This window comes from Lonchura striata, chromosome 5 (assembly GCF_050655825.1).
Source record: "Lonchura striata isolate lonStrDom1 chromosome 5, ASM5065582v1, whole genome shotgun sequence".
Lineage (NCBI taxonomy): Eukaryota > Metazoa > Chordata > Aves > Passeriformes > Estrildidae > Lonchura > Lonchura striata.
Genome location: NC_140707.1, coordinates 45,707,601 through 45,779,689, shown reverse-complemented (window position 1 = coordinate 45,779,689; position 72,089 = coordinate 45,707,601). Strand labels below are relative to the sequence as shown.

General features: G+C 34.7%; 1 long non-coding RNA gene across 1 annotated transcript; it reads right to left on the bottom strand.

The window, feature by feature from the left end:
• Positions 1–13,124: 13,124 nt before the first annotated feature.
• LOC110475290 (uncharacterized) lies at positions 13,125–28,944 on the bottom strand. The gene is made up of 2 exons (XR_004148419.3): positions 20,450–28,944; positions 13,125–19,451 (listed from the first exon to the last, which is right to left on the bottom strand). It is a non-coding gene; the product is annotated as an uncharacterized LOC110475290 (long non-coding RNA).
• Between the last annotated feature and the right edge of the window lie 43,145 nt (positions 28,945–72,089).

Below are 72,089 nucleotides of genomic sequence, written 5' to 3'. Positions count from 1 at the left end.
GCATGATAAGAAAACAATAAAGCCTTCTATCATGAAAGTCTCAAATACAACAGAAATGTTCAGGATGTTCAAACATATGGAAGTTCTATAAACAACTCCAAATCTTCTGTGGATATAATATCTACATACTTATTACCATTTAGTGCAAAAGTACAACTTAAATGCTTTAAAATTTAGAAGAATAATTCAAGGAGTACTTTCAGGAAATGTGATTTTCTTTGCTCCATTTTCTTCAAAGAAATGCAAGACTTGAATATTAACACCACCAAAGGAATCAAAAAGTTGGTTGTGATGGGAAATCTTATTAGTAAACAAAAGCTGCATCTGAAAAATATTGTCATTAAAAGCTATGTAGTATTTAATTAAGTCTGATATGAAATTTAGTGCTAGAAAGTTAATGACTAATGCAGCTATTTCACAGAGCTTGGTTACTGCAGGCTCTGTAATGATCTCCTTTGCTTCATGGCAACAATGAAATTAACCTATCCTTTGTCCTGCAGGTGTTGTGCTCTGATAATGCATATCCTCTACAAGTATGAGCAAATTATTTGCTTTGCATACAAATTGAGCATAAGCTGAATCTATATGGATAAGAGAATGAGCACTTATATTTTTGAACTAGAGGATACACACTGGAATATAAGTCACAATTCAATAAGCTGGCATCTTGGGTGACTTATAATAAAGAGTACTGGTAAGAATTTAGATGATTATTGGCTTTCTGGATTTCTACTTCTATGATTCTATAGTCTTAAAACATTATTGGACATAAACCCATAGGTTAGCAAAACTACCCCCTTATTTCCTCTTATGGCTTCCAAAGGACAGGCAATTTTAAGTACAGTGGTCTGGAAAGCAGTCTGAGGAGATGAGGGAATGGGTGTAAGAGGAAAATGGTTAGGTCTTGATTATCAAGGTATCTACTGGATTAAAGGCAGAGTGCATTTATAATTTGGATTGAAGAACATAAAAAGGAGCTCCTTTTATGGAGCTCCTTTTATGGCATGGTGTCAGAAAAACACCGTGAGAGTATGGGGAATGAGGCAACATAAAATAACCTAGTGTGGCTGGAATAAGTAATATGAGAATTCATATACTTAAATAAAAGTTTAAATTTTTTGTTCATTCTAGTGACTAAATTGCTTGTGCATGTCTTATTGGCTGCATTATCAATAGATATATTTGCAGTAGAAATTGTGAGAGTTGATTTTGGTTTCACTGTAAGAATGAAATGCCAAGAAAAGTTTAAGGATGCTTCCTCTTCTCTCTTTTCCATTTTTCCAGGATTCTAAAGGAATGCGGCAGGAGAGATGACAGACTAACAGAAGATTTATAGGTTTTAGCAATTTGTTAAAATTGTCTTACTGTTCTCAAATTAGGCTGTTCCAACTTTTTTCTTCCTCCTTGTATGAAAAACAGGCATGAGGGAAAGGTGGGAAGTGCTTTCTATCATTTCCAGAACAATAATTACTGTAGCCAACCTAACTCTAACACTTATCAGTTGGACTGTATAGACCAGTTCAGTTTGCACATTTAGTAACCACATCAGCAAGTTAAAAGCAACATAATAACAATAAATTTCAGAAAGCAGTATGCTTGACTTATTATTACAAGCTCAGCCTAAGCACCCAGTTTCTGTTCATGCCATAAAAAGGATGCATAAACTTGGGTATAAACAAATATTGATTTTTTTTTTTTTTTTTTTTTTTTTGTATAGGAGGTAATTATCCACGAATGACATTTGCAAAGACTAGCTTAGAGTCAGAAAATGAGTAGGAAACCATTCCTTTATATAAGCCACCAGTTTAATAGGACAATACTGTATAATTCTGTATGCCAAAGTCATTGATATATAACTGAAGAGGAAATTAGATGCAGGGTTAAGAAGCATGTAATATAGTAAATCTTGGTCAGCTTTTATTTATTCTGGACACTACTTTTCTGTTATTCAAGGATTTTTTCCTTCGCATACATTTAATAGAAAAAAACTCTTACAGGAAAGAACAGTTGTGTAAAAGTGTTTGCTTTTGGTTTAATTTCCCAATATAGAAATGATATGAAGGAACTATTTGATAATAGACCCAGTGAGAATGCTGTTATCCTTAAAGAGGTCTGAAAATTAGTAAAGGAAGACACAGAAATCCAGAAAATCCCTCTGAAAAAGGAAAAATACTGGAAACCATTTATTTTACAATGATAGCATATTTTTTGGTTGGAAAACTTCACAATTTTTATTTCAGTTAATGCTTCCCACCTCTCATACATGTCTGAAACGGAAATCTTGAAGTCTATTATTAGCGCATAGAATTTAGATATCTCACAATTATGGCTATTTCTTAGAAAGAGGGGTTCATGAGAACTGAAAACAAGAAATATTACTAAAACTTGCAGTGACTTTAAGAGTGTCTCAAATTTTTCAGTGATTGTAGGACAAGTTTGGTTGATAAAGAAAGTAAAGTATATTTGTATGCCTCTGTGTGTACTGAGGAGTAGGAGAAAGAAAGAGATGGTTCATAATGCAAATATCCATACCTTAGTTCAACAATTTGTATATAAATTATAATACCTGAAATATTTCAGTATCTAATATTAAAGCTTTGTGGGAAGCTCCATTTCAAACATCATATACATCAGTAATGTAATGGTTGCCTCTTGTTTTTTCATCATAGAATCACAGAATCATTAAGGCTGGAATGGACTCCAGAGGTCATCTTGCACATCCCACTGCTCAAAACAAGATGATCTAAAGCAGATTGATCAGTCATGCATTGAGTTGACTCTTTTCTTTCTCGAAGAATTGAGACTCTACAGCCTCTCCGGGCAACCCATTACAGTGTTCACCTTACAGCCTTGAGCAATCTGGTCAAAAGAATAACCTAAGTAAAAGATGTCCCAGCCTATGGCAGAGAGTTTGACTAGATGATCTTTAAGAGATCCCTTCCAACCCAAACTTTTTAGTGATTCTACAGGAATTATATCTTTGCTTGTGTTAAACAGGATTTTCCTGCTTTTTAATTTGTGTGTGCTGCCTTCTGTCTTTTTGTTAGGTGTTACTGAGAAGAGTCATGCTTCTACATCTTTATTTTCTGCCATTAATTGATACACATTGACAAGATCCTGCTGAACCCTTTCTTCTCCTGGCAAAAACTCCCAACTCTCAGTCTTTCCTAGTTTAACAGATGATGCAATCCTTGAATCATGTTAGTGGTCCTTCACTGTGCTCTGTCCAATGCTTTCATGCCTCTTGCACAGGGAACAACACTGCAGATATCTCACCAGTGCTGAGTAGAAGGGAAGGATCAACTACGTAAATCTGCTTGCAGGTGGTGCTCTTCCTAATACATTCCAGGATGCTGTTGACGCTCTTAGTTGTAAGAGTTTGTTGCTAGTCCTTGTTGCAGATTGATTTGTCAGAATCAAATGGACAGAGATAGTTTTTAGTCTGTAAATCAAGTCCTGATCAAGTAGTCTGATCTCATGCTTGATTTTAAAATATAACATACTGATATTTCAAATTTATGCTTTATTTCTTATTCAAATGTCTTAATTCTACAACCAGCCTTTGGACACTATTTTTGACCTGAGTCAAAATTTTTTCATCCACCTGGAACCTTACCGAGTTCTATCAGCTGTGGGGCATTAGTTTGTTTGGTTGTTTTTTCCTTCCAATTTATTGATGTATGAGTTGAATTGGGAAATGGAGAAGACACAATGGTCTAGGGTCATATTATATAACGTCCCTTGCCCCATGTCCTCTATGATTATTCATGTTCCAATCATGCAAAGATTTAAAAATCTTTAATTAATTTAGCTTTTAAAAAATATCTCTATTGAATTTCCATCAGTATTTATGTGAAAATGGTCAAACTGAAAAATATATAGTTATTTGGGCTATTGGTTTTACCTTATTTAACCAGATAGACTGTGACAGTTTCTTGCCAGTCTATTGAGATCCTCAATTATTGAAACAATTATTAATGGTCCAGAGACCTCATTAGCTGAACCTTTTCCAGTTACTATTTGTATATTATCTGTAACTTGTGATTTCAAAAGTGCAACTTTATTAGTTCTTGTTTAAGTTCTGCCTAATATCTGGTTGGATGAAAAGTATTTTTTTCCTTTAATCACCACTTACTTATTTCCCAAACTTAAAATAGGTTTTACTGAAAAACTTTAGTCCTCTATGTTGGCAGCTTTATTATTTACATCTCATGGGAATACCTAAGAAGGGACCAAAGATGCATTGAGCCTTAAATAGTCTATATGGACTTCAGGGAATTCAAAAAAGATAAGAAGGGAGGAAAAGCACTAGTCAGCATTATGGTTTAAGTGCAGGTGACAAGTAAGCACTAAGCAACTGCTCTCTTAAAATTATGTTAACTTATGATGTTAAATCTACTTACTCCATGTAACATAAAATTGAGTTTTGAAAGAGGAAGTTAAAGAAAGGAAAACCAGGAGAAGTGCACACCTTAAATACAGTAGAATCATCTCAGGAAAGACCCATGGCATGGCAAGGAAGCTGTGACATTGTCAGTATTCCCTATGATTTGGGATGTCAGATATTAGCTGAGACTAATGAACGATGTTTTAGTGTTTTTAGAACTATAACTGTTTTACAAGAGGAGAAGAATTCATTTGGCTGAGGAAATTGAAATTTTTGTTGAATTAGTGGATTGTAATTTAAGGTAGTCTTGTATGTTAAACATAACTCTGCACTTTGGGTGGTTTGCTGTGCTCCCTGAGGATCATGTACTACTGAGAAGGATTATGTCACTACCTTATGGACCTTTTCTTGACTGCAAGGTGTTGCAATCATAAATATATGAATATTCAACTGGATGTCTTAGAATGTACAATTGTGTGAGCTGAAGTTGTCTGCAACAAGGTGCACTTGTTACTTTCCCTGGTGATTTGGTTTATTTTATAGAGGCATCCAAGGGACAGTTCTAGCCCTACTCATTAGTGAACAGCCATACAATTTAAGCAAATAATAGGGTGAGATTCTTTTTCAGATGCATAATTAAATTTAAAATAAGAATTTAGTGTGTTGCAAGTTATATTACGGGAGCCCTGCAATAGCACACTTGATCCATTAATAAATTAACACGGCAGTCCGTCAATGAAATGTATTTTCTCAAGTTCTAGATTCTCTTCCCAAGTAAGAGAATATGAAATCTTGTTATCTGAACAGATAATCCTGGAACAATGTATTTTAAGTGGGCCCAGAAATCCTGAAGATTTGTCTTTAGTTTTAAAATGTTTGGAAATTAGATAAATACAACAAACTTGTATCTTTCATTCACAGACAGGGCTGTCGAATCTACAAAATGGTATACAAAGTCATCATTATAAGCAACCCTAACTATAAAGAATATCTATCTGTGGAAATATAGATTTATTGAATTCATGTGTAGTTACCTGTGGGACATTTCTCTATGGAAGAAATTTAACTGAACTTTCTCAATAAAACTGCTGAGATTTTGTTTCAAGAAATGCTTTTCCTAATACTTTATATGCAAAACTGCAGTAGAACGTAATTCTAGTCCAAATTTATTTTTTCCAATCTGACAGCTAAAAGGTAAGGGTTGAAAATGTCTCATTTGAAAAGTCTGATATGAGGACATAGATTAAAGAGAGCCTCTAATTTATTCCGACAGGATGGCCTTAACTTTTTTATTCCAGACATTGACAGCGGCAGAAAATGAAGTTATAAAACACTGAATGCAAAAGAAAAACAATAAAATAAAAACTAGAACACCTACACTGGAGAATAGTGTGAAAAGTTAATAATGTATTGTCAAATTCTTCTCTGAGCTAAAATGGAGTGCTTGTTGCACTACAAGGTTTCAAGTTTCATGGAAGCTAAATGCAGGAGTTTAAGCAATTAGGGATCTCATGAGAAGATAATATTCTTTCCAGTTTTTGATTGTATTTTTTTTTTTTATTTTAATGACTCTACTATTAACTAGAGGCCCCTGAATGTAATGAATCACTTGGAAATCTGAGGGAGCTATATAAATAAGAAATTATTCCAGTATTTGCAACAATTGCATCTAAAATATAAACACAACATGTAAAATTTTTGGGAATAACTAATCTCTACAACAAAATTCATCACAAAATTTGATTGTCATCAGAATCAATGTCATTTCACTGATAATAATTCATATATTAGAACACAGAAGAAAGACATTTGCCATTTTCAGCAAGATTACATTGTGTGGATTTTTCTTTCATTCTTCCCCTTGCAACATTTATATCTGAGTGTTTTTAAGACCAGTGTCCTGCAAGAGATGCTGCCAGCAATACTGAATACTTTCAATTAGTAGTTCTCTACTTCTCCGGTAGCTAAGCAACTGACCTGTGGTGAAGAATACATAATGATCTTGTGCATATCCACCTTAGAGTATCAGGGAGAGCTAGACTTCAAAACATGGGTTTGTTCTCCCATATTGATGACTTTGGCTTAGCCTTCTGTGAATTATAAAGTGTATTTACTCTGTGCTTAATGTAAATAGGTCAAAGACAGAAATAAGAGGCTGTATATGTTTGTGGCTTTATCTTTCCCCATTCATCGAAATCACCATGCTGTTAGCAAGCAAACATACAGAACTCTATAAAATCTGGGTAAATAAAGATTTAATAGCATCAATATACAATCATAATTAATTACATAACAGTATTTTTTACTTTCCTTTTTAATGATTGTGAGTAATATGGTCTTGTTAATAAGGCAGTGTTTACTGAATGGGAATTTGAGAAAAAACAGCAGCTGGCGCAGACTTAATCCACATAAAAGAGAGGCTCCTTGTTGTCAGGGGGATGGTAGCATGAAAAAATAGCTGAGAAAAATAACCTTATCCTTTGTAAAGCCTTCCAGTACATTGAATCTGTACCTCAGAGTTGGCCAGGCCTTACTAGAATCCCAGATTCTAGAAAATGCCTGAGCAATTTTGTCCCCTCAGCTTTGTTTGATCAGAGGACTTGCTTATTGTGGTCTAGTGAAACTTTCACAGTTGTAATCATTTTTATCACCTATGGGAGACTGACCAATGTGAGGAGGATTAGGAGAGACTTACATATAAAGAAAACAACAGAAAGTCTTTAAAAACCCTGGCCAAAAAAACTCACAAAAAAATCCAAAAGAAGCAGAATAAAAACATTATAGATTACTGGGAAAACATTGCAGTGTTAGGTTAATTAGATCAGATAGAAAACATAAGAAGACTTTGGCCAACAGAGGTAATCCATTTTTCGAAAATATAAACTTTAAAAATGAAGCTAGTTGTCAAAAGTCAGTCTGGCTCAGCAGTTGATTTTGCAGACCTTTAAAGAGTGCTTGGGTCGAAGTGGGGTTCAAAATATTCTTCAAGATAAAGAACATGTTACACTAACTGAAATAATTTGGAAAGGTCTCTAAGATGTTTACATCAGTCATGAAAATATTCACCTTTCATATAGTGTTTCAGCAGTTCTCCTTTCTAAGTCAGCTCAAGTCCCCGGGGAGGCTTTAGGAATTGTAATCTGCTATAAAATTAATTTAAAGGGAAGAGAAAATGTGTGTTGCCAGAAAGACTGGAGAAACTAACATTTACCTAATGGAAGTCTGTAAAAATGTCTGTAATAGTTAATGCTTCAGATGAGTTGTATTTATACTTCTTTTGGAATAATTTTTTTTTTTTTTAATCACAATTATCCTACCAGTCCTTAAAATACCATAATAATGACAGCTGTAACTTTGTAGTGAGTTGATCCTCGCTGGACACCTGCTATCCAACAAAGCTGCACTCCTCAGCTTTACAGGGTAGAGAATATAAAACCAAAAGCTTGCAGGTAGAAGTAAGGACAGGAAGAGATCACTCACACAATTATAGTTACAGGCAAAATAGACTCAACTTGAGAAAATTAGTTTCAATTACTGCCAATCAAATCAGAGGAGAACAACAAGAAATAAAATACAATCTTAAAAACTCTTGCCCTCACCCTTCTCTTCTCCCCAGGCTCAACTTCACTCCCAGTTTTCTCTATGTCCTCCCTGCCAGTGGCACAGCAAAGATGGGCAATAGGGAATTTGATCAGTTCATCAAACTTTTTCTCTATGCCTCCTTCCTCTTCAATGTAAGAACTACTCAGACTCTTCTCCTTCTCCAGTGTGGGATCCTCTCTCCATGGGACCACAGGTCCTGCCAGGACCCTGATTCTCACTGGGTCACAGCCTCCCTTGGGCATCCACCTGACCTGCTCTGACATGGAGTCCTCCTCATCACTGTAACCCCACCCCACACTCCCCAAAAAAACCAAACCAAAAAAACCTTGCCACCCAAAGCCAATCTTAAGCATTTATTTATTGTAACACACACTATCTGTAAAGTCTTCTTACTGTATGCTGCAATTGCAATTTCCTATGGAGAGTGTCAAAACTGGTTTGTTTGACTTTTCAAGGTGTATTTGTTCAGAGCTATCATGTAATTTACTAGCTTTATCTAAGTTTGTAAAAAAATACAGCATGTACTAAAATAAAAAAAAATCCAATCAAGCAAGCAAAATAAAACTGTTTATTAATGATATTGTCTTTTTACTAATAAAATATATTCAGCCCATTAGGTAAGTCAAATGTCCTCAGGAACTGACAATGTCAAACTATATATTTCAATAGTTCGGTAAGTTTTTAAAGCCATAACATAAACCAGAAAACATCAGTGTTTTCCATGGCTTGGCTCTGAGACGGCCTTCATTATCATTTTTGCATCACAATGTCTTTACAAATAGTTACTGTACAATTGAAATAAAATATCTGTCATCATGTGCTTTTAATATTTGTGGGTATCAGAATCTATGAACACACAATAAAAACCCCCAGTGTGACTAAGTTCTCAAATTCAAGAATTGAAAAAAATCAAATAAATGCAGCAGAGTGTCTAAGATGGCTTTCTCTATACAGTTAAATAAAAATCTCAAATTCCTCTCTGCAAAAGCAATCTGAAGTTATATGGGCTTTTAAAAATATTGAATTATTAAAATGATCTGAAAAATTATTTTCTAGAGCAAGTCATTCTCTTTATCTTAAAGCAGAGTATTTAATTTGGGAACAATGATATAAAAACTTCTAAAAGATAGATAGACCTGGATTCTATTCCAGTCTGAGACTGAGAGTCCCTCTGTGATGTGAGGAGAATAAATAAATCATGTGGTCTCCCTTAACAACTGTAGCTCACTGCATTTGTCTCATACTTTTCTAACAGTGATGGGTATAGGATATGTTAAATAAAAAAAATAAAAAAAATAAAGGGCTGGTAAGGCTACCTAGACTGCTCCTACTGCACCTGCCTTATACAGAGAAGAATTTTTCCTTTCTGTGAGGGAAAGTGTTACCTTGTTGAAAGAACTTTGTCTGATTCCTGGAAGTCTTTGAAGTGTGATGGTGGAAGAGGAACAAAGTGGAACAAGTACTGTGATAGAGTGAAGGACTTTTTAAGAAAAAGAAAAAAGGAGAGCGAAAAAAAACAGTAGCCAGTTAAGGGAAGAAGAGTGGAGAAGAAAAGCTGATAGAAAAAATAGTCTATATATGTATAATTGCAAGTAGAATGCAAAGAAAACCACTTCCTACATAAAATCTCATTTTAAACTACCTATAACTTTAATAAATTTTGTTCACATTTTTGCTTTGAGTACTGCTAATTTTAAGGCTCATATTTTGGGATTTTATTAACTAATTAATGTAATTCTGCCACAGGTCGCAGCCTCTGAGAACTCTGGTGGCAATCAGCCTGTTGCCACCAGAGTGGATGTTCGGCCATAAGGATGTGTCTGTCTGTCTTACAGTGTGCAGATCCCCTCCTTTCTCCACCTGCTCTGTCCAGGATGGGTGTCATGGTGTCTCTCAGGGTTTTGCTGTTGAATGGTAAGCCATGGTAGTACTCTATGCTGCATCCTACATGAATGTTCTATTCAGTAGTCATTCAGAGGTTGGGAATAAAGAATTTAAAACATAAAATGCCTTCCCATTTTGATACACATTTTCCTAAATTTAAACCAAGTCAAGGGTAAAGTTGTGGCTAATGACATTGCTGACTCATGAGGATGTTGGAGTTGAACATGTCTATTGTATGCTCAGGATGAAAATCTTTTCCAATTTACTTGTACACCAGGAGAAATCACAGATAAGCAGTTCTAGATGGGCTGCAGGAGTAAGTTGCAATCATAGGAAAGGGAAAATTTGGATTAGACTGGTATTAGCTATAAAAATAATGTTCTTACATGTCTACATAATTTGAAATGCAGGAATGGGTTGGAATGAACCATCTCCATACATACGTCTCCATTCACACATACATCCAGATGTGATGACAACTTCCAGAGAATAAGAAACGATCTGTAAAAGTCATTATTGTGAATTTAAAAGTGCTTTCTTAAAAAGATATGTTATTTGACAACTTAGACAGAATTTTAGTCTCCTGCTTGGTTACTGCAACCAAGCATACTTCAAAGACTTAGACTTAACTTCCCGTTCATTACCACCTCAAGGTCATGGTTTAAGCCCAAACAGTAAGAAAGCCCCAAGCAGCCTCTCACTACCCCAGTAGCAAGATCAGGGAGGGATTTGGAGGGGTAAAAGCTGGAAAACTAAAAAAGTTGGATTGAATCAAAGACAATTTAATAGCAAAAGCTGCACACAAAAACCCATTCCCATTCCCATTGGCAGGCAGCTGTTCAGCCATCTCTGGGAGAACAGGGCCCCATCATTTGTAATGGTGACTTGGGAAGACAAACACTGTCACTCCAGACATCCCCCTCTTTCTCCTTCCCACCACTTTATATACTGCGCATGACATTCCATGGTCTGGAATATTCCTTTGGTCAGTTGAGGCCACCTGTCCTGTGACAGGCTGCTTCTCCAAACTCCCATCTACCTCCAACCTCCCATGTACCTCCAACTTCCCTGCCAGCGTGGCTGTACAAAAAGCAGAAAAGGGCTTATCTCTGTGTAAAGCATGCTCAGCAATAACTAAATCAATTTCATGCTCTTCACAAATCCAAAACACAGCCCCACACTAGCTACTGTGAAGAAAGTAAACTCCACCCCAGCCCAAACTAGAACACTGATTCATTACTTTTAATTGCTCCTGCAATATTGTGTTATTACTACATATGCTTGCAAGAAACCTTGTTTTCAGAGTATGAAGAAATAAAGAAAGAAAGTATGAACTATTTGTTGCCAGGTAAGTGCTGGAGCAGTGGTTTGAATATTCTGTATACAGACCAGCTCAAGATAGGTCTGTAATATACGAATGACTGTAGTACTTTTTAAGTCTGGCATTCCACATTTCTGTAGAATGAAAGACAATTAAACCTATCTCCTGAAGAAGGATAGAATTAATTCTGAATATGGTCTCACAGATATTCTGTTTCCAGAAAGATGCCTGTGTGTACAGAAAGGTATTCTGTTCAGAGAACAATCCTTTGAAAGACTTTTATTTCACAATCTTGTGCAGTATCCCAACTACTTTTGCTGCTTGAATCAGATAGCAAAATCTCTTGAGTTCTACAGCAGACATAAAGGTGGCGTCTCTACATGGAATAAATGTATTGCTGCACATTGTTTATTTCATTGTATTAAACCTTTTTTCTGGCTTTAAAAGAGTTTTCAGGGTATTTGATACATGAGTTCTTAATTTCCCTTCACCTAAAGTAAGAGTACTAGCAGTGGAGTATCCAACAGTCTGTATAAATCTGCAGGAAGTTGCTGTGCTGCGCGTTGCAAGGAGACCTTGTCATCATTGTTAATGAGAAAATTGCTAGATCAGCAACTTATTTGGTGTTGTGATGTTATTTTGATTTTGGTGTGGGGAATTTTTTTTGTAGACATGAATGACGTGATTGAAGTTTGTGAACATTGTGTAAGGAATGTGGATTTTTATGATAAATTTTAAATATGTGATTGACAATGGTAAGGTATGGAATAGTGTTTGCATGTCAAGGTGTTGGTAGCAGGGAGCTACAGGAATGGCTTCTATAAGAAACTGCCAGAAGGTTCCCTTACATTTGACAGAGCCAATGCCAGTGATCTCCAAGGCAGACCGATGGCTGGCCAAGGCAGAGTTGGCAACTTTAGATGTAACCATTAAGAATGGGTGGTGAACTAGGTGGTGAACTGTGTATGGACAACTTCAGCCAGAGAGATGAGTGAGAATATGTGAGAGAAACAACTCTGCTGACACCAAAGTGAGTGAAGGAGGAGGAGGAGGATGTGCTCCAGGCACCAGAGATTCCTCTGCAACCCATGGTGCAGCCCATTGTGAGGCAGAATGTGCCTCTGCACTCCATGGAGGCTCATGGGGAAGCAGAGATTCACCCGCAGCCTGTGGAGAAGCCCACATCAGACTGGGTGGATCTGCCCAAAGTAAGCTGTAACTGTGGGAAGCCCAAGCTGGATCAGGTTCCTTGAAGGACCTTGTGGCCCCATGGAGAGAGGAGACCAAGCTGGAATATGTTTGATGACAAGCTTTGTGACACTGTGTGAAACCCGCTACTGGAACTGCTACTTAAAGACTGCATCCTGTGGAAGGGACCCATGCTGGAGCAGCTTGTGAAGAATTGCAGCCTGTGGGAAGGACTCCTGTGGAGAAGTTTGTGAAGGAGTCCTTCTGAGGAGAAAGGAATGACAGAGACAATGTGTGTTGAACTGACAACAACATTCTCCATCTGCCTGCATTACTTTTGAGAAGGAGATGGAGAATTTAGAAATTAAGTTGAGCCTGGAAAGAAGGGAGAGGTGGGGAAGAGATGTTCTTTAATATGTATTTTTATTTCTCATTGTCTTTCTCTGATCTCATTTACACTAAATCAAACTAAATTTCCCCACACTGAAACTGTTTTATCTGTGACAGTAATTTGTGAGTGATCCTTTCTGTTCTTATCCCGTGAACCATTCCTAATATTTCCTCTCCCTGTGTCCAGCAGAGGAGGGCATTGAGAGAATGGCTTTTTGGGCACCTGTCATCCAGCCAGGGTCAACCCACCAGAACCCTGCTCCTTCATAATATATGATCCACAGCTGATCAGGAAAGGGTATCTCAGTATCAATTAATCATTAGGAATCACCTCAACTGAAAATGTCTCTAGGGGATAGTAAGCGGCATTGACATATTTTATTTACATTTACACAATTATTAACTTACATTATATGTTCAAAAATATAACTTTTGCTTTTCAGTAGATTTAGGAAATTTCCAAAAAGGTAATAATAATCACATTTTTTTCAAACTTAATACATTAGGTGATCATGCAGATATTGCAGATATCTCATTGTCTAGAACAGCCAGATATTTAAGTTTTTGTGTCTAATCTTAAGCTATTTTTATTTACTAATGCTATAAGATGCAATTGTCTTTGTGGAGGTGAAACACTCTGGACTAGTTATTATTATTTTTATTATTGTTTTTTGTTATATTTTCATGTGTATCATGATAAAGTCAGTTATATATTACCTACTCTGAAAGCAAACTATTTTATATGCATATTTAAGGTAATGGGCATTCGACTTTAAAAAATGGTTCTGATACCCTGTAGCTTCTCAATAATAGTATGCTCTTACATTACAACAGAAAAGGATGGATTATGGGTTTTTCAATTTGCATCAGGCATATTAATTGCAGAGTAAGATTTCCACATAAAATATCAATGTACTGGAACAAACTGTTAATGTACCAGAATATGAACACTTATATTCATTTCTTGAGATTTAAAAGCAATCTTCTTTTTCATATATCTGAATAATATTTTTTTTTAAGTCTGCTAATGAGAACAACGTAACCAATGTGTTCTGAAAACCTTAATTAGCTTAAGTGTTAATAGTGATTTCCTAGTCGCTGTACTGGCAAACAGTACAACAAGCTATTAAGGAAAGAAAATAATTTACAGGGTATGGAAAAACTTTAAAGCAGCTTTTAAGAAATGTGTCATGGAAGATCAACTTTATGTTGTATTAGCGAGGAGAGAAACACTGAATTCAAGTTTTACTTGTTTGGGGTTGTTTTTTGTTGCTCTGGATTTTGTTTGTTTTGGTTTTTTTTTTTTTATTTTTTCCCTTGGAGAAGATATTTATAGACTAATAAAAATGTACTTGGAAGTGAAATTCAGCTGGGAATTTGCAAAGTGGTTTTAATGATATAGAATAGCAAATTTATATTTTATGTATTATCTAATTTGTTTGAATTGCACACAAAGAATCCAAGAAATTTGTTTTAATAGGTAATAATAATACTAAAAATTTTGTTGTTTAAAAGAAAAACAATTCTTCAAGAGGAGGTAAATAAAGAGTCATGATTCTTAATAGTACAAAAGGGGTTGTTTACAACCATTATCTTGTTACTAATACACCTGAGCAAGTACATATCTTCTCATTCACTTTCAAATACTAGACTATAGCTGCTTAAAAAGATGCAAATTAATTCCTTCTTTGTTTATGCAGTTTTGTTTTATGACTGCTCTGTTTCACACTACTAATCTTTAATGGGCCTTCAATTTTTTTTCTTTTTTCTTTAAAACAGCAAATGAATGCAGGTCCTTCCTTTTAAATCCAGACAGAAAGAGAAAAAATATTTAAGTTTTCATGCCACAGCTGCAGGCTGTGAATTATCCCACTAGGGAAGAGTGGAAATACCACCCACATAATCCAACAAGAGGCTTGATTCATTTTGTGTCTGAAGCAATCGTTGTGGTCTTACAAAGCTGAAATGAGTTTCCTTTGCAATCTTCACAGGAGAAAAAAAAAAATATCTTCTTTACAGGCTCAAAGCAAGATCCCACTTTTTAATTAATTTTTACTCCTATTTCTCATTTTTATTTTTCTTCCTCAGTTTCTCACTATTTTGCAACTACTTTAACTTTACATATTACAAGGGAATTGATATGAGACAAGATGTAAAGAAGAGCCAAGTAATATCTTCCCAGGCCTATCAATCCCAGCTGAACTTGTGACAAGTGATTTGGTTAGTGTATGAGAACCAGATAGAAGGAACTTTGCAGAGCTTGTTTTTAAGGCTCCTATTTTTTCCAGGATAGTCAGAAAACCTTCTTGTCTCACAGACACAAGGAGTTAGTTGCCATCTGTTTAACATCCCAGTGGAAGCACCTGCCTAGGGTTTTCTCTAAATAAGCAGGACTCCACTCAGTATGCATAGATGCTATGTAGCTTCCTACAGATCACCAATAGTAATTAATGAAGAGAGAGAGATTAAAATCTGACTTTTATGTTCTTTACTCTAGGCTGTAGGGAGGTTTTTTCCTCTTGGGATCCTAATGCTTGAATTTTAACTTGGAGAACTTTAAAGTGCTCAGGATATATATACACACATATATATATGTATATATATGTATATATATATATGTATATATATGTATATATATAAATATATATATATTTAATGAGCTGGATAAATGATTTAAAAGTTCAGCTACTGACAGATGAAATGATGACTGCAGTAAAAGTCAGCTGGTTGCAGTACTGTCCAGATAGATTTCTATTGCCTCACAATATTCATACACTTGCTGTCCATTCCTTCATGCAGTGATGTAGTCACAAGGCTCTTTAGGACAAGAGGACAGAAGGAACAACAGAAAGAGAAGGGGAGGGAGGAAGGGAGAAAGAAGGAAAAAAGGCTGGTTGGTTTGAATTCTCATTTGATAAAAGTAGAATTAAATAGATGTTTTTATCAGATGGACTAGGTGATTTTTGTAGGTCCTCTCCAACCTGGACTATTGTATTGATATATACTGAATATGTATCCATATATCCAGTGGATATCATGGACATGAGATTAATGCTTCTGATCTACATAAAGTAGAAATTGCTCATATATGTTTAAGGTGTGTGAGCAGGTTCACTTTGAAAACATTTTCCAGATCAAAACTCTCAGCTGAGTTGGATCCCTGCATGAATGATTTCAGGATGCTGACCAAGCTTTGGAATGGGTGGTGCAGGAATCTTCCCAGTTCTCTCAAGAACTTGTAAGGATGTGGAAATCTTATCTCTTAATCTGATTACAGAAGTCTTCATCATAAAAGGCTTATACATTTTGGATGCAAGTAAAGATTTGAACTAAAGAATTTAATTTCATTGTAAATTCATTTTACTTTTAAATAGTAAAACATATCTAACATTTCAATACTTTATTACTGTAATTTTTCTCTACATTTAAACTGAAATTTAAATTCAAGAAATATTACATACAGTTCTAAATATTTCATCACATCTATATGTGCTTAAATTAATGTATGTTTTAGATCTAAAACCTCAGTCAGCGCTTTTTCTAGTGATAGCAGAAATATGGCTCAGAATTCAGTGAACTCCCACAAATTTTGTTGAGACCAGTAAAGTTCTAAAGAGATATGGGCAGTGTATTGAATAGCTTTAGACATATATAATGAACAGTCATCATTGTTTTAAGATTCTACAAAAAAATATAAAACTGAAAAAAATATATGTCAGTTTACCACTTTTTAGTTTACTCATGAGTCATAGCCTTAGTTGTATTTTGTTATGTATATTTAGAAGCTGTAATCTCTGAAAAGCTTGCCAGGAATTGCCTGTGAACTCACACTAATAGGCATCCTAAACAGAAAAGGAACCTGAATACAGGGAAAATAACTGTTCTCAGAGCTCTGGCATGGTCCTCGTTGCCAGGGAAACCTCTTCTTTGTCTCTACGTGTTCAGAATGGCTGCCTCATTAGACACTGAACCTGATCATCCCACTGCACTACCAGGAGAAAAAAAGTAAGGAAGGGGAAAGGCTAAGAGTTCCACAAATCTTTAAGAAAATGCCAAGAATAGGGGTAATCTTAAATAAATCTATGTGTAGCTATTATCATAATTATGTTCTGTAAGGGTAAATCTGTCCAGGCTGCTTCTTTCCACATTTATTTGCAGGTGGAAGTGAGCAATTCTGGATTTTCTTTTACTGAATTAAAAAAGAAAAAAGAAAAAAAGAATGTGAACACAAAGCTGGTGAATTGCATATTTTATCTAAGAAATGTCTTACTTTAAAATATTGAAAAACACCTATTTAATAAGGTCATTCTGCTTATTTAACTGCCTGAGATTGTTTTAGCATTTCTATAGCAGATTTTATTAATGAAGTCAGAAGCATAAAATGTCAGGGAAAAACCTGCAGAGGTGCATTTATTACTCTGATCATAAAGAGGAGTGGTGAAAAAATAGTAAAACTTGAAAATATATAGTGACAGGAGAGTTACTTTATGTTTACTACTAAGTTTTAATCAAGATACTAAAAACAGCACCACATAAACTTCTGAAGTGCAGAACTGGATGCAGTTTCAAGGCATTACTCATTGGCAATAAAACTGTGAACCCAAGGTCCCTCAGGAGCTCAGCCCCTGACCTTGGCTGATGAGAGAAGCCGCTGAAAACAGGGCCAGAGCTTAACCTCCGCCCTCTGTGGTTTATAAATATCAACATAGGCAAGGGATTTTAAAGTCATCATCCCAACAAGTCTGTTCTCTGAAAAGAAAAATGAAATCCAAATCACAGGTGAAATAGTTAAGGAATGCCTGACTTTACTCTTATTTATGAAGAGGGAAAGCAACCCAGCTAGACCTTTTTTTCCTTATTTTTTCTCAACTGTACCAGATGTGAAACTAAGTAGTTAGATGCAAAAACAAGAGAGAGCCTGACCAGGTGGTCTGAGATTAACTGGTTGCTTTCCAAAACCATAAAGAAATTACATTAACTACATTTACATGTACCTGGAGCCATTTTCCTTCTGAGTAAGTGATAAGCTATGCTGAAGCTCTGACGTTGCCTAAGTAACAGTATTCAAATTAATATATTTTCTCTTTTTTTAAACAATGCCTTTTATCTTACAAACATTTCAGGGATTTTTTTTCCCTCCTCTGGGGTAATATTTCTAAAACAGGACTTGGAGATTGCAGCTAGAAGAAAAGAGGAAAGAAATGGCTGAATGTAATCGCCTGTCCACTACATGGCAAATCGCCTGTCCTCTCCTTGCAAAGTAGTTCTTTTCAGTTACATGGTGAAATATTTCCAAAATTCCATGAGAGATGAATCATTAATGTGAAATAATTTCTCCAAATGGGGACTTGTGTCAGAGAAAGCTATTCTGGTGGGCTCCTGTAACCACCAGAGTTATTTCCTTTCTTTATTTTAAACAGTTTCACATAGAGAGGAACTAGAAGAAGATATTTAAAATCAATATACAAGGCAAGAAATAGTATCAGGAATGGTACTAGAATGTTATTTGAAGTGGGTTTGATGTGCAGGTGTGAAGTAAGTTCACAAATTTAATAAATTTAGGTAAATACAGAGAAAGTAAATGGTTTGTCTTAGCTTCTCTTTTGAGCAAATACACACAAGGATACCAAGGTTTAAAAAAGAATAATAAAAAGCATGGTCTGAATCATAATGCATAAATGTGTGAGCCTACATGTCTGTGAGAAAAGATAATTAATGAAAAGCTACAGTTATAACTAGGTAGTAATTATAGTCACTCTATTTTATTATGATAGTCTAACTGAACCAGGCTGGAAATTCTAGGAGCTGCATTTCTAAGTCCCATTTATGTTCTGAGCACCAGTTTTTGTTTTTTTTTTTTTTTTTTCATTAATTAGTTTCCATTTACATTATTTCTTGTTTGAATTAACAGATCCAAAATACAAAGTCTTGTGTCTCTTCATTTTTGAAGAGGAGTTTAGGAAAAATACTGAAGATATTTCTGCATTTAACCTAAGGATCTCTCAATGCAGAAAGCAGAAAATATTTAAGAAAATAATTCTATACTTTTCAGTCCCAAATACTTTGCAAATATATGTATCCTTTCATTCACAAAACCACAAAAAAATAATTGGAAGAGAGATGCAAATACAACTTTTGATCCCATTTTGTAAAATTTCTACAAAATATGTACTTATCAGTGTGTCAAAAATTTTTTTCAATATACCAGCCCATATAAGTAAGTAAGTGTACTGAATAGTTTCATATATAAATAAGGTACTGAATAGTTCATACTTCTTTATTTTACATACAGCATTGTGAGACCTAAGTATGCATGATGGTGATGGATACACAGACACCATCATGATTAAAGTAGAAACTTGTGGAACTAAAAATATAAGCAGTTCTAGTTGGTTGTAGAAGACCTTGATGGAAAAAGGGGATCTGTACAGACTACAAAAGCCCCTTAGAAGTCTCTAGGCAATAGTCCTTAAGTCATCACTGAGTCCACAAAATGCTGCTTGCACATACAAGTCAGCTTTTCAATAAAAACTCACAGAATAAGTAAGCAAAAGGGTTGCACCTCTGAGAGTGACTTAAATCACGATACATTATAGATACCAAATATCCTCATAAGATCCTTGGTCCCATGATGCAGCATGCATCTTGCTCTCTGATCTCATAATACGTCAAAGCCCACTGTAAGAAAGAAAACAGCAGATCAGCTTCATCTTTATCCCATTGTTTTTCACATTACAGTGTGCACCCCTAATATAACCAACTAGAAACACTAAATGGGAGCAATGATGCAATTCCTAGGTCTTGCAAAAGGCACATGCAGGAAAAGGAATGAGATTGTTTAAGGGATATAAGTGACACAGAAGAAAGACACAGGTCTCTTAGCTGGTGTTATAAGAACATGGTGAGTACCCATGTTTCTTGTTTGTGTTTCTTTTGTCTCTTAATTTTAATTTTAGAGGCTTATGCACATCTTCTTGCTAAGATACGCGCATTAACAGACACAGTGATGGGAATCTAAAAGTTTGTATTTTACTCCACTGTTAAAATTGCAGTCTGTTGTCTCTCTGCTCTGTGTCTCTTTTCTGTGAGTATAAGCAACAATATTAGTTTCTTAAAGCTGGAAAGGTAAATCAGATATATAAACTAGAAATTTGCCTGCCAAATGCTTCTTATTCTACCAGAACCCCCAGATAACACCCCCTGGATACTTGGAATAAAATTTCACCTTTAAAGGGAAGTATTCTAATCAGTCAATTGATATTTTTAAACACCATATTGTCACTGCAAAATGAAAATCACTGATGACTCTCACAAAAATTTGGTACTGGTAGAGCTACAAATATAATCTTTCTGATGCATTGGGACATAGTGTTTATGCAGTCTAACAGCTTTTGTCCCAGTATAACATATACTAAAAATCTAGAACACACTTTATTTTTATTTTTTTTTTTTTTTCCTGGATCTATGGTTTTGCTTTTGAAATTCTCTCTGAAGCAATAGTATTGCATGCATATTTGTGCCTGCTATCCCAGGTATACTCAAGAATGTTTGAAAGGATTAAAAAAGACACTTGCCTTGCTGGGTTAAATATTTTAGCTTTACTTGCATTGACATTGCAGGTGAAAGCCAAAAATTAAATAATAAAAAAAGAAATTAACCTGTTGGTAGCAACCTACCGTTTTCAGTCTTATTTCCAATCACACCGAGACAGAAAGTAGCCCTGACAATTCTGTGACTGCTCCAGCCCACTGTAAACAGGAGGTGGCAGTTCTAGTCTTTGATCCAATATGCTGCAGTGTTATAAAATGGCACTAACTAGCTAGGGAAGACAGTTCCACAATATGCAAGCTAAATAGCTTTTCCAAGGCTAGCCAGAGCTGCTTCCCCTTTATTCCCTTTTTGTAGAAAGCTAAAATGTGTCACACAGAGAGAGAAAAAAAAGAATAAAATAGAGCAGCCTTCTGACAGCTCAGAACTGGTACTGTGATAGAGACTCTAGAGCTAACTACACTGCATCCAAGGCTTTTTATTTTTCTTTTCCATTTTTTTTCTTTTTGATTTGAGTGTGCAAACACATAAAGATTGTTTTTATAGGGCTTTTGTGAAAGAAAAATCCTCTCTATTCATCTTGTGCTCTGTCTCACGCATTAGTTTCAAAATAATTTTTATCTCAGAAAATACTTTTATTCTAAAATACTAAAATTCCACTTAAAACTAGATCAATAATACCAATATATGACAGGTGAAATCTAGCAGGAGTGGCTCTAAAATCCAGTGCAGCCTATTCAACAGGCCATTTTTTTTTTAAATTTCTGATGCTCTTCTGAAATACTGCTGAATTGCTGAGAAGATATTGCTTTATCATTAAAGCAACTTCAGGATGAAACCTCCTCTGTTGGCTCTAGTTATGGAAATGAGAGCTTCAACCTGCATGTTAAAAAGCCCTATGACAGTAAAGACCAAGAGCAAAGTAGAGCCATTGGAAAATCTTTCACCACAGAAAGAAAATAGCAGAGCAAGGGAGATAAAAGGGTGTGAAGAATGCGGCTTGACATCTAAGAGAAACTATACATGCAAGTATTGTGGTTACTGCCTTTTAACCCAGCTCAGTGTCTGATCATGACAAATACCAGGAATCACAGCAGAAATATATTACACAGCCATATTGAGAATTTTATAGCATGCCTGGGAGCTAGGTGGAGGTGAGAACCACTGAAAGCACCTGACATTCAGAATCATGCAGAGTAAGCACATATCTGCAAGGTGCAAGTTTTTGGGAAGTATTTTAATGTAATTGCCAAACAACATGCTTTCTTAGGAAGAGTCGTGGGATGTTTAATTTTGATCAAATAATTTTTGCCTTTCTGCTATTCCACCTACATAATTTCTGTAAGTAACTTCTCTGAGTAGCACAACTGCTTTGCACTGTGGTGCATGAAACTAGGACATAATGTCATGGCCATAAATAACAAAATATCCTACTGTTCCCATCATGTTGTCCAGTGGGAACTCCTGTAGTCAGAGGTTCAGCAGTGTACATTAATCTTCACAGTGTTGTACAAGACATCACAAACTCAATTCCCCTGCATCCTCACAATGGAGTATGTTCAGCTGTAGAAAGAGAAAACGAGTCTGATGTTGCTAATCAGACAGACACATACTCTGACAGGTTCCACAACAGGAAGAGAATACAGATCATGACTTGTAGCTATGGAAAACAATACAAATGTTAAGGGCAGTATTGAACCAAAGAAGAAATCTGGTTATAATTGTAAAAGAGGCAGGAAAGCAGTACAGCAGTACATATCATTCTGCCAGGACCTTTCTGAGAGATTTAGGAAGCATTTAAAGGATTTACACACAATGAAATTCAGTTTAATTACTGTGTATCAGCTCAGCAATGGTAACAGTCTCCAAGAGTGCTGTATAGCCAAATTCAGGACTGCAACACTGCTTGACCTTCTTTACATTCCAACATAGCTCTGTTTAATGACATCACATTTACTGAGCACTAGAGGAACACAGTTGAAGAGGTTGGTGGTTCTTCTGATCTATAGTACCTTAGGCTGTGTTGATCTACGTTTCATTGGAGTATTTCCCAAAAAAAAAACAAAAAAAAAAAACCAAAAATAAAAAAAAACCAAAAAAACAAAAAAAACAGAAAAGGTAGGGTAAAATCAGCACTGCATAACCTAATTAGAGGGGACATCCATCAAACCAAACTTCTCGCGCACAGATCTCATGGTAAGAACTAAGAGGCTGTGCAAAGACTCACAGATGTTCTGTGTATAAAACAGAAAAAAATAGAGTATGACTCAGGTTCTTATATTTCTGTTCTAAGCAGAGACCTTCCTGTCTGCTACAAAGATCCATCTATTTGAGGTTTTAATTTTATTACATTAAGATACTTTCATAATCTCCTTTATCCATGAAAAATAAGATCAACCCCCAGCTGCACCACTCACAAGGAAGAGTTACTTGTTCACATGAAAGAGTTTTTGAGCCAGAACTTTAATTTAATTTCCCTGTGTATATGCAAAACTCAGATATACTGGAGCAATTTGAGAGTTTTTTTTCCAGTGATTCCACTGAAAATTGTATCACTTTTGTGCATTTATCTTAAGTTTCCTGGGACTAGAATCTCCATAAATGTCTATGTTGCATATCTATGACGAATGCTTGAAGAGCAACCTACAGAGTTAGTCTTTTTTTCTCTCTTCTCTCCCATACTAATATTCTTGCATGCTATAAGAGCAGCTCTATTTCTGAGTATCCTTCATCTCAGATCATTTAGCACTGGTCTAGTGGTAGTTATGACAGCTATGTAGTCTTGTAGATGTCCCCTGAGAGAGGAAGTAAAATGAAAGCATGGAAACTGAGGCACACAGAGAACAATGTGGCTGTTCAGAGTCTGAAAAGTAATAAGTGGTATTGATAGCTCTTTGAGAAATAAGATTTATAAGGCTCTTGTTGAAGCTCAGGTATGTAAACTGTTCTGATAGTTTCAATGACACTACTGAGGAAGAAACTAAAGTGAGTGGTTTGATGTCTCCCATAAGAGACAGATTACAACATATGTACCCCACTAGACATTTAAAATATTTGAAAAAAGCTTAAAAAGAAATAGACTTTATTTAGAAGACAGATAAACAATTTGATAGAGCTAAAAATTCATTCTGTGTCAGCTGAGATACAGTAACTGTTCATAAAAATTCTCCTTCATTGCATAAATATATAAATCAAATTACTGCAATTTTGGAAAAGCAGAAGCCCACACATTGACAGGAGAGGAGACAGGAGCGGATACAGGAGAGGAGATGAAATTGAAGAGGAAGAGACAAAGAGGGAAGAGAAGAAAGAATCTACCTGCCATTGAGAACCAAATAACTGAGAAAAATGTATAAAATTGTGGTTTCTGGAAGCAGAGAGACAGTACTTGTAAACGTGAAAAATACTAATCTAAACAAAAAAAGTAAAAGTGAGACAGAGTTCAAGGGCCTGAATTCTATACTAAAAGCTGGATAATCACACATTTTTTCTTTTTGACTTTACCAATTCAGATTTGTAAAATGCTTTTGTAAGTAATTCTAAAATGATCTTACCTGAGATTTTATTTCTCGCCACATTAGATATGAAAATTTCTGTCTTAATTTACTCACTAGGTTTCTATTAGAAGTCTATACACAGTGAGCAGATTTGTCTAATAAGTTACAAGAGACATTTTCTTCTGCAAAAACATTGAAATGTCTCTTTTTTTCTTTTAATTTTCTGCTTTTTTTTCCTTTAAAGCACATAGAGTCATAGAATCCTTGAGGTTGGAAATGACCACTTACGTCATTGAGTCTAACTGTTAACCTGAGACTGCCATGTTGACCCCTAAATCATGTTTTCAAATGCCATATCTACATGCTTTTTCAATACTTTCAGGATGGTGATTACATCACTGCCCTAGGCAGCTTATTCCAACCAGCCTTTCATTGAGGATATTTTTCCTAAGATCAGCCTTTAATTGAAGATATTTTTGTAAGATCCAGCCTAAATCTCCTCTGGCTCAATGTGAAGCCATTTTTTTCTTGTCCTGTCACCAGCTGCCTGGGAGAAGAGACTGATCCTCATTTCTCGACAGCCTCCTTTCTGGCAGGTTTAGAGAGCAACGAGTTCTCCCCTGAGTCTCCTTTTCTTCGGGCTGAACAACCTCAGCTCCCCCAGCTGTTCTTCATGACTTGTGCTCCAGACCCTTCCCCTGCTCTTTGCCCTTCTCTGGACACGCTCCAGCACCTCAATGTGCTTCTTGCACAAAGGGGCTGAGAGCTGGACAGAGGATTCCAGGTGTGGCCTCACCAGTGCTGGGTGCATGGGGACAAGAACTACCTGGTCCTGCTGGCCACACTATTGCTGATCCAGGCCAGGATGAATTGAGCTAATGTGTGTGAGATCCTCCTTCCCTGCCTCCATGATCTTGCCAGTTGCATTCTTTCCCTTTTTGTCACCAGTTTCACTTCCTGAGCATGAGACTGCTTCATTAGTTACCACTCACTAGAAAGGTATAATCATACCAAGTCCTGCTCAATGTCATTTGCTCTCACTGAAATGCCAAGTTTGTGCCTGTTGCTGAGATATCAAATGTGTTTTATTCTCTGGATATTATGATAAAATTTGAAACTGTCTTTTTTTATTTCTGTCAAGAGCAAGGATCAAAGTTGTGCATTTGTTTTCCTTTACCATTCAATTCTTCATGCAATTTCCAAATATCCTGATTTGTTTATTTCCTGTGAAGGGCTTATTATGATTTATTTTGTTAAATATATGAGACTTTTGTCTAATTTAAATTAACCCAAACATTTAACCAACACAATTATAAAAATGTACATTTTAAGCACAAGTTATTATTCATATAAATAGTTGGGTTTTCTGTTGAAAAGAAGTTTGTAGATACCAAGTTTGTGATAAAAAAGGAAAACTGATTTCTGCAAATAACTGCAAGAATGCAGGCTGCCATTAGTATAGATGAAGCACTGGTACCAGTGACTTATTTCCTCCTTAAATATTATTAAAATATAATAAGAAAAGAGAAAAAAATCTTTTGTGGTGTATCTTCATCCATTAATCTCTAGCACCAAAACCTCATAAAGATGGTGACAGACACAGAGCAATTCTTATATCTCAAAAAAGGTCAATCAAAAAATAGATAAAAGGTAACAGTACAGTCAATAAATAATCTTATAAGACTAAACATTGCACTCATCCTTTCCAGATCACTCATTAGTCATCTACAGTGCCCTTAGTGACATTTTTAATGTATTATTTCAAAGCTTTTTCTTTATTATTGAGAAGGGAACTTTTTTTAACTTATAAAGCTCCAACTATAGTTGAAGTCTGGTTCACCATAAAAAACCAATTTCCTAGCAGACAAGAAACTACTTTGACAGGAACATTAATAATACCTTTGGAAATCTACTACCCCATTTAATTTTTTTTTTTTTTTTTTTTTTTTTTTGAGGAGACTTACAGTTTTATGGGGAAATGCTGAAGAAAAAAAAAGAAGGAAAGAAGAGGTAGAAAAGGTTATTTTGTGACTAAAGCTGGTTGAGTTATTATTGTTTAACATTCCATCTTTTAAATTACTGCTTAAAATTACACTCTTACACCTATTGCTACAGTTTCAGTAGAAGGAGCTGTGTCTTTGCATAATAGGCCATTTTTTTAGGGGTAACATTTCTAAAGATGGTTAAAGGTCTTAGGTACCATTTTGAACCTGAAAGATATTAGATGCTTTACAGGGATTGTCTAAAATCCTTGGAAATATCTTAGATAGCCACGTAATTCTTTGAGTTTCCTTCCTCTGCTCTTGATATCCAGCAAACATTAAGAAGTTTAATATAAGCATCTAATTTTATAGGTTTGTTCCTTATGAATTTAGTGTTCAGTGTGTTCCTGTCCTGCATTGAAACCATTCACATTGAATTTATATAGCTATTGAATGAGAAGAGATGAAGAGATGTATTCTTCTTTATAATCTAAGAATTAAAAAATCTTAATTTAGACAAACTTTTAAATTACTTAAGTCATAGAGCCTTATTTTCAAAATGTCCTGATCAGGAATAGCTTGTCCTATTTAAAGTTACCATTTGGCTGTAATATTTTTCATAGAATGTACTTGATCTATTAATATTTTATCTATTCACACAGGAAATCTGCTTTTCAGGTGTTTGATGGCAGTTTTATAAGGACTGTAATGACAAATATCCAAATGTCAATTATTAATAAATCAATTATGCAGTTTCAGGAAAACAATCTGCTAAGTGTATTAAAAAAAAGTGAAGAAACTTTAGAATTGGGAAAATAGAGGAGGCCAAATACTTGTAAATTATTTGTGAAATGCAAAACTAATTTTCTAATCTCTGTAACAAATAAATAAATGAAGAAATACAGGGAATTCATAAGAAATAAGCATAAGAATGTTCAAGGGCAAAATAAGAATGTTCAAGGGCATTTTTTCTGAAAGGAAAAAATGGAAACCAGAGATGTATATGAAATAATGAATGATCAAATAAGCATATATGAAAAAAATAAAACAAATTTCCTATCCTGGTTCTGTGATATAAAAGCAAAAATATAATTAAATGATAGAAGGCTTGAAGTAAATAAAATAATATAGTTCCTTAGTATAGTTCCAAGGCAAAGAAACTGAAAAATGTAACATGAAGATTGGGCATGCGATTCCTAATGTAGATCAGTGGGGCACCTCTTAACCCAAATGGTCTGGATGAAAGAGAGAGCCCAACCTGTCCTGGACTAGAACTGGAAATGTGAGAGAGAGCTCAGGCAGCACAGCGGAACAAGGCAGCACTTCTCGTTGGGTGACAGTGGGTAAAGCATTGAGTAGGATAACTCTGTAGGGAAGGTTCTCTCTCACATGGAACTTGATTTTGCCATCTGTTTAGGGGGAGGCTAATCAAACTCAGACCAAGACATATTACTGAGTTCCATTTCCCTTAATAAACTGTATAAACTTTTGTTGCACAACAACTTTTGAGACTGAGGCTAAGTGGAAGAAGCTATAAATATGGGAAGAGAAACATTGCTACACAAAACATTATGCTGGTGGCAATATTTGGCAAGTATTTTTATGACCTATATTTCTAATTAACAGCAGCTTAAAAATTTTTGTTTCTTGCAGAATTAGTTCTTGCAGAAGATAGCTTTGTATCTGTCAACCATTTCTCTCTCTCCAGATGCTGAATCTGAAAATTGATGTTTGCAGAGTAGTATGTATCATACTTAGACATTATTTTCCTGATATTTTCCAGATTCATCCAGTACAATAAAATTTTAAGAAATGAAACAAAAATATTTTTAATGTCTCCAACCATTACATGCTTACTTTGTAAAGATATTGAGAACATCTAAAATCTTAAATTCCAATGTGAATCTTCTGTACAAGGTGACAGTGTTTTAGAACTATTAATGAATACCTGCTCTCTGAATCTTCATAAACTCAGTTCAGAGAGACAATAAAAGCATTGGATCTAGAGCAGCAGCAACTGGGCCTGACTAGTTCGTGCAGCACTAAAAACTATTTAGCTGTCAGCTCACCATGATAATCATTAATGTACTTCTGCTGAGTCCATGCCAATTGTGAAGTGGGTCTATTTCTCTGAAATTTAGAGACACTACCACAGATAATTAATTCATTATTGTGAACTGACTTCACAACAGTTTAATTAAGATTGCAGATCAGCCTCAGGGCTGACTATTATTATGGCATAGATGATAATTTAGAAGTTGAATAGCACTGACCTGGACATGCTAGATTAGACACTTGGAAACAGCCTCATCTTTATGATGGTATTTGTAAATCTCTATCCCAACGTCCTGGCATCATGTATGCAGCAATAGCTTTCTGTGTATATGTGAGTAATGAACAGTTTTTGGAGAGATGTTTTGAACAGCAGAGATTTTTAACCATAATTTTCAGTAACTATAGAGTGGACCAACAATTTACGAAACACAGAAAGTGCAGTATTATAAAAAATGTGATGGCTAGCCATGGTGCCCAGTTAAGAGAACAGTATTTAATCTTCTAATTCTAAAGACAAAACTGTCATTTTTTGAGACACATAAAAAATATTTAAACATATTCATATTAGAATCAGTTTGAAACATTCAAAAATGGAAAACACTTGCACTCCAAATGAAAATTATAACTATTATTAAAAAAGTTTTTACAACAGAAGGAAATCAGAGTATCAGTTCCCTGTGTATGCTAGCTCCAGTCCCTGTGTATACCAGAAAGACTGAATAGGAAGTGCTCTTTCTCACCAGATGATTGAAAATAGCAGGTGATGAGACACAGGTTTGCTGTGACAGTAAAATATAAACTTACAGAAAAAGTGAGCTGTTCTGTTTTCACTTGTTCTGTTGTATTCATTTGTTTCTGAAGCTTGATTACTTGAATACAGCAAAGAAACAATTCCCATGAGCTATTTTCTCATTTTGAGCACAGAGACAAATAATATCAGGTGCTGCAAGGAAGAAAGGGTGACTAAGGCTGGGAGTTGTGAGGGTTGAACACTTCTTGCAGCCCTCTAGGGTCAGTTCCCCTTTGAAGATGTTTACCCCTAAGCATTCAGAATCTGTTGCTTTTAGCAGTTTTATTTGCTGTAAAGAGGACTATGGAAGAAGAGGATGTTTATTCTATTCTGTCTCGCATGTCATCAACCAAGTTTGAAGTCAAGTTTCAGTTACAGAAACTTTATTACTGGTGTTACCTGATTTAAAAAAAAAAAATCCAAGCCAAATAAAGTCACACCAGACCAAACCAAAGCTTGCCTTCTTCATTTGTAGGCCACAAGTTGAGTGGAGCTGGCAGTCAGAATAAACTGTCCTTCCACAAAGCAGATATTACCTGCAAATCACTGAGATAATAAAAGCTGTACCCCTCACCCCCTCCTCATACACACTTTAGAAAGTGGCGCTCCAGAGAACAGTAGAATATTCAGCAAGAATTGTTTGTGTTGTGGGTGAATTTTTTTCTACAAATGAACCTTAACTTTTTTTCCCACTGCTTTCATACAGGAAGTGGTGAATTGGCATATTTGTGCCATTCATTAAATATTAAAACCAACACAAACACTGACGAATTTCCCAGAAAATAAACCTTATTTTCTATAGTGCTGAAAAATTAGAAACTTTATATTACTTAATTACATGTTAAAGAATGTAAATGATAAAGGAATAACTATGAGAAATGTTATACAACATTTAGAAAGACAGTTATTTAAGAAAAATAAAGTTAGAAGTGTTTTGTTTCTGCTAGTGTTTAAAAAATAATTACAAATTTGAACATCCAAAAATATTTAAGTAACTTGAAGTGTTTTTAGTTTTCACCTGTACATATTTGAGTTTTTACCAGTTTTGGTGGCTGTTTGAGAACCCATATGCACATGAGACTGGTCATGTATCTGTGTACTTGTAATATAAAAAATTATTTTGTAGACTATAAAGCATCTGTCCTTAATTTCATAGAGATCACACTCCAAGGACATACAGCAAATTATCTCTGTATAAAGCTTTGATCCTCTTCCTGATCAGGCTTGCTTTACTATTGATTCCTCATTATAATTTATTTAACATAAAAGCTGTTACATAAGGTGGTTAAAGTTGCTTAATGAGCTAACCGATTAGGGAGAAATGAATTTGAGAATCACTTTGAACCCAGAGAAACAAAATTTATGAGGTTTGGGGTCCTGGAGGAAAAGAATAGAGCACAGTTCTTTAATTAATAGGATATTTGGGTAGGAAAGATATTAACTACTGAACAACTTTGATTTTTCATGGAACTGGAACGTGAAAAAAGCTCATTGTCTGCCTTCACTTACGCCCTTGACACTGAGCAGAATTTGCCCCATGTCAGACTGAAAGCCCCTCATACTAACACAGACTAAATTTCAATTGTTATTTTTAGTATAAGATCAGAATAGAACTATTTAATCAAATAAAGTTATAGAGAAGGGGACAGAACAGAAAAACTGTGCTTTAATGTATAAAAGGAAAGTTTGCTTATGATGGTCATTATCACATTCATTTCTCTATCCCATTTTTAAACCAATTGGACCTAATTAAATTTCACAACTTTTTGCACCTGAATACATTAATGAATATAATTTTTGATCTCTAGCAAAATAAAGGAGGTCACAGCTAAAATCTTTGCAATAGAATGATAAGAAAATTTAACAGGGAAAAATGTTTAGAAATAAAATCTTCATGAAACACCTTGTAAATTTTTCAGTTGTTATCTCTTTTTTAGTGCCCTAAACCCTGTTATTTCTTTTAATGAAAGTATGATAAGGACTTCAGTAACAATCTTTGCACTGTTTTCCCACTAGTGTATTATAAACAGTCACAGTCACTGTCTCTGCCATCTTGACTTGCACTGTGTGCAGTTGTATAACAGCTCAGCATTCAGCCAATAAAGACAATTTCAGGATGAAAAATAACTTAAAAAGAAAGTATTCCTAATACACAGTATGCTGATATTTGGCAAAATTGTGGCAACCTTTTATGTACATATGCAAACCACCAAATTAATCAGAAGGAATATGCATGCTACACTGTTGCTGTGGCAGAAATCCTGTAGAAAATAACCCTTGTTTAGCTTTAACTGCCATTGTCATAAATAGGACATGAAGCAGAAAATTGTAGAAAAACAGAAATAGAAGCTAGCTTGAAAACTAACTGTATGTTTTAATATTTTCTTCCCTCAGGAAGATTTTGCGTCACTGGTAATTTATGAGAAAAGTGTAATTATGTTCACTTTTTTATTTTTCATGACACTTCTCACAAGAATATGGATGATCCGCATTTGGAAAAAAACTTTCTTTCTGATGTTTGCTTTGAAATATTTTTTCAATCTTAAAAATAGTTTGACTGATACAGAATATCTGTAGGAATTACAGTGGAGTTATAATTCTCACTGTCTGGGATTTAAAAAAAAATGTCACTTAAGAGATGATGCAGACTATAATCCCTACATGTCTGTTAACCACTGAAAATCTATCTGGAAAAAACCCTTTGAATTTCAAGTGAGAAAATGTGTCTTTAAGACAGTATGCCTCAGTATGGTCAGTTGTTTGAACTCTGCACCTTGATAAAACATAATGTAATTCTCCACTGACACCTCACTAAACAGAAATTCTTAATTATGTACTATGAGGGATTTTAATGCTTAATGATGTCCTTTTTTTTTTCCTTTCTAGGAAGTAAGAGTAATTTCAGCTTTTATCCAGCCTCCTAAATTCATCCTCTTAGGGTATGAACTCAAGATACTAAACTGAAGTTCAGTTCACATTGCACACAGTCTGTGTTTTTTCTTTTTAAATTGCCTTCAAAATTTCTGAACAGTTTGGAGGCTGCTGTATTTCTGCTTCCTTAATGCTCAACTTTGACTTTTCTACCATCATTCCATTTCAGCTATGATCATGACTAAAGTAATTTCCTTGTTTCTGTATGAGATTATTCTATGTTGAAGGTGCCTTTGTTTCATAAATATCACAAAAAATTCAGCGTGTAGTAGCCCTATAACAGAAGGGAACACCACACCTGTGCTGTCTCTGAATAGCCACAAAACTAATAGCCAATATACCTGGAAACACTAACCAAAATAAAAGTACCTCATATCCTAAAAACTGGTCCACAGGAAATTATGAAAAGTTATGGAAAATTTGTGGAAAATTTCTAGCCCAGTACATTTCAATGTGTCTGCTTGACATCACAGGTGTCTGCATGCAAAAGTAAAGCCCAATCTTGATGAAAATTTCCTCAGGAATTTTGACACATTCTGGATTTATGGTGTGTTTATGCAGGGCTCTTGAGAGAGACAAGAATGAGAGAAAAAAACTGGAGAGAGACAAGAAAATATTAATGTAAGAGAAGATGTTGGGAGAGGATATAATGTTGACAAAAGTCTCTCTGTACTTTGTATGCCAGTCAGGCACTCTCTCTGCTGTATAGAATCTGTTGATGTATTAGTTCTGTCAGACCTTTTGAACTTGCTAACACTACTCATGGGATTCATCATATCCAAATCTAGCCTTTTCTGTTAGAAGAATATTTCATTCAATCAAAAATTTTCTGATGGCACTGTTAAGGTTAATGGGAACTTCAAGTAAAGTGCTGAAAAAGAGGTAAAGTAGGATTTTCCCTGTTAAATATAGTACTCAATTTTTGTTGAAGTTTTAGTGCTTCAGACAATAATACAAGTTATCCTACAAATTGTCTTTAATCTTTCATGCCCCCCATTAAAAAAAGCTAAAATTTAGCTTTTGGTATTAATAAAGGTGATGATAATCTTGCCAAAGATTTTGGACAAGATGAAAGTAATATCTCTAGCACAATGATTTGTATCAGTGAATGTAAACTGAAATAGAATACTGGCAAATATTCAATTCTTGACTGCTTGAATTAGTTTTAGGTACTTTTTGTCTAATGCCAACCAAATAAGGTAATAGGAATCACAGGGTTCAGAGGCTAAATCTCTACTCAGTCAGACTAGATTCCCTACTGTATTGCCAAAGTTGAGGGTGGTGTTATGCTGTAATTTAATTAGTCAGCTAAAATGCTATAAAAATAACAACAATGAAATAAAAAGGTTCAGTATCACTCTTGGTAATGGGAAGAAAAAGCTTTAAGTAGCAGTTTGTTAAAGAATAATCATAAATTCAGTGGCTATATTTTAAACAAATCTGAGAGAAATAGCTTCAGAAACATTAATTTTAGATGAAAACTGCTCAAAGTAGCTTTTTGGTTTGTTACTAGTGACACCAATTGCCATAGAGACAGTTTTCCTAAAGGTGAAATTTAACTTTGAACAATTAACCTATTAAAACCTATATTTAATTTATTAACAGGCAAATTCTAATTATGTATATGTTAACAAGGAACTTTCAAAGTGATCTTTAAGTACACAGAATCATTGCGTTGTAAGACAACTTGCATAATATATAGACAATTTCCACAGAGTTGAGACATAAGTTATAATTTTAACAATGATGCATGGGCTAGATGATGGGTATCATCTTTAGAAGCATAATTTTGATGTCAATAACAAATACAGTTTAAAGAAATCCTACTTTTTATTACATTCCATTTTAGTGAATACAAGTATTTGAAGAGGAAATACACATCTAGCATGTGTTAGGAATCATTTGATACAGACACTGAGGGAAACCTGAAAATAATTTTAAATAATTTTCATATCTGCTCATGATTGTGAGCAAACTTTGAGAAGAAGGACTAGCTAGCACAGCCATTGCTGCAGTTTGAAGCAGAGTAGTAAGTGGGCAAAAAGTTGTATGATGATGTGTACCAATTTAAAGTATCAGGCTTATTACTGTAACAAATCCGAAGCATTTCTTTTTCCTGCAGCATGTGTGACTGTAGGAAATGCACCCATAGGAGCACAATCACTCAAAAAATTTAGACAAGCTGGGTGGACAACAAGCACAGCAACCTGTTTCAGATTGCAAACAGTTTCTAAGTTGCCTGCTCTATGTCTCACAGCAGGAGAAATTTGGTTTCCCAGACTCCCAACTGGATGTATTAACCCTCAGATAAATCTTTTATACATTATTTGTGCACATAATAATGAGTTATCCCCTGCAATGGAACACTGCTGTCTTGATGAACACACTTACAAATTTTATAGAAAATTTGTCTTGAAATATAAAGCTCATGTCAAGCTGATATTCAAATGCTAAAGTTATTCACTAGTAAGTGTGTTCTGAAGAAAAGCATAACACAACAGGAGACAATAGCAATCAGAAGAAGCAGATATCTAAAAGAAAATTCAGGTATATCTGGCATTTTGTGGAAGTAAACAGATTCAAGTTCTTTCTAATAGAGTTGCATTCCTGCTGTGCACATTCTGGCATATTCAGGATACTAAAAGCATGAGAAACAGCTGAAATTTCTAAAGGCTTTCATAAATGTTTGATTTAATTTATAAAGTGGAATTTTTGCCTTGTGAAAGCTTGTGGAAAAATTTCCTTTGGCTACAAAGGAACTGAGTTTCCAGTGACCAGGATTGTTTCAACACCTGACAGGTCTATACCAGCAGTAAGATAGAGCAAGGTACAGGGAATTTTTAGTACTATTACCAAAAGCTGTTCCAATGATTTCATATTGATTCATTTTTTAAGACAGTAACTATTGTGGAAATCACAGGAAGGAGAAGAAAAATGTATTTTTTACTTCTGATATATTTAAAGTAAGATAAAGGGATAAAGATCTTTTCCTCTCCTTGTCTAATTCTCTTATAGTTAGTTTAATTTTTAAAGGAATATTATAAAGTAGATTTCTGTAGCTATGCTAACAAAGATAAATGGAAGTAGCAACTTCAATAAAACTTTGCAAACAATTCCATTATAACTTGTCAAATGCACAAAAATCCTCAGGTATAAGTTGTTCATTTATATGTCAGTTTTGTTGACATCACTGACTAAAAGTATGGACCCTTACAATCAATCTCTGCACAAAAGAATAAAATGACAATTCAAGCATGAAGCTTTTTTCTGTGTTTTGAGCTCTGACATTTTTTTACTGCCATACAAGATTTTATAGCAAACATGAGAACTTCTCAAAAAGCCCAAAAGCAAACTTTCATGTCATTTGAATATTGACAACTTCTAGCAAAGTAGAAAGCTTGAATAATTGAGTTTCTCCTTTTTACATGATCTTAATGCAAGTTGCACCAGGCAAATAATTTACAAATTATTTTATTTATATTCAAAGTTTTATAGATTGTTTCCACTATATTTAATATGTTGTTGTATTTACGAGTTACAACTGTTTAAAATCATGGCTTTTCTATTTGTGGGAACTGAGTTCTTTGTTTTCATACCCTCTATGACCAGTGTGCTGAAGGCATATATGCATGGGGCATTCTTATTTAAAAATCCACTATACAGGACGTGGAAATGACATCATATAATGGGTAGAAAGAAGCTTGCAACCTTGAGTCAGAGATGGCCTGGCAAAGCCCTTGCATTCTCTTTGTCCCTGGGAAAGAAAGGGCACCTCTCCTCTTTTCCTCTTGTCTTTCTGCTGGGAAATCTGTTTATTCTTTTCAGAGAGAGAATCAATTACTTGATGAGGCAAAATAATGTCCTTCAGGAAGTTTTTAAGACTTTTAAGATGAAGATTATTAAGACTTTCAGTGCAAGTTAACTAATCTCTCATTTGATCTGCTTTTATATACACCTTTGTAGATTTTATAAAGAACTATAAAACAAATAAAGAGAAAAGTCAAGGCCATTGCCATAAATTCTAACCAGTGTCAATTTTAAATGCAAAAAAATTTAGATATTGTAATTAGAAAATGAAGCTCAGATGTGACAGTGAATTAAGTCACAGGTCATCCAATTAATGTATTTGGCAATCAAATCATTAAATTAAGACAGGATGCATTCAATTCTTACAAGTTTCACTACAGGAACTGAATTAGTTTGTTCAATTTCCTATCCCCAGTAGAAGTAATCGTTTACATTTGCCTTAATATAAAATCCAAATTCATTAATGATCAGTCCTCAGGTCAGATGGAGGTTCTTTTTTGTCCTGAAATGCCACTGTGTACAGAACACCCTTTCTCTCCTCCACTTCTTCTTATTTCCATCTGGTCTTCATTCTGCAATCCTGCATCTGTAGGAGGCAACTGATCATATGTGTTTTCTTACAGGGGTAAACTTGTTTGTCTGACAGTTCACACAAACATGTAAAGGGAAAGCATGGCTATGGTTTACCAAAGAAAACCCTTTAGATTCCCAGTGCCTGGAAATTATTCTCAGTTCCTTCCCAAGGGATGGAGATTATTTCTTTTGGGAAGGAAAGCTGAATAAATATGATTATATATATATATTAAAGAAAATGCCAGATATCATATATAAAACTGTGAGAAAACCAAAACTGAGGACTGAAATCTTTATACTTTTTGACATTTGTGACATATGCTATTAGAATCTGTCATAGTTCAGGAACAAAGGTGACACAAAATCAACAAAACCTTTGCTTTCTCTGATGATGGGGATTTGATATTTACTAAGAAACGCTCCTGTTCCTGCCTTAGACAGCAAGAGAAAATGTACCTGTGGCAAACGAAGCAATTATTTACTATACAATAAGATAATTTGGCAATGACTCTTGTTTGTCTAACTCCATTCAGGATGAATATATAAGAAATTTTTGAGATTTAAAAGATTTCAGTGAAATACCATAGATCCAAAGGGCTTAGTCAAACAAGAATAAAATATGCTTCATTTGGGATCTTTTTGGTTTTAGCTTATTCATATTTTCACTGATTTAAGCCTTTTTGGTGTGATATAGACTGGAACCCAAGAGAATACTATTCAGGGAATGGGGATGCTGAATTAACTGCAGTGGAAACATTCTGCCCTTACAGGAACTAAATCTAAAATGGATGCTTAACATGTATGAGCATTTTTTCTATTTTAAACTTTTTATGATAATATTTTATTGCTTGTGGGTAACAGCCAATCCATGTCTTATGGTGCTTAGTTAATTATGTTAAGAAAAATGGACATACTTTTCTAGCTGTAATAGGTATTTCTATTATTTTGTTTTCTATTTCTTTTATAAACTGTTTGCTGTATTAGCAGTACAATTTTAATTCCAATAAATATTAGGATATCTAAATTTCTTTCTTGCAGTAAAATTCTCATAAATTTAAGACACTGCTTATTCTAAATCACAATATCAGCTAATTACAAACATTCCATGGCAGAATATGTTTATAATTGACTAAGAATGGTTGTTTTTAATTTTCTGCAGGTGTCATTATGATAGGAAAGTAGTACTATTCTAATAAGACAGAACCCCACCTACTGGGTTGCACTTTCTGTTTCCTGCATTTATGGAAGCAAAATATGAAAATTATGCTCCCGTGTCTTGTTATTTAATCCACATAGTCTGTTCTATTAGCAACTGGGCTTCTAGAGAGTGTAAGAGGTGCCTTTTTTGCAGATATGCTACACTTCATGACATGACCACATGTAAACTCACCAAGTCTTACAAAGCCAGGAGCAGGAGGCTGCACCACTGTGCTGCCCAGTCTGTTAGAAATCAAAGCTGAGAGAAGGGCTTTATTACATTAATATTTACAATGTGCTTACATGGTTACAGTAGGGTCTGTGCATGGTCAGCAAGTTTTCCTCTGTCTGCAAAGCACCCTTTAGAGCAATGAGTTTGCAATTCTCTTCGTATGACCTCTCACAAAGGCAAGCCAGATATAACATTTTAAACAGAATTAGATCATATGCTCATAGGATCATATGTTGTCAAAATAGGAAGGCTTAAAGTAGAGGCAGTTTGAAAAATCCTCTTTCTGAAAGCTCTTTAAGGTATCAGACAGAGCAACTATTTGGAACTGGTTCTGAAAATATTAAGAATAAGACAAAGAGGTCTTACTTTCTCTTTAAAGAAAATTCTATGGAATTTTATCCACAAATATTTTTAACCCCATGATTTGAATTAGAAATACTAAGAATAAATAAATCTGTATTTACTACCAGACACAACTATAAATAAATGTTGCCAAATACTTGTGAATATTTGTGATTATAAAAATACCAGATTAATTTATCTTTTCTTCCCAGAGAGCATATCTAAATAGAAATAAATTCAAAGAATGTGTGATCTGTTTGTGGATAAGCCTTGAACAGAAGGAGAGGTTAACATTTTTAGCTAAATTATGCATTGCAAATGGCTCACTCAGTTTTTTATCATTTGCATAAATGGCCCTGGTTCAAAATCTCACTGATTGATTGCAATGGAAACAATTTTACTGGTTTAATATTTTTCCTTTTTTTTTTTTTTTTTTGTGTTTTGTTTTGTTTGGTTTGTTTGTTTCTTTGTTTTTAAATCACTATAAGGCTCAAAACTATGATAGGAAGAAAACCAGAGCAACATCTCCATTTAAAAACCACTTTATAATCTTAATTAACATGGAAACCAAACTGCTTTTGTAAATTAGCTTCTATAACTGACCATCTGGAATAAAGAAGTTGGAATTTTACTGAAAAGAGTTTCAACTTTCAGACAGAAATCCTAATAAGACCAGTATTTCAACCCATTAAGCTATGTTTTTTAAGGAGAATAATTTCTCTGAGTAGTAGTCTTTGCATAACTTTGTATTTCAGGAATATTGAAGCAGAAAAAACACATGCTATTAGCTTAGTTACTTTGCTTTTGTTTAGGAACATGGTAATGAGATGTCCAGAGGTTTGCAGCAGTGGGTTCTGAGATATGGAAGGAGGAAAGCAAGGATTATCAATCAGTATTTGTGATTTTTCTGGAGTATTTATAAGACTTGCATCTTTCAGCAACATTACTTAATCCATGCTGTTTTGAAACTATTTTATAGTACTCTTATTAGTCTGATGAAAAGCAACAACCATTGAATTGCAAAAAATCAAACCAAGAAGTTATAGGTAATGTATTAAAAAAAAAGTCACTCAACCACTCATATTTATATTATTTCTCCTTTAGTTGAAAAACTCAGGAAATGTTATGGCTTGACCTAAGAAATAAATTAAAAACTTCATCTTTTTTTCATTAGTTGACTAAAAGATGAGTGAAAAAAATCAGAGTTTCTATCTACTTAAGAGTCATGAATGGGCTTTTTCTATTTATTATTATTTTAAACTGATACTTTCATAGGGCTGTTGTGAACTGTAGAGCTGTGCAGTGCATATAGATAAGTCCTACAGATACTTACTTTTATTTTTACTTTTCTGCATCATCTTTACACTGTTTTATAGTCATCTTCTGGTCAGAATGGATAATTTTGCTGTAAGTACCATCACAGTTAATGAAAATATGAGAACATTTACAAGGCTAATCAAGATTTATGAACCAATAAGGAGCCTAGACCGAGGAGTTTGAAAAAAATAGACTTACCGTGCTAATCCTATGAAAGAATTTTTAATTCTGAGGTAGTTGCTATTTCAAATATACAAACTCTGTAGAAACATGGCTTGAAATTTGGGATTTGAAACTTGCAAATTTTTACTTTATTTAAATTATTACTTTATTTAACTAAATTCATTAGTTTTCCAGTTTTTATGTCTTACTATGTCTTAATTGCTAGACTCCTCATAGGCGAATGCCATATATATTCAAAAAAGCAAAATCTGTTTAGTGTAGTTTTAAATTGCAAAAGATTTTCAGTTTTGGCTGAGAAATGTGAACTGCAAGGAACTTCACATTTGTATATAAGAGCAAAGTTGAACCATTTGCAGGTCTTGCTTCCAAGATTTGGCCCAAAGTCAAGCAAACCAACTGAAGTTCTGTGAGAAAAACTGAATCCTTGATATAATTCTCCTACTAGAAAAATAGGCTAGGTACCATACTAGAAAAATCATGGCCAGGTGTCCCCAAGGAATTCCTACAGTATAATTGTGCCACCTTATTTTAACCTAAAGTGTGTTGTAGATAAAATTTAAAATTAACTGTAGGTCGGAGTCAGAATATCGACTACACTGGAAAAACATTTTTTGAACATAAGATTGATTTTTTTTTGGTCTCTTTTTATCCACATTTTTAAGTGAGCAAAAGGATATTTCTGCAGGGAAGAGGAGCAGTCAAGGTTTAAGAGCCTTGCACTGTGCTTTTGTCCAGAGGCTTTTTAGGTAAACTTGAGCAAATACCTGACATCTCTTATCTATCATTGATCTAAACTCATAAAAAACAGTGGGTTTCTTCATTTGAGAAGGGTTTGGGGAAGATTATTAAAAAGGCTGACTATGATAGTTAGTATGATAGGAATGGAGACAGATATAATCAGAAAAACAAAAAGTGTTTAAACTTTAGCTAAATGCCTTAAAAAGACATTATGACCGCTCACTTAATGTTACCATAACTTAGGTGTAGGTCGATTCTATTGATTGCAGCTCTGGCAGTGTAAGGATACAAATTAGGCAAAGCTTGTAGGAAGATATAGTATCATTATTTAGATCAATTGGTATAGCTTGAGAAAAGAGGGAAGCTTTTGGATCCATAAGCTATTCTGCCATGAGAAAAAGAAGAAACAATCTTCAAAGCTACATACAAGTTTTAGAATAAATGCTGTGGATGTTACAAGGTACACTAATCAGACTGGGAGAAAGAAAATGGTTGATAGCAAAATTCTGTTAAAGGAGATTGAGATGAATTAAAGATGAGATTAATTACTATGATCCAGTAAATTATTACCTCTAGAGTTTATGACTTTCAAATCTGATTATGTTGTTTTATGTTCCATCCCAGTCTTTTAAACCCTATCTCTTTTTATTTTTTTTAATTTAGTTTTTTATTGAGAACAAACATTGAGAGGTGAAGGTAATTGAGGATTTTTTAATTTGATGCCAGTAATTTACATGTTTATAAGTAATGACACATTTGCATGTGCTACCCAGTTACAGTCAGCTTTGATTTGGTGCCTGATCTTGGAAATTTTGTTTCTGAGGACGAACATAGTTGTGAAGTCAAGAGGACAGTTGAAGACCAGTTTCTGGGAAGATTTCTTCTCCAGCTAGGATCCTTGTTTTATACAACTCAATATATTGTATAAGACCTAGATAATTTTAGTATCCAAAATAAATAAATAACTTGGAAAAAGTGTAAGCAAGTTCAACATTTGTTTTCTCTGTATTTCAAAGTCACTCTCTACAAAATATTTGGATTCTTCCCTGTAAAAGTCTGCTTGCTGGGAAAAACCTCTCTGGATTGTTGAGATGGGAATCAGAACTATGTTGCCAACAGCATGCAGAGGTGCTTTCTGTAGGTTCTCTCAGTAATTTAATATATTAACAAGAAAATTTCACAGAATTATTACATGTGCAATACACATCAATGACAGCATTTTCTAGTATATTGTGGCTAACTCTTCATAATAAAGTCAGTAAGAAAAATCCCTGACAGTCAATTCAATCAATGTTTCACTAAATTCAGTGAAAGGCTGCAGGCAGATTTATTCCAGAACTCCCTAACCTATAGTTAGTACAAACTATATTCACTGCTACCAAACAAAAGATAGAAGCATTTCAATCAGGTTTTCCCCTGAACTCCTAGCTCAATTTAGCTTAGGTCTTTCCACAGCTAAGGCAGTTTCACATTCTCTGAAATTATTGAAATCCAAAATTTTATCTTTTTGAACAAAAACATGAACAAATTCACACTCTCTGTACCACAGTTTGTGTTACAAGTAAAAACAAAAGACATTTCAGGAAAGCTTACCAGAAGAATTACTGCACCCAGATGCCATTAATTTGAAATGAAGACAACATTATCATTTGAAAAGAAGCTGTTGCAGCAAGATTTGGGGCTATGCTTCCTGATAAGAATCATGAAAAGCACTGGGAAAATAATGACTACCTGAAGTCCATTTATTTTGTTTTGCCATCCACACCTCTCCAGTTTTGTACTCCTGTCTTTAAGTGCATTTATTTATGCAAAACCTGATTCCCTTCTATTCTCAGCATAATTGGACATATAGGTAAGTCATCTTAGACTTAAAGCTTACTGCTTAAATCCTACTCTTGCTAATCAATCAGAAGTACATATTTTAAAACAGGATATGTTTTTTTCTCAGCAGAGTAGCATTTAAAGTGTGGTGCTTGTCAGGTGTGTACTTCATGCTATTTTATACTTAATTTTAGAAGAAATTTTTGGAAAAAATATTTTACACTGATTTTACAATGCTGTGTCATTTCTGTGTCCTTTCTGTGTCATTTTGGCTGATGTTTTATGATTGCTTGTTCTTGTCAGAGACTTTAACTTGCTGGATGTCCAATGGAAATCCAACACAGTGGAGAGCAGACAGTGTAGGAGGCTCCTGGAGGGTGTAGAAGGTAACTTCCTGACTCAGTTGTCAAGTGAAGCTACCAGGGGTGGGACGTCATTGGACCTTATGGATTTACAAGGGCTGGTGAAAGACGTGGTGATCGGAGGCTATCTTGGACATAGCAACCATGAAACGATGGCATTTTCAGTTCTTGGTGAAGGAAGGAAGGGGGTAAACAAAACTTTTTTTTCAAGAAACAACTGAATGGGGCATCTAGTGCTATGTTCTAGTTGACATGCTGGTGTTCATTCAAAGGTTGGACACTGTAACATTTTGGGGTTTTTTCTGATTTTAGTGATTCCATGATTCTATTCAGACCATGATCCATTCCAAAAGAACACTCTACCCTTAGTAGTCAGGTATCACAAGTATGATATATTATTTATCTGGTCCATTTCCTAGATTATAAGACCCAAAACCCAGAGGCATGATAACTTTAACAAATATAACCCCATATTCCACAAATAGACCTGCTTTTAATATTCCCTTTTTGTTCAGCTAGGGACTCAGTCACACATGATTTAATCTTCACCATTTTTTGTTATTTTGCATATGAGAATGTTATAGACTAAACTAAAGTATTTTTGAAAAAAAAAAATAATACACATACAACCTTCCTACAAAAGTAATAATGTCACCAGTAAAAGGAAATAAGGCTTGTTACAAATATCTTGATTGTACTAATGCCAGGTTTTATGCATGTTTCAACATCTCCTAGGTACTAGAAGCTGGTTATTTAATCCTTTGTTTAAAGTGCTTTTCTTCTCTCCTACTCTCCCTGGAACGTATTGATTAGTAAATATTTCTACATTCTCTCTTTTTTCCACTGGCTTAAATTTTAAGACCAAACATACCTATGTGATCTGGATCACCTGAAACTAGAAACAAACCTACCTGTGTCAGAGCTCTGAATACATCTTCATCCTCTCCAGCCTGCTAGTTGGGCTGATGGGCCCCAGGTGGAGAGTCAGAGGGTCACCAGCAGTACTCTATAGTGCCCCTTTTCACTTAGGAGCTGCTGCAGTTTGGCACTGCTGCTGCTGGTAACAGGCAGCAAACTTTTATGAGTTTGAAAAGCCTCTAGACTGAGCTATGTCAGACTAGTTTTGTCTTAATATTTTTTGACCTGTAGCTTTGTTTTACTTGTTTTATAACAAAAATTTCTCTAATTGGCCAAATGTGTTTGTCTAACTTTTTTACCTTTGCTTGCATATATGTGTGTGTGGCATATTTCACTTGTCCATTAACAAGATGATGAGAGTAACACCCTTTTTGAGGTGAGTTCTCAACTTGGGTCCCAACTAAAGCTGTTCTGCATCAGCACTGTAGCTGTTAACAGTGCTGGCCAAGCATGCCCTTACTTTCCTTGTTGTTTTTTGGATCTGATCCTGACTTGATGTATGAGAGGTGTGTCATTGCTATAAGTTTGCCTGGTAAGTCTTGCTACCTGGGTGCTCCAGAAGATCTTTAGCCTGGTATGCTCATGGTTGCTGGGCAATGCCCTGCTCTGTAGACCTCATAACAGCCCCCACACTACAACATGCAGTGCTTGATGAAAGTGAATAATCCATGAGGGCTTGGAGAAAAGCTAGTGTCATAGCAATGACTTTGGTGTTTATTTACATATAGGTTTGTGTCTAAATAAATCAGAAAAAGAGAATTATGGTGCTTTTGTATTGATTATGTTATTTTTTGGTTGGTTTTTTTTTTTTTTTTTAAACAGAAGGTGTTCATAAGGTTTTAAAGGTAGTACTGCTGGTGGTTAAGGGAGATAATTGACTCGGTCAGGTAGACAAAGAAAAATCTGGATGGAAGCTTTCTCTTTCTATTTACTCAATTAAAACTGAGTGACTTAACAAAAATTTGTGTTGTGTGGTAGTCCTTTTCCCATTTGAAACCATGTTTACAAATTAGTATTTGCAATAGTCTATTAGAAACAATAAGCACTACTTTGTTATAATCTATTTATATTTTGCAATTCTTCTGTCTTTATTTAAATTTAGTGAGCTAGGCCGGAAATTGGGCTAGTAATGAAAGTTGGTTCAAATCGATTTATTTGTCCTAGAAAAGACAGATTTTAATATTTTGCTCCTTTATAAACCTGTACCAGAATGTTGGTAAGAATAGTCTTGATTTGCCTTAATACATGTAGATGTTAGCAGATAGAGGCAGAGAATGCATTCTAATAAATACAACTTTTAGAAAAGTTATCATTGTCTACAAACAAAGAAAGGATGGGAGGGGAAAAGTGCCCTATCTTGAATAGTCTTGCTTTCTATAGGCTTGGTCTAGGTCTAAAGCAACAGATACTAGAAAAACAAAAAAGACGGCTGGCTTTGCACTGCTTTTCTTCTGTGAGTCTAATCAGTACCATGATTGTAATCTTAATGGGATTTTGGCATTTAATAGATTTCTTTAGAATGAGTGCCTTGTGTTTTGCTAATATCACATTTCTTATGTTCATGATTTAATTGTCCACTATTTATAACTCTTGAATCCATTATTCATTGAATGTAAAATGTTAAAGTAATGAAAAAGCATAAGCAAACCCCTTGAAAAAAGAAGTAACTTCTCTACAGTACTTAAATTATGCACAAGAATAATGTTTTAAGAATATTTCTTGTTAGAAGGATTGGTAATTCAAGTTAATTTTTTCTCAAAACTTTGAATTTAATTGTACTGTTATTGCTCTTTTGGAGGACATGATTTGCACATACCTACTATCAAAAAAACACAGTATGTTACTGTCTGAGTCATAAAACTTTTGTTCAGATACCAGTTTCATCAACAGTACTTCTTAAAAGTATATTCTTATTTGGTTTACCCCTCCCCTGGACATTAATCTTTTTTTGTTACAGTTTTAAAGAACTTGTAAAGCTGGCAAAATATTTATTTGACAATCTTCCTTTTGGATCTTATTAAAGATTTCATTACTTTGAAAGATCTTACCCTTATTTAATATACATTTATTAAAAAAAGAAATCCGTATTTTATTAATTTAAATGTCAGCCAGCTCTAGAAACCAATGCCAGGAGACAAAAATGGTATAGTCTTTCCAAAATCCATACTATATATGGCAATGTGTAATTAAAAAGACAATACCAGGAAGTTCTTTTCTATTGTTATGTGCTAAAGGGATGACATGCATAAGGATGTTCTCCACACATAAAATGTGAGGCCAGGCTGAGTCTTCTGATTTTCTAAGCAGTTGAAGAGCTAAGTCCTTGAAGCCATCTTGAAGAATATTCCATTTAAATTGTTGGCTTCTGTAACTTTTCTGTGCATTTTGTGGAGAAAATTAAAATCTCCTTTAGGGCTGTAGACAATATTAAGTTTTAAGACATCTAAAACAGAGACATGCTAATGCCTGAGTCACTTGATCCGTTTAGTAGCTACACTCAGTCTTATGAGTCACAACTGACTAATTATAATCCATGAATTTGAAGTATAGTTTGTCATTACTACAGTTCATCATGTTGAATTGTTGTGGTAAAGACTGCAGACTTGGTTCTTCCCAGGAGAAATCTGCAGCCAGAAATACTGGAATGTCCTTTTAAACACACCTGTGATGGTGTAATGTGGTTATAATTTCTTTGTGCTGTCCCTAAATACAATAAAATAATTTCTGCCTCTTTTGAGAAACACCATGTCACTCACTATAATGTTTGTAAATTATTTTTGGTAAATCTACATTGAATTTGAAGAACCTACTAAAATAAGTGTTGCTGTCTTTTGTGCACTGGTGAAAAGGTTTCTTTTATTTGACTACTCCTTGAAAAGTGAGATACAGAGTTGCTGCAAAAATGCCCATTGATTCTTTGCTCATTTGCCTATTGTTTTATTAAATACAATATGTTTAAGGAGATTTCCAAAGAGGACATTTGGAACTAAAACATCCCTAAGCTATAAACTAAGGAATAACAACAAAATTTATAACAATGAATACACCAATTTGTTCCTTGGGAAACCAGAACATGCTTTTTCTTTCCAGGTACATACAGCAATTCTTAGTCCAAAACTAGGGCCAAGTCCTTAAGTTAAAACAGAAAAAATGGAAAACTGTTGAACATTTGCCTATAGATAAAAGCAGTCTTTGTTCACATCTGTAAAGGGGAAAGTTGAATTAATATTTGTGCTTCCAGTGCAAATTGTTACCTATGTAACTACTTGTTTGAGACTTGGTATTATTCAGTGATCTGAAAAGAACTGTGGATATGACATCTACTTCATAGCCTAACAGCATTGATCTTGGGAAAGAAATGCATTTCTATCACAATTTCAGAATTTTATATAATTAATCTTACAGCATCCTCTGAAGATTGAGAGAATTCTATAAATTTACTAACTCTGGTTCCTTCTGAACTTTCCCCTTCAAATAACTGTCAGCAACCTGAAATTCTTTTCCTTTGTTTTCTTGTGTGCAAATCCAGAATATCTGTAATGCTTCAGCACCATTCTTCGCGCTCTTTCCATATACTTGCCACTGAGCAACTCTGCTGTAAAAACCTGCAAAGGGTGATGACTCACCTCTTTCAAATTTCAGACACATAGTAAAATTTTCATCTCCTGTACCATGAGGGTGGTTATACTTACTGCAGGCAAAACTATTTAAACCAAAGTCACTGAGGAAAAAGCAGCCCTGTCAGAAGCATATGCTGCAAAGATAGTTTAGCTTACATACAGTGCAGTAGCATTTCTATTAGTGGTTACAGAGACAGATAGGTCTCCTACAAAGATCCAGATTTTTGTTTATTTTCATTTTTCCCCTATTTCAGGAAAAAAAAAAAGAAAAAATTAAAAGAATCCAAAATACAAGAGCAACAAAGCAACACAATTAGCCACTGTCACAGTGACTATGTATTTACACAAATTTGTGTGATTAGTTTAGGCCCTCTTTTTCCATCACTTTGATATTCCCTAGTACACACTGTAATGGAGAACTTTGGAAATTATTTTTTCTATGACAAGTTTTTAGAATGTAAAAATATACATCTCACCTCTCAGGAGTTCAGTTATGGAACTATGCCAAAGGACTGATACAAGAGACATATATTTTTAGGTTTTGGTATATTTTCACAGTAGATAAAGAACTTAATTCAGATTTTTTTTTCTGAATTTACTTGTAGGTTGAATTACATTCTCCATTTGATTGGATCTTGACTTATTTAAGATTCAATTTAATTTATTTTTTTTTAATATTTCACATGAATTTCAAAAAGCTTAAAATTCACACAATAATGATAACTTCCCAGAATGTTTTGAATGTTTAATGTTGTTTATATTTTTTATTTTCACAAAATAAGCCACTGTCCATTGTATAGCTATTTTTGTTTAAATGTGTCAATATGCCTTGTGCCTGTGATAAACATTTGTTTCTACATAAGAAGACATTTCATGCATAAGAAGTGTAGATCCAAAGAACCTGAATCTATCAGGATGGATTAAATTTCAGACTAGTGCATAATATATTGTTTCCCATTAAAATATATTAAAAAGTACTGTCTGGATAATTTTAGAGGTAAAGCACAAAAATGCAACCAAATTATATCAGATAATAATTAAAATTTATTATATTAAAATCAAACTTCAAATTCAATTTTTAAAAAAAATAAGGTTAAAAGAAATCTAAGAGAAAGGTTATGGGTATCATGTGCTTGAGCTTTAAAATATATCAATAGTCAGCACTTATTTTTCTTTTTTTTTCTTGGCTAATGCCAATATCATCAAATCATTGAATTTCATGCTGTACAAATAACTAAATCATGAAAATTAACACCTGGTGCCTGATTTATAACAAAGACACTAATAAACAATCTTCTGCCCCCTTATTCTCAGTACACATTTTGGAGTCTCTGTATAGCAGCTGCATTTTTAGTAGAACTTGGTACTTGTCATTCCACTGCATAGTGAGCACTTGAAAATATGGCCTCTTAGCTCTTAAGTGAAAACTGAATTGTTTTGAAAATCTGGCCCTTATGGGCCAAAGTCTTGAAGTCCTAGTCTGGTGATTACGCAAGAAAAAGTCCCAGTCATGCTATAACTTGAAATTTAAGTTTAGTATGGCAGAACGAGAATTAGGAATCACTAAGACAAACATTTTTGTTTAATTATTTTCATTTAGTAGAATATATGTGAATTCTGTCAGGGTTACAATAAGCTCACAGTTTATGTATTTGATATTTTAAAAACACATTTAATCCACCTTTCTTTAATTAATGGAACTAAATAGCAAAAACCCTGTCTCACTTAAAAACCAGCCAGTATCAAATGGGAACAGAGGGTAGCCACATGCCTAGTGCTTGCACCAAAGCAGTATGTACATGACTTTCGTTGTCTTGTTTAAAAGTAACACCACAGAGGATGCAGAACTTCATCCTGTCTCAGTCCTCTGAGTCTCTGCTTGCCCCATTTGGTACACCTGCAGCTAGCACATATTCCACTTAGTACTTTTTTTAACACATCATCTGCCAAGAAAGGAAGGGCAGGAATAGCTTAGCAAGCAGCTGCTGGCAGAGACTGAAAGGTTTCATGCAGCGTGAATCAAGGATTATAGTGTGAGTTTGGCAGCTGATACAAAGTTTGGAAGCAATAATTTGTTGTTTAAAATCATGAATTCTGAGAGTTGTTTTCATAACATAGGTAGTGAATCCTAGACACTTATAGTCAGGTCAGATATTACACAGACTTAGAGGGAAAGGAAAAGCGGGGGTGGGGGGGGTAAGTGCAAAGCAAAAGGAGGATCACTGTTGTTAACATAATTCAATTTTAAAAAAGATTGCAGAGGTGAATGAAATCAGCAAGCACAAAATTAGTCTTATGTGAGAAAATGTGTTGTGTTTGGTACTTAAATGCTGTGGCTATTAGACTGTTATGGACTGAACTCAGACCCTCAAGCTTGTTTCAGTTTACCAGCTTCATACCATTAGATGCCCCAGAGAAAACGACAGTGCCTTGAGCTACTCTTATTGTTTATATGTACAATTTATTTGTATTGATCTGTATAATCTGTATAATCTATATTTCTTTAATAATGCATTATCTCTCAGCTGAAATTCAGAACATTGTAGAATAAATGAATTCAGGTTAAAGTAAACAAAAGTCTTAAGTAATGGAGCAGGCCATTTGTATCTACTCTCAAACAACAAATCCTTTTAAGATCCCCAAAGCAAAATTAGTGCCATCTAGTATGCACAGGGGGCAGACTGGGGGTAGAGACTAATTCAAAGTGAATTAATCTGCAGTTCATTAGCAAACACTAATGTTGCTTTTGGGAATGAGGAAATTAGCAGGATTATAATTATAAGCAACAAGTGTTTTCATAAACATATAATTGCTTGTCAATGGTGTACAATATACCAGTAAGGCCATTAAGTAGGATTGATGCATGCTATAAATCAAATTTTCACTAATGCAACAGATTGTGTTTATAAAATAACACCATTTCTGAAGAGCCATTATAGTGACCAAAGCAATTTCACATGTGTCAACAAGTCTGGTGAATTGCAATGAGAAATTAATTAAAGTAAAATTTCTTTCTTTATCTTTGTAGATTAGACACCCTACTTACAGCTGTCAGCTGAATCCCCTAGCAAATGACAGTAAACCAGCATTAGGCACTGAAGGAAGAGGTTCAAAGAGCAGATCAGGGTGTCTGGTCTCTGCCAGGGTTTGAGTGTGTGCACGCAAGTGCAAGCAGGGTGTGAAAGGAGAGAGGCAGCCAGCTGCCAGTAAGTCTCTGTCTGCAGTGGTAGCAAAGTGATTGGCTGCCAGGGGAATCAGCTAAGATATTGTCTCCTATGGGGGCTTGTTAGGTGATACAGCAGACATCCTGCAAAAACATTGAATAACAATGAAGCCTGGCAGGCAGAAATGATTGTACTGCCTGTGGCTGCTCTAACCAGGCTCTTCTAGCAGGGTCACTGGATGGGATACTAGAAAGAGCATGAAAGGGATTTAGAAGAGCTACGTTGCCTAGAAACTGTCTGAGCCTCTTTACGGGGGAGAAAATTCTACACTCAAAACTCTTTAAGGACTTCACTGCTTTTAGTGCCTTACAGAATGTATTTTGGATGCTAATTCCAAAGTTTTGTGAATGCCACAGAAGATCAGTTGTTTGTAAAGCTTGCTTGATACAAATTTCATGAATGTAAACTCCTTTGATTCTAGTAAAGCTCCAAAGAGAAACATTTATACGTGTATTTTATGCCCGTTCTAAATTTGATTTGCACTTTCTGCCTCATTTTTATCATTTGTCAGTTTAAAGGCCTGCATCAATGATTCAGACATTTGCAAGGTGATAGCAGTGACATGCAAATACACAAATAAATTAATTTCTGCAGTTATATAGATCTAGATTAATGACTGCTGTGTTTCTTATAAATGTTCTCTTGACAAAATTCTCAGGCAACAGCAAATATGAAATATCCTGGTTTTAAAAACCGTAGAAACATACAGAACACATTGAAATGCTTCTAAAATTTAAATATTTACATATTCCTTACTGCTTTTCTTTAACCTAGGGAAGATAGGGACACAAAATAACAAGGGTGAACTATCCTCTCATGGTTTAGCTTTCAGTTATTGAGCCAGTTCCTGAAATATTCTCAGGCAAAATTCTCATTGTTTTACCTGGCTAAAAGATAAATGGGAAGAGATCGGAAAAATTTATGTTTCAGTGAGTTGTAGTGGGACACAAAGACCTTTGAGAAATGATGAATTCTTTCTAAATGTAAATTGTATAAATAGATAATATTAAAGAGAGATTAAGCCAATCCCAGTGAAAGAGAAGTGTTTTGTCCAAAATCCTCTGAAATCATGCACCTAGACATATATATTTTAAGTTGCGTAAAGGCAAATTTGAATATTGCAACAGGAAAATTCTCTCATATCTCGCCCAAAACATGCAGACTTCATATACAGTAAAATTCTTTCTAGTTTCTTTTTCTTCCAAAAAAAAGAATTCGCAAGGTCTGATAAGACATTTAGACCATGATGATAATTTACATAGACAACAGAGACTTGTGTATTACAATAAAAATATATAGATACAGCAATATCTACCAAGATACATTGTAAATAACAACAATTCATAAAACTCCACTAATGCTCTAGATCACTGCAATAATGTTGAGTTCAAAATCCTCTGGAGTCATTAATGATAAGAAGATCTTGAAGCAGGTCTTCTTTGGAAGGCATTTAATTTATTTTGTTGGCATTTGTTACTGAATCGCCTTAAGATCTGAATATCTTGTTATGTAAAGGAAGTTCTTTGTTTAAAGCATTAATATACTTTATATATCATCACCATTTTCCTTCAGAGTAATCTTGTTTGAACCAGATACTATGACTTTTGGAAGCGCATTCAAGTTCTTACAGGCACTTTCACCAGAATGTGCATCTTGAGGGTGATTTCAGAAGTACTCCTATGCAATCAAAGTTTGTTTCCTTCAGCAAAAAATTTTCTGTGATAGCTCTCTATATTTTGATTTTGAACACTAGGATTTTTCTCTTTTAAGCTCAACAAAATAGATTACTTTGCTGGCACATCTGGCTTATGTATGGCTGAAAGATGATTTGTAAATAAAATAACAAAAATGAGGTTTGTTTATAAGATTGAGAGACCTTCCAAGTTCCAGCTTCACTCTTGGTGTTGCCTGACAGATTCCTTTTTTGGTGCCTGGAATATTAGTTTGATGAAACAAAACATTTCACAACTTTAGAATCTAATTGTGTTTTTTCTTTGAGAAAGGAGAAATAATTCACTTCAAATATTAATTGCAGAGAAGATATTTAAATATTATTTGACTAAGTACATGCACAGTTTTTTCTGTATTTGCCTAAAAATAAAAATAACAACACAACTCATTTGGATTCCTAGTTTGTTGCTAATTGTGAATACTGTAGTACGATGAAATTAGCAGAAACTTCAGCTCCTCTTCACAGTCTATTAGTGTAGCTTAAAGTATGTGTATTTATTTTAAAAAATGTTATAGAGAAAATATATTCCACAGGATAGTATTTTAAAAAAGTAGAGAAATTATGTCACTAACAAGTCTTTAATATACAAATATGAATATGAAAAAAAACATGCCTGTTTTATACTTGTATGAACTGTGATTGTGCATGAAATAAAGATGACTGTATGTAAAAATGATAAGAAGGAAAGCCAGTATAGACACATGATATGTCAACAGGAATGAAGTTAGGCAAAATTTTCATTAAGTACCGAACAATACTTAGGTTCAAAAAATAGAAGGTTTTTCTTGATTTGGATGATATACGTCATTTTGATTTCCCATGAGAAAAAATATCACTATTACTTGTTTAATTTGTATTACAATGCTAGCTAGTTATAAAAAAGAAAAATTAAACACCTATTTATGTTTTGCTTGAAGAACCTAAAGTGTGTTATGTGTTGGTTAATCACTTTATAATGAAATTAAATTGCAATTTTCTGTTCTTGTTGAGAACACTCAATAATGTATTGGACAAAATCAACAGAAATTTGCCCAATTACAAGTTTAAGAACATCAGGAAAACTTTGTGTAAGACCTTTCAGTCTGTTCAGAAAAAGAGATGATAACACTTACTGGCAGAATAGGTTTAGGTATCTTGCATTGCTTATCAAATTGTGATGATACAGTAGTAAGCTGTGTGATGAGCTGAAAGAGGCCTATTTTCTATGTCTAGGTTCCCTAAAAACAATGGGCAGCTATCATTTAAACCTGTGTAAGTGCATCAAATTACAGAAATAGAAATATCACTCTAGAACAAAGGACATTTAAAAATCACCATTAGAATAGTGAAATGTCAGGAGTCATTGATTTCAAAATGTCATTTATTTTTAAACATCTACAGTGCTTTATTCTCAAATACTGAGTTGTAGGTGTATTTCAGCTGCCCACATTCACCTATTGCCTTGGAGTTTTAAAACCTCAGATATTTTGGCATGCTCTTCAAGTAGTATAGACTGCTTTGATTCCAGGATATTTTTTGCTGTATGACAGACTGAAAGAAGTTCACCTTCCCAGCCAAGCATGTGAAAAAAGTCACTAAATATCATGCTACTCTAGATTTGTTATGCTTGACAAAGGGAGTACTGCAGAGGAGAAAAAAATGCAAAGATTTATGCTAGAAAAGTAGAACACACAGCACTCTACATCAAGTAGGCTCTTTGCCTAATAACATTGCTATTAGACACAGGTCACTTGCTCAGAGGGAATAAGGAATATGTTCATTCAGGCAGTCAGCTGAATCAGACTGCAACTTTAGGGGAAATAGTTCTGAAAGCTTGGCATTAAATCAGGTTTCTTTTGATTTTGAAATGCCTCCTGCTAGAAATAGTTTTAATGAACAATATGTAGATATGAAAATTACCGATACAAATTTATAACAGCAAGTGATGGTTCATCTGTGTATTTGCTGTGTTCTTATTTCACACAATCATGGAATCAACCAGGTTGGAAAAGAACTTGGAGAGCATCTAGTCCAACCTATGACCTACCACCACCTTATCAACTAAACCATGACACTGAGTGCCACATCCAGTCTTTTTTTAAACCCCTCCAGGGATAGTGACCCCACCACTTCCCTGGACAGCACATTCCAATGCCTAACCACTCTTCCTGTAAAGAATTTTTTTCTAATGTCTAGCCTAAACTTCCACTGGCACAGCTTAACAGAAGGATTTTTGTTTGTTCTTATGACCAACATGACAAAAATGTATGTCTAACTAAACAACATTCAAGATACTTAGAGTTTGTGTGTGAGAACCTAAGTTCATGAACACTATCATTCTTTTATTCTTTAGAAACTAAATGCATCTTTATTCGTTTTAATACTCTAAGACTTCTAAGTAATTGGAGCTGAAATGTCTATATTCAAACAGTATCCAGATACAAGTTTCTCAAAATTTTCAGCTCATGCCCAAGCTCAAGAAGTATTGATTTTTATCTCTGTTTTCACTGACCTTTGTTTCATAAACAATAAAAAATAATTATTCCATATTGTGTGCCAAAGTTAATAGCTATAAACCTTCAGAATCCTAGAAAGTCCTTCCCTTTGATCACACCATGCTTGCTTTGAGTGTTAACCTGATTGGGCCTCTCATAAACATTAAATAATTTGGATTCAATGACCTACCTTTGACTTGCCTGTCATGAGTCTGGAAGACAATATGCTCATTTGAGTTTTTGATATGGAGGCAGTTTTTAAGGAGAATATAATCTTGTGTAAAAGGTACATTTATCAACTTGAATTGATTGCCAGGCTTCATCACAGGGAAATGTGAAAGCACATCAGTAGTGACTTGCTACATTCCTGCAACACAAAATATCACCAAAATTAAATTTATCATAATGAAAGCATGAGTAAAGGGATATTTTAATGTGCCAATGTAAATTAATTATTTAAATTCTAATTAATTTTATATTTTAAAAAATACAAAATAACTGGCTTTTTTCCCATGTTCATAATTTTTTAGCATTTACTTTGAGTTTACATAAGGTTACTTTTCTTCACCTTTATTATTTTTTTTTAAAAATCTAAATGCAGTAGATTGAGAAATATGACTTATATTGGAAAATTTTTTTGAAGTTTGAAGACATTAAAATAGCCCATCTTCAAGCACAGGTGTTCCCACTGTACAGAAAAAAATTGCAGTGTATTTTTGAGAAACAAGTACTTTATTTCTAGATGACTGATAATTAATTTTTCACCCAGAAGCTGTCTGCAGCATTCACCATGGAACAATCAACAAAATATTTTTTTTTCTTTGGTTGTTTCTGTGTTCTGGAGTCCATCTCTGCCATCTTCCATCTGTTTTCCTACAGGTTACTTATGAATACAAATTTTGAAAAGAATGTGTGGAATTTCTTCTGGAACACATATGCTCCCTTTGCTAACAAGCCTTTGTTTTCCTGTTAAAGAAATGTTTGCAATGGCCCCCCAAAGTGAATTGACCTAGCTAGGTCAGTACTCTTGCTCAGGTCAGCGTAAGGCTGTAGCATCACGAATCTTTAATTCAATAACTGTCTAGCAAGTTGTTTTTCAGCAGTTTGAATATGAAAAATAATACAGGAAGTTTATAACAATATCAGTCTCCATTTATTATTTCTTTGTCAATTCTGTCATTGTTATTCACTGTGTACTTTAAAGTAACTTTCATTTGGTACTCTATGAAACATATTTGAACCAAACTGCACTATGTTTCAGGTACAACGATTATTAAATATACTTGTACTGAATTTTTCAGAGAACAGCTGAAAATCGAGATTGTATACTGCAGGTTTTGATTAGACACAGTATATTTCATTCTGGCTGTATGAATGAACTCATATCTACTGTGGATTGTTTAGTGTTTATAAGCTATAGCAGCATTCCACCTGGCATGTCTTTACTGCAGCATTGGTCTTGAGAGAACATGAAACTATTTTGACATTTGCTGTCTTTTGACATATTGATAGTTAGAATTCAAGGGAAATAGTAAGATGGTTCATTCTTGGAAGATATTAGGGCATGCAATAATTCAAGTATTAGAGAATTAATGCAATAATTAACCCCACTCTATTCTGGTCTTCTGTGGCTTCACTTCAAGTCCTGCATGCAGTTTTGGGCTCAACAATATAAGGATATAAAGCTCTTAGAGATTGTCCAAAGTCTATAATGACAGTGAAGAGCCTGGAGGGGAAGCCATATGAGGAACAGCTGAGGTCACTTGGTAAGTTCAGCATGGAGGAGACTGAAGGGAGACCTCACTGCAGTTAAAACTTCCTCATGATGGGCAGGCACCCATCTCTTCTCTGTGGTGACCAGTGCCAGGACCTAAAAAAATGTCATGAAACACTGTCAGGGGAGGTTTAGGTTGGATATTAGAAAGAAGTTCTTACTCCAGAGGGTGGCTGAGTGCTGGGACAGGCACCTCAGGAAAATGGTCACAGCACCAAGCCTACCAGATGGTGTGATTCTTGGCTTTAGCTTGCAGGGCCAGGAGCTGGGCTTTAATGATCCTTGTGTGACCCTTCCAGCTGAGGATTTTATGAATTGCAATGTATATACTTCCAAGGTTGTAAACTGCTGGGTTCCCAGACCATTATCAATGTCTCAATGTCTATCATCAGGATACATTCTAGAATACTTAACTGACAAATTGACAACATGAAGGTGATAAGACCAGAATTACAGGTGTGTCTATAGCAGTTATAGAAATATTGTTCTTTCAGAAATTTATCCAGTCACTTCCTAAAATCATGGAGGTATTACTACACTAAATTGCAGTAAGTTATTCTGTTGGAAAGGATGGATAAATATAATTGCCTGGCAAAAGGTTTACGATAGTACAGCCAGGATGAAAACAATCCCCCCTACTGGTTGGATAATGCCCTTACCTACAGATAGGTCCAAAAGTCAAAAGGAATGTTCTATCTCAACCCCCAAAATGTATGGTTCACCCCACACCTGTAACCCTCTCCTGAAATATCAAGTGCCTGTAACTCCATTGGCCCAAGTCTTGTTCCAGCCCACCTTGAAGCCCCCTGATAAGGGGTCTCCAAGGGGTCAGACGCCCTCTTGGAACTTCCCCTCTCTTGGATCTTCCCCCCTCTTAGAACTTCCACCCTCTCCTGGAGCATCCTCTCTACCCCTTGTCTCTCCCCTTCCCCATCCCCTCAGGCCTTGCCACGTGCTGCATCTGACAGCTCCATGCAAGACCTTTCTCCATCCCTAATAAACCTGATATCCTAAGAGCAGCCTTCAGAGATCTCTTGTTTCCATTCATCCAAGCCGTCCTGGAGCACAGCGTTCCCCACAGTATTCTACAGCTTCTTTTTTCCTGTGCATTGGCTTATTTTTTTTGGAACTGCCCTTTCAACTTTAATATCATGGATTTCCCCATGTCCTCCTACTGGTAGAACATAACAATCAGTAAATTCAGATTTGGTGTCACTTACAAGTCTATAAAACAATACCATATTCTTTTATATATATATATAAAAAAATCAGTGTTAATATTCCTTACATGAAAATCTTGATTTTCCTTATATGTCTTCTGTCTCTTTTTTTTAATTTATTCTGTCATTTTGTTTGAGACAGAGAAGTCTGAACAGTGCACAGAATTCCAGAAGTGACTGCGAAGGATGTACATCATAGCATAATTTTTCATTATTTCTTTCTTAGGAAATATGAGGTATTTCTACAGTAAGTAAAGATTATTCTCAGTTGCATCTTAAATTTCCAAGTCATGCTTGCTGTTAAGACAACTTATGCCAAATACAATAATTTTACTACCAGAGTGAAACCAAATCTAGTTAAAGTAAAGAGGAATGTTGAAAGGAAGCAAACTGTCAGAGGGAGTTAATTCATAAGTTTACCATTCAAACTTGACTAATCTCCACAATTTTATTTTTTCAGTAACACAAAAAAGTTACTAGTGAGAAAACACATTATGTAAATATTATCTTTAAAAGTAATCAAACTCATGATATTCAAAAGTGGACGTCAGTAGCTATTTATGATATTTATATTTTTTAATTAATTTATATTTCACAGGAGATTTTAAAAGTTATTTTACATGTTTGTCTGTTCCTGACCTCTATGAGACATTTTAAGCCACTTATGTCCAGTTCTGTAGACTTTGTATCTTTCATGACTAAGGAACTGAGTTATATTCAGGTGCAAAATATTTTAAATTTAAATGACATTTGAATACTTCAAAAAGATACTACCACAAAAAAGAGATGTATCTATATATATACATACATATATATATATATGCATTTAAGTCTCTAAACACATAATAAATAAGTCCATAAAATCTATTCACATAGATAAGTCCATAAAATACATTTTTCCTTTCAAATTTCCAAGCATTGTTATGCCTATTTTGCAGTTAGGGAGTTAAACTCTAGGAATTGAATTTTCAGGCATCTGTACAATCTCCTTAGCCATAAGGCTTATTCACCTGTCAACATTTTATAGATAATTTCACTATGGACATATACTAAAACAGAGATAGGCAGATATATGTGGCTATATATTTATACACACATATATAAATGAATAACTGGGGTTTTTTTCCTATATGAAGTAGAGATAAAAGAACTTCTGTCTGTGTTGTATGATTTACAGGTTATTGTGAATCTATGAACTCATAAACCTTTAAGTAATAACATTTTCTGATAGATAACGTCTTTGTGGTTTCATAATTTGATACTTTTTCAAGTGGAAATGTTGTTCTCTGTGATGATTCTTTCTGTGTGTGTGTATGGGCTGTGGATAAATATTAGCAAACAGGAGAGAAGGGTAATAGAATGGTCAGCCATCAGCTCCTGTGCAAGTTCTTGTCCTGTCAATTGATCTCAGTCACTGTTTAAATCAATTACATTTAATGACCTTTAATTTGAATAGGAAAAAAAAAATTATTTAAATGGAAAACCAATAAGATAGTTGTCACAACACTGAGGGATAGTGAGAGAGCAGGACAGAACAGATAATGGGCATATCAAAATGGAAAATCACTGTCTCAATTAAAAGATTCTTTTAAATTTTCTGGTTTTGGGGTTCCTTTTTGATGGAGATTGGTCTTTTTTATCAATGAGTAAGGAGATAAGGAAGTTAAATAGTCTGTTCATATTTTCTGTTTACATACTCAATGAATAGAGCTTGTTCTGTTTTACTCTAACTGCAGTATGAACTCAAAAATTCCTTTGTAACAGAAATGGTCAGTATGATTGCTGAAGATGGAATTTTATGCCCCAAAAAAAGGGATCTTTGTTGGTTTGATATGGATTCTCCTATCTTTTACTGAACTCAGACGTCCTGAATATCCTAAGCAAATTCAGGAGTCATTTTAAATTACTGTCCTTCATGGTCTTTGCCTTTTCTTTCAGTAAACTGCACATACTGCACTTTGCAATTTTTTCAAAATACACAGAAAATGCATATTTTATATTAATAAAAATATATAAAACTGATGATTTCTACAAGAGATATCTCTTTCCTCTCCATCTGAAAACCTTCTTTTGTTTGGTGGCAAATAGCATCTTTTTTGTCTAATTCAAAGCCAAATTATTCCCCTTTCTAGTCTCTAAGATTTGAACTATGTATTTATAAAAAATCTGGAGACAAAAAACATTTTATGGTTTCAAACTATGATTTGGCTGCTTATGTTTTGCTCTCTTGGTACTGTTTTCTTACATCTGAATATGCCAGTTTTCAAATACAATGGCGTATCTTACATTTCTTAGCCTTCTCCATGGGATCAAAGGAAGGATGGGCTGAAATCACCAAAACATAAAGAATGTTCAACCAATCCTGCAGTGCTACATTTGAGAGAGATTAGGATGCTCCCCATATAAGTGAAAAACCAATAAATATACTCATCTCAGTGAAGTCAGTTTTAAATTATGTTTAAACAGAGGACACTAATCATCAAGAATGAGACATTTTTATTCTCAATGTTCATCTTTGATTTTAAATGCATTGTTTTACTGCACAGACTGAAAGCCTATTTTATTGCTGTTTCCCTCTCATGAAGTACCTCTCCTTTTCTTTACATTTTCTCACCTTTGTTTACAATTCCCAAATATTTACAGGACTATCACTGCAAAGGAATTCCATACAGGGAAGTTTTCTACCTTTCTGATTCCTGCCTATCTAAATGCACTGTCCAGCTGTTCATAAAAGACTCTAAATGATACCAGCGTAGTATTTTGTTCTTCTCCCATCAGATGTCACTACTGGACATCCTGCTTCTTTGATGCTAAGGGGGTATTTTTGAATTTTATATTTTTCTTGTTACCAAAATGAGTTATATTTATTGTTCATTATTTAAACACTGTAAGCAAGCTGGTAATGAAAGAGGTGCTCTGATCTACAAATGTGTTTAGAAGGGATGTGGCATCTGCAAAGTTAGGCTGAGTTATTAGTAGACCAGGTTAGTTAGTTAGAAAAGCCTATCCAACTTTTGGTTAAATTGCATTTTTCTAGGTCTGACAATGTAGCAGATAATTTCAAGAATATCATGTGATAATTACTCTTAGTGTAAAAGTAGATGAATTTGTGTATTCCTAACAGTAATTTTCCAAATCTGTTTGTCACTGTCTTATGGGTTTTATCTGATTTGGTCCCTTATTTCTGAAATATACACAGTAGTGTTAGGAGTTTTATCAATCTGTTTTTGAAGGATAATTAATGTTCAAATGACCATGGATAATTTTATATTTCTCTCATTAACTATAAAATTTGCCCTCATGTTAAGTGACTTTCACAAATTTCAAGGTCCTTTGTGGGATTAAAAAGGTTGTACTTATTTCTTCCCTGGCATACCATTCATAAGAACTATTTTAATCTGGTCAAAATCTGTCTGAGAATTAGGCCTGAAGTCCAATCTTTAATGATATAAAGGCATTGTAGCATTTTGCAATCAAAACATTTCCTTTCCTTACCCACTAGAGTGAATTTAATTTACAATTCAGCTAGAACTTGATACATATACATTCAATACTTGCATATATTACCTTCTTCATATCATAAAACTACATTGCAGCTTTTCAGGAAATGCTGCCCCAGAGAGTGATAATATAATGAGTGCTTCTTTGTATCAGCTATGCATTTTCTCACTGATTCAGAATGCAACGTTTTGAGCATCATTTTCAGGATGACATAACTGTAGGAGTCTAATAAATGTAGACATACTCAAAAAGAGTATTTTTTACTGCAGTTTAGTGTACTGAAGAGACAGCTAACCTGAACCATTGTAATTCATCTCAGAAAAGAATGCAGCAAGCACTCTCTCATCAGAGTATGTGGTGGAGTTACACAGCTGCAACTTCATTCCCTCCAAATATCAACTTTAAACCATAGCACAGTGCAATACATAGAAGACTTTGGAAGAACATCCCAAGGAGTTTACAATCTGCACCATATCATTTACATTGAGAAAGCAAATCAGTTCACAAGAATGTAAATATTTTGTCAGACAGAATTCTGGGAAAATTTGTAATACATATGTATAGAATAGAGGTGCTTCACTCTCTCCCCAGTTAAGTGACCTACCACTATACTTACCAGATGACAGATAATACATTTACCATGAGCTACATGTATCTGATGCACCTACCAGAGAGACATGCAAATCAGAAAAAAAATTAACCCCATTGAGATATATCCTGTTTTACTCTCTCCAGAGCATTTCTAGATCATCATCAAAAAGTGGCAAGCACAAAGATTGATAACGACATATTCCTTTTTATGAACTGAGAAGAGAGCTGGCAAAATATCTGCATTGATATAAATTCTAGAACCTTTATTTTTGTTTCATAATTTTGTTTACTCCCTTGTAATTTTTCTAGGAAGGAAGGAAGGAAGGAAGGAAGGAAGGAAGGAAGGAAGGAAGGAGGGAAGGAAGGAAGGAAATGTTATACATAGAACAATTAAATTTTGTACCTAAAACTGGGGATAAAAATAAAACTTGCAACACTTGCACTGATATAAAAGTGGTAAAAATATCACTAAAGTACTTTTCTTCTTTTTACAGTTTTCCCTCTAGAGTGCCAAATATTTTTTTAACTCACATGAATGATATCTTTAAAAGCTGTATTTATGCTTACTGGTCAATTCCACTGCCTCTTTTTCTATAGATGACAAGGAGAATTAGAAAAGCTAAAGTCTGCCAACTTTTTTTGATGTTATTCATGTCCTTATTTTGCTTTTCACTTTCTGTTCTCTTCAATAACAGACAGAGTCAATAATTTCTTATAGTTCACTTAAACTTGCAAGCTTGGTTTGGTTTCTCTTTCCCCAGATAGCTGTATCCAATGTATATTACCAACTTACTTCCCTTCTTAAATATTCTTTATTTTCACTTAATATTCTTCCCATCATAGCTTCATTTTCAATACCTTCTTGACCATGAACCTGCATGTCAAGTATTACACTATAATGCAGAGATATAGTATCATTGCAGGCAGATTCATTTAAGCAGCCAAGATATCATTTAATATAGATGAAGATAAGTTAGGTGAAAGTATAGACTCGTAAGTTTCAGGAGAAACCTTACAAGCATGCTTGAGATTCTAATTACTGCTGGCTGGCTGGCTGGCTGGCTGTAGAAATGATTTTTTTAAAATATCAGACTTTCTTCATACTCAATGTATAAGGCCTGTCTATATATATGGCCATAGAAACTGAGTTTAATTTAGTGGAAAAACATGCAAATATTTCAGTTGCACTTCTTTTTGCACCGCTGACATATCCAAGCTACAATTCTGGCAGGCTAAGCCTGAGACCATTTACTTGACAGAAGTCATAGGAGGAATAAAACCTTCTGAGACTGTACATTTTGGATTCATCCAAGATTGACCTGTTTGAGTATTTTCTTTGCAGAATGCGAAATGTACATTCCTATTCCACAGACTTTTCTTCACTGTATCCCAATTTACGGTGGAGAATGGGACAAGAAAACTATAGAAAAGGAAAGAAAAAGAAAGGGAGACCAAATTTTTTCTTTCTATTTGGTTATTTTCTCCTGCAATGTTCATGGAAGTGTGCTCTGAGTATTTGTGATTATATCTTCACTGTAAAACTATGTGTGGTTTTGATATGAAAAAATGAGAGATTCTAGGACATATTAATGTCCTTTAGATCCTACTATCTTTTGCATCGCTCTGTTAGTTAAATTGCTCCATGGTCACACATAAATCTCTGTTAATTAGTTTTACATAATTACATTTTTTCCTCTAGTCTTTTTTTATCTCCCACCCTTTTCTTCAATTCTATAAGTTTACCATTATTTATATAGTAAGATATGTGAGTAGAATATGCACTCCTTCATCCAAACTAATAGAGCAAAAAAAGTGCTGCAGTAAATGTTTCTATTTAGTTTTCTCTATCATGAATTTTAGGAAAATGTGTTCTCTATATTTTTAATCTAGTCTAATGAGATTTACAGCTGTTGAAATTTCTAATGGTGACACAATGCCAAGTGTGCAAGGGTTAGGCTGATAAAATTGTGAAATGACAAAATGGCACCAACAATCTCCAAATAAAGTTGAACTCAAGTTAAGAAGGTAAATCCTCATTTCTAGGCTTTCATTAGAATTTCTTGTTTATTTTCAAAGCCACTGGTGAGGCAGGGATCAGACTCTTCTCCAAAGCAGCAAAAGATAGGAAGAAAGGAAATGGCCCCAAGATGTGATAGGAGCAGCTTAGATTAGAAATTAGGAAAAAAATCTTTTTCAAAAGGACTGCCAAGCATTGGAACAGACTGTCCAGAGAAGTGGTTGAATCACTGTCCCTGGAGGTGTTTAAAAGACCTGTAGACAGAGCAGTTAAGAACTTTGTTTAGTCGGGGATATGGCAATCCTGGGTTAACAGTTGGACAAGGGATCTGAGAGGTTTTTTCAAAATTAAATTATTCTATGATTCTATGAATAACTGCCAAAATTTAATACATATACATTATGTTTAACACAGAATTCTAACAATCTTCGGATGTTTATCTGACTGTTTAATTGACTTTCATTTTTCAGGAGCTAGACCAAGACTTTAATCTAGCAAATCTAAATTGCTATTGCTTATCCCTACAGATTTGTATGCCAAGTTGTGTGATTCATATCAAGCAATTAAGTGATCTGATGTTAGTTTCTTTTCTGACACTGTGGTTGGACTATTGATTTGATACCCTCTAACCTGCCAGGTTAATATTCTGTGATAGTTGAAGTTTAATATTGAGATGGTTTTTATTTGTTATTACAAATATTGAAATGTTTGTATTTTATGGCAGCATTTTATAGTCAAAATATATATTCTATTTATTATGCTTGTAGTATTCATGAATTTATAGTGGATAGCTATGATTTTTCTGTAAAGGTCTCAAGATGACATGACTATGCTTCTAATGAATAAGGATTCTAACAATGACAAACTTACGGTAAACTATAAAACCAAAACAGAAATGGTATATTTTCCCAATACTTTTTGTGTCCATCATGTGCCCAGTGTGGCAGAAAATATATCTGTAACACAGAGCTCTGCAAGACATCAGAGGCAGAGACCTGTGACAAGAATTCTTTGTGGTCAGACCCGAGAGGGCAGACATTGTGTCATTCCTGATCCTTCTTTAGTCCTTAGGTGTCCTATCATCTTATTCTTCTCAGTATCACAAATGTTATAGTTTGCCCTATGTGCACAGAACTACAACAGCTCCATAGCCATTAAACTCACAAGCCTTTTATTTCTCAAGCTACTTGTTATTACTCTCTGTTATGAAACAGTGGTTGTGCCATGGCAAGTAAAGGAAAAGAAGAACAGAATAAAAATGCTTGTTACAGGTAAAGCAGACCCATCAAAAGGCCATTGAAAGCAACAGGCAGGTAAACACGAGTTCAGAAATAGTACACCTCAGAGCTGAGGCCTTGCAAACTCAATGCAAAGCTGCAGGTTGCTCTGAGCAATGGCACTACTGTGGTGTGGGGCTACAGGCTGCATTAGTGAACACATTGCACTCACTCTCCAAACCATCATCACCACTGCAAAAAACCTACATGGGATCATTTATTTATTTATCCACCTTAGCAAGACAAGACAGGTCTTCATTATTATTAGTGATTCTTGTAAAGCATGATGGGCTTTTTGTAATTGAAAAATAACTTATTCTGATGATCCTTCACATTAGAACTGCAAGCAGTAGAGTGTCTATGTTCATATTACTTATCCTCCTGACTTCTCACATTTCTGTCTTTGCAGCTGCTATGAGTCCTTTTTTATTGAATTAAATGAGGACCATACTAAGCCTTAGGACAGGGTATCAGTCAGGTCCATGTTTGATGTAGCTCTCCTCAACATTTATTATATAAAATTTCCCATCTGTGATTATCACCAAAAACTATCTCTATACATGAGCAAAAAGTTTCTTTTAAATGAAAGCTTATTAGATGATATAAACTAGGAATGCTCCAGAATGGATCCATGACTTGTAACACAGTTTTATTAATGACTTTATTTTGGTTTCTTCATATGTTGGAGAACAAATTCTCAACCATTTTTGTAATTTAACAAAAGAGATCCAATTGAACTTAATTTCACAGAGGTGTTGTTTTTTTTTTTTTTTTTCCTTAATTGGAGAAACAGTGTGGAATACTGATGGGTAATCTGCTATGCAGTCCATCCTTTGTGGTAATCACACAGCTAGAACCATCTAGTTCTGAGGCATTTGTCTTAAAAGAGAAGGAAGCTGTTACAAAAACATACAAAGTATTTTTCAAAATTTATGTACTGATTATTTTCCTGGCCAAAACTATTGTCAGGAAACAGTTCTTAGCAAAGACACTAAGGGAAAGGAATTTTATCTTCCTCAAGTTTTTTGTAAGAGTTTTCTGACATTTTCTACCTTAAAAACAATCCATAGACGATGCGCCAAATATCAATGTTCTTTCACCCCAGTTATACCTAACGTAAAATCCTTTGTGAATTTGTTTACAATGTTCTCTCTGTTCATTTGATTTTTAGATGCTTTGCCATATCTTCTGAAGCTGACAGTTTGGCAATGCCTCCCTCAAACTGTAAATACCCTGACTGTTCTAAAATGTTTTGCTAAACTCAGGTAGGTAGGAGTTGGTACTGGAGAGGCCAGGAAAGCATTCTATAATGAAAACAAAGTCTTCCAAATAAAGGAAATCTCCAAATAAGCTATCAGAGCAGGATTTTTTGCCTCCATATTAAAATTTCCTTTCATGTGGTTAGTTTGCATTAAGTGGCTACCTAGGGATATTCTTTATAATTAGTTGACATATTGTTTGGGTTCTTGTTGCTACCCTATATGTATAACGATCTGAATTCAGATGAAAGAAGTTTTATCCCCCAATACCTGAGAGACTGCAACCCCCCTCCAAGTTTGCTATTTAAATCCCAACTGTGTTGTTGTCTTTAACTGTGTAAGACAGCGAGACAGCACATTTTGTAGATTAAACCAATAAACTAGCAAACATAAAAGAAACAAATCTCATAATTGTGGATTTCAATTAAAGAAAGGAAGATCAAAGCAAACATTCTGCTTGAAATTGCACAGCTGCTATCTACACAAAATGAGAAAAAAACCCCTTCTCCAGCTAGCCATAATTTTTGGGGTAGGGGAAGGAGGAGGGAGAGCTCAAACCCTGCAGTAGAACAGATTGCTTATGCTTCTCACGTCCCAATCAGTAATACAGAAATATTGAGTAATAAATTCCCTGCCTCTCCTGATCTGAGAAGCTCCCACCATCTGTGAAAGCCAATTTGTAACAGCTTTAGTATAAAGATTCAGTAAACAGACAATCACAAGCATTGTGCCAAACTGTACCAACATTTGAAGAAAAAATATAAAGCCAAAGCATGAGTAACACCATGACCTTTTGTATTGCAAATTATCCAGCAACCAAAACACTTTTGACTGCAGAGATTTTTTTCCTTCTTTTCCCCGTCAGCGAGGTGTGCTGGAGCCTGCACACGGTTCGGCTACATCTGTGGGCTGTGTACAGGTCTTGTCCTAATGCGCTGAATTATTATTGATGGCTGGGGCAGTTCTGCTCTGCTGGTGAACCAATAATGTCAAGGCAGTACCTGCAAGATTAATTATAGGAGAGAATGGGCTCTGCTTTCCAGGGACTGAGACTTTAATAGAGACTGAGCATTAGTTTCAGGGGATTCAACAGACAGCTGAACAAATGCCTCAGACAATGTTATACATGCTAAATCCTGGCACTTACATCTTAGCAGTACTGAAAGAAAAGTTTCAACAATTGTGCTTAAGCTGCAAAAAACAGAGGGCTCTATAAACCAAATGCAAATGAAACAAACCCATACCCAGATTGCTGAAACACGTTAGGCTCTATAAACCCATGTAAGCATATTGCCCTCTGCAATTACCAAGGAGAAAAGAGAGAGTAGCAAATTACTCTAGCATTATGAGAAAAGGAAATGGTTTTTGGTGACTGACAGTGCTCAGTTTTTCAAAATACATATGACATTCTACACATGGAAATATAAGTTGGATCAAAGAGCAGAATATTTTATGCTGTTTCTTTTGAACCACTGCAGTGGAAATTTGTACTCCACAGGGCATTTTAGCTGTAGAGAACTGAGAATATGCAGTGGATGAGGCTGCAGCCATAGCAACAGCAACATAAATTTTCAGGCAGTGGCAGACACATGGTACACAATTTAAACAGTATAACTCCTACACTGGCCTCAAAAAAAAAAAAAAAAAAAAAAAGAGAAATACAAAGAAAAGTGGAGAAGAGGGTGTCAAATATGGCTTATTACCATGCCTTCCACTTTATCAAGAGCTGGGCTTCCTGCATTTTGCTTGTGTGATCAGAGAGGCAGCTGAGAGCTTAACTGTATCTCTCTTTCACTTAAGCACTCATAGATATTATTCCTCTTTATTGTTTTCATTATCTCCTAGGCCTAATAGTTTTGGAAAACTCCTGGGAATTCTGAGGCCAAATTTTCAATGTATTGTCCATGACCACATCTTGTGTCTCTTTGTAGTTGTGCAATATTTTGACAAAATAATCCTGAAGTTAATGAGAACCACAGGCTGATGTGGCTCAGCATAGCAAAAGATAGGCTTTTGAAATTAATCTCAAAAAGGGAATGAAATAAGTTCAGAGTTCACTGATTTTTCAGTTTCACAATTGCCAAGCGCTTTACTGCTTTTCTTCAAACTTGAAACACCAGTAGAACCGTTAAGCAAATGCACTTGATGCTGAAAGCCTTACAGTAGAATGATATATTCAAGATTTCATCTTCACTGTGTGCTTAGCTTCTGGGTTATTTCACAATGTCCTGTGAAACTCTACTGTCAAAATTTCATTGGCTACAGGTACATGGTGGGAAACCCTTAAGAACTTTGCACATCTCAGACTATCTAGGAATTTTGCAAGCTTAAACAGCAGTTTAGAGGTTGACCAAAGGGACTCAAATCCTGCTCCAAAATGAAACAGCAAGGCTCCTAAAAGTTCTTACTCCATGCTGGAAAGAACGACAATTTTTAAAATAATGCTTTCAGAACCAAAAGATGTAATTTAATTTGGAACACATCAGTGTTTTTTCTTGTGGTTTTTTTTAGATTTTTCTTTTAGTGACTGAGTCCCTGACAAAGCTTAGAGATGTTGTTCTAAAACACACATAACTTCACAAACCTAGCTGTTCTGACAAAGTGGAGAATGCCAGCAAAATTATTTTGAAAAGAGTACAATCAATTTAAATAGTAAACCCATTTTCTTCCTTCTAAGTCCAATTCATTTTTCACCAAGAGCAATTTAGTTCATATTAAATAAATAAAAGTACAAAATATAAACCTAGCACCTGAGTGCTAGGAAAGCATCTCCTGTTACAGCATTCCCAGATGGGGCTTGTGTGTGAAGCTAACATAGCTCGTAGCTATGTACATGAGCTAAGAAAAAGAACTGGTATTTGGTTTGTCCCTGTATCTTTTCATGCTAGCATTAATTTAAGCTGCTCAGCAGTCACACAAATGGTGCTCAGTTTCCTGTCATATGCCATAAAGAAGCAAAAGATAGTAGAAGCCTGAGTGACAGTAGAGTACATTACTCTGTTTGTTACCACCCTGAAGACAAGACTGGTTAGCTAAAATGTCACATTATTCCCAGCCATATTTGAATGAAGCATGATGTCATGGCTTTACTCTGTCTTCATCCTACCATGGTTTGTTGACATGTGAAAAAACAGCACAAAACTCTGAGACCATAATTCTATTTGGTATTCTATTTTATCTTGTAGTCAAAATTCTAGTGCTTCTCCTTAAACATCAGCTGGTATTTTTCCTACTGAGGGTCCAAGTTTTGGATGAAAGATATGCTGAACTCAAAAGCCCAAACCTGGAAAATTTTTCTCCCAAACATTGAACAGTTTTAAAATAGGAAATCAAAAGTCTTGAATGTTATAAAAACATTTTTTAAATTTTATATAGATACATCAGAGGTATTTAAATTGAAATAAATTTACAGTCATTATAAAATGAAAGATCCCAGCAAGAGTGAAAAAGTTGCCTGAAAGAAGATGGACTCAAACAGAAGATGGGTAGGCCAAGTCCATTCAGTCCAGAGTAAATAATATGTAGGATAGGCTATTTTAAAAGAAAAAGGTCTCTTTATAATCAGATTTAAAATTTTCCCCAAATGGGAGAATATATACTGAATGCTGCTGGCATGCAAATTCAACAAGAAACAGATTTATGTCAGAACTTCAGAGCAAAGTCTAAACATTTATAATATGACTTTTGAAGTCACAGACTTCTTATAACTTACTCTGGTCCAACTCTCTCTGGTACAACCAATAAGATTGCTTCTGTCCCTGACACTTGAAAACAAGTGGTATGAATGTATCAGACACATCTTTGGTCAGGTGATAGGAATTTGAAAACAGTAGGATAAAGACAAAGTCTAGATACTTTCTCCTGTGTTCTGGAATGTATTATGCAGGTGTTATGACCTGATCAACTTCAGTTTGTACTGCATTACCTGCAATCATGTTCAGTAGAATGCATCATGCTAAAAATCATTCCCTGACTGTGTTTTCAATCATTCAAATGTTACTGAATCCCAAAACTGAGTTCAAAAGGTAAGCAGCCTTTGGACAACATTAGCCAAGGTGACTTACCAAGAAAAGCAGTAAAATAAGAGTCAAGGAATTGTAAAACAGAATGATCATTCCTAAATGAGGTAATTCATCAAACTAAGAATTAGTTATTTTGTGCAGTGGACACTATCACTCTTCAGAAAAAGTAATATCCCACCCTAGGCTGGAAGTATCTTTTAAGTGTTTAGAGAATAGTCGCTGTACCACTTCTACCTCACATGAACGTGGATGCTGTGCTAGAGCACTGATTTCGACACCTATGTTTATTTCTTGAGCTGCATGGAAAAGCTACTGAAGTCTTTCTAAAAGTGATTCCTACTTTTTCTGAGCACCAACTTAGTGAAATATAGTACATCAAGTTATTTGAATCAATGATCAAAAGAGGCATATTTTCCCAAGACAAAGTCAATTTCTGGCAAAAGGTGTGGTAGAATTTTACTGCATAAAAAAGCACTAACAGAATAAAATAGCTTTTAATTTCCATCCATTTTCCTCCCCTCAGAGGATAATCAAGAGTCTCAACAACACAACTGCCACATCCACATGGTGATATGTCCTGGCTTCTCAGGGTATATTCATTATTTTTTTAAATTAATTATAAAAAAAATTATTTATATTGTGTTTGTGAACTTCTAGGAAAAAAAACCCTGTATTTGTGTGCAATTTTCTTACAGAAATATATTTTTGCAGTTGAGTGGTTTCACAGCTTTATGATTGTATTCATACAGTTTACCTCATGAAAAATGAAGGGAATTCAAGATTTTTTGTATCTATACTTGCTGTAGTCAAGTGCCATAACTCAGGGAATGTTATTCTATATAGGAAGCTATTAATCAAATAGAAGTGAAATACCTTCTTTCAGTAATGTATGACTAGTGCTCCACAGCCTCTGTTTGTGGCTCTTCATCATGGAGCCCAAAGCCAGCATTTTAGCCCAGAAAGCTGTAAGGGATGAAGGGTGACTGCAGTTCTCCTTAAAAAAGAGAGTTGTAACACTACATGACTGTGTGTCAGAAAGGAAGAGACAAGGATTGTTTTTCCTCACTATCCCTTTTTTCCAATAATTCTGGGTTTTTTTCTGAAAGCCACATACACAACATTGATGGGAGTCAGAGAGAGCCAACTAGTAAGGGTGCTCAGGAAACCAGGCTGTAACTGTCCATTATCAGAATTAGGAATGTGTTCAGTTTCAGTCTTTTGAGCCAGGAAGGGAAATGGTACCTGAAGGTATACTTCTGGCTCTCCTACAAGACTGAATTAATTTTGTCATATCCTTGGGGTGATAAAATTCAATTTTGATTACAGTACTTAGAAGCTTTGAACTATCTGTGCTACCACCTCACCAGAAAGGAAGGATAATTATTTTTGTAGGAATGCCCTCCCGTGACACAGGCATCCTAGATTCTTCCCCTATCTCTAGGCAAAGCCTCTTGTGAAGTCATAAACAATTCAGCATGTTTACAGGTTTAGAAGTGACCTGTGTCTTGATCTGGATATGTCAAAATTCAGGAAATAAGAATAAAGAACAATAAGATTAGGGCAAGAAAATAAGTATTTGATACCATTTGCAGTGAAAATCTATTTGGGATAAACAATAAGAAATTATATTTTATATCCTTTTAAAATGGAAAAAAGTTTGGGAAAATATGAGCCATTCCGCTCATTTTCTATTAAAAAATATATATTTATTGCATTTTGAGTTAGTCTCATAGAAGTACAGTTGATTCTGAAACTGCCTACTCAAGGATTTCTTTTTTTTGCAGCATCCTATTTCTAGGTCAAATGAGATAAAATTGTATGTCTATATGAAAGGTTCTGTCTTCTAACTAGATTTAATTCAGAAATTCATGATCTGATTTATCTCAGTTCTTCTTTCAGCAATTCACAAGCTCTTATTGCAGGTCAGGTTGTGAGACTTCCTCCTCCAAAATTATCTTTTCCTACATTTCCTTGTTTCTGGACCAAATGAAATTAAAAACTTAAAAGCTTTTTATTTTATTCTTCAAGGTAATCAAAACTTTTCTAGTTAGTATGTCATTGATCATACCAGCTTATCTCCTAACTAAGATTAGTGTGTTTGTTTCACTAATTTCTCTCTTTAGAACAGTCAGTAAGCACAGGGAATATGAGGTTTTTAAGTAGCAAAGGGATTTAGTGCATGGTAAAATAGACAATACATCAAATTCAAATACCTAAATTGAAGAAATCATTCATAATACTTTAAAAAAATGGATCAAATATATTTTCAATTAAAATGACAAAGCTGACAACATCAAGCTCATATACAAGTA